We start from the raw sequence: 72,089 nt of genomic DNA, 5'->3' as shown, positions 1-72,089 counted from the left end.
ACTGTCAATTTTAGAAGAGGATGGATCGTGTTGTAGAAGGGACATTTCCACATAGTATGAAAACAATCTAGCTTATTCCGTAGCTATTTTAATTTAGTTGATTTTTGGAAATTGTAGCCAAGATTTAGCTCAAATTTTATAATGTGCGTTTACGATTATTTCTATCTATCATATACATTTTCATTAAATGCATCATTTTGATATCTAGAGAAACTCCAATGGCTGTAGCTAGAAACCTGCTTGCAATTTAGAAATCCCCAAGCTATTAATTAGCTCGCTTGACCATAGGAGCTTAAAAATTAAATTAGATTGGTCAAGAAAATTAGTGCTTGTGAAAAACTTGCCAAAAAGATAGGTTAAAATATTAATAAAATTAAATGTAAAAAGCTAATTTACAAATTAAGGCTAAATTAAATCACAAGCTAGTAGCTAACCATTGAAGCGCAAATCACTAACTACAAAATAGATTATTCGTTTAAAATCTCATGTGGCATAACAATCTGTAATTTGCTAACCAGCTTACCGTTGGAGTTGCTCTTATAACTTTAAATATATAACAAAAAATTAAAATTTATACACATCCAATTTTATATTATTTATTTTTTTTTTTTAATGTTTACACTGAGATGACTATATAATGATGAATTCTAGCTATAAAACTTGATCAAATTTAGTATAATAGTGTAAATATAATGGTAAAATGATACATATATTGTAAATCAAAAGAACTTTAATTTATTCATAGTTATTCTACAAATATTGTCGTGTATTGTATGTCAAAAGAGAAAATATCATCAAATATCGCACAAAGTGTTAAGGAGTACTAAACAGTAAAAATGGATAATCTTTCACTAACTAAAATATCTTTGCCTGCTTAATATTGCTGTTGTTTATGCATAGAATCTGGGTCGTGATTCACCTGGATATGCTCGATCACTCCACATGTTTTTTTGATTATAGAAACAAGCATTCCTTTTTAAAAAAACACAAATTTATTTTTATACAATTGTTTTTTTTTTTTTTTTTAAACTTTAAAGTCACTTTACTACGTATCAAGTTTGATTGTTAGGTAAAGAAAATGTACAGGAGGTCATTCCAAGCACTTGAGCTTTGGTTTAAATCAGCTTTTTGCAAAGTTGGCATATCATCCCCTAATTTAATAGCTAGCTTTATTGCTCATGAATTGCGTTTAAACAATCATCACATGCAAATTGTGGTACTAATATACTTTAAATTATGGGAGTGAATGATACTTATTTAGTAGTTATTTATGGTGCAAAGAAGGGTCCCGTAGGGCCGAAATCATCGTAACTTTGTAACTCATCAATTACATATTGTAACTCATTTTGATTATGATTTATTTTACTTGAATCAGTTGAAAGCGTTAAATGTATGTTAGGGTCCGTTCACATTTGCTGAACTGAATTGAATAGAGGTGAAATGAATATTTTATGAGAAAAGAAAATTAGGCACTGAATTGAAATCAAGCTGAAGTGAACAGACCTGTAATACTTAATTTATTACTACATTGTTGGTTGACACATTCTGATTCTTGTGCAAGATAGCTCTATGTATATCTCAAATTCATTACAAAAACGCTCCTACGACCAATCAAAGTTTGTTTGTTTTTTTTTTTTGGGAAGAATATGTCCAATCAAAGTTACATGTACGGTGTACCATATATCTTACGGTCTTACCTACGTATAAAAGAAGTTAAAAAAATCCATATCAAATATACTTTCTCCGTTTTATTTTACTTACAACACAATCTTTAGACAAGCAGTTTTAGGAGATGATTAGTAAAGGTAAACAGATTTTGTTTTCATAATAATTTTAACACTAGGTTTAGAGAAGGGTTAGCTATCCTATCATGTGCAAATATAATTTTGATTGATTTAGTCGCTTACATTATATAATTTGACCTCGAAAACTATGTTGCAAGTATTTAAAAACGAAGAAAGTACATAACAATATCAAGAGCAGCCCGATCCAAAAAACACATAGATTTGGATTTACATTTTCCACCCCATTATTAATAATTAGATTTTGGATTGTCCAAAACAGAAATTTTGGTTATATCATCCCGACCCATATATTGGCCCGTTCTATCCAACCCAATACACCCAAGACAAGCCCAATACATTAGCCCAAAAATAACAAAACGAGCCATATTTGTAACCAAAGCCCAGCCCATAATCACCTCTCACCCAACCCAAAGGCCCAAATCCAGTCTCAACTAACATCTGGTTGTATTGTTCGCTGCCCAAAACAGAAGTAGAAAGGCACATTTTAACTAACGTCTGCCTGTTTTGTGCGCTGCCCAGAAGCTGAATTTCTTGACAAAATCGATATACTCTAAATATTCTCAATTTTTTAATTTTTTTTTTGTTGTATAATTTGTTAATCATACAACAAATTAAATTTAATTGCTCTTTAACTGAACAAATTTCTTGGAATTCAGAAATTTAATCCCATTTTATTTCATCACTTTGATCGCTCAAGTCAATCAATGGATTCCTGGCTCAAGCGTGCTGAAGGTCTTCTTCTCTCTCCTCTTTTTTTCATTTAATGAAATTATTGATTTTGTGCTGGCAATGTTGATGAAATTGCTTCGAAATTCCGTGATTATTGATATAATTTGTGGGTTGATTTTATATTTTCTCAATTGGATCTATCTGCATTGAATAGTTCATTTTAATTTAGCACCGACACCCAGAAAAAGAAACAAAAAATTTGATGGGTAATTTTTGTTGTTGTTAGTTGTGGCTTAATTGCATGGAATTTCAGTTGATTGACTTTAGTTAAGCAATTAGGGATTTGGGTTTTTGTACATTTGTAATGATTTAAGTGGGTTTTAACAAGGATGGAAGGAGGGAGATTATATTGTGAAGCAGAAACCTTGTTGTAGGTCTACATTTTGCTATGGGAAGCACTCTTACTATGTGGCGGGGCGAGGTTCGGGTGTACACTAGTGGAGAGGAAGCATTGTTAATTTTAAGGTGGAGGACTGATCCTTGTTGCTAAGACATGAGGGCTACTTAGAATTGTTGAGGATAGTACTTAATGTTAGAGGGTTGAACATGGTAGATATGGAGTAATTGGGGACTTGGGTTTGGAACAGAGAGACTATTAGTGATGTTAGTAAGAATGAAATATGATACAGACTCTTGAGAGAAGTGTTATTGAATTTATGAGCATGGTAAGTAAACATTCGCCAGCGTTATGATGTCTATTTGAACTTTATCTGCCATTTTGGTAAGTTAACGGTGGAATGGGTGGTGATGTTTGCACAGTTTGGGTCGTTTTTAACAGTTAGTGTATGCTAGTGTTTTTAGTCTTCTAGAACAAAATTAGTCCTTTTAGTACTCTATCAACTTTTTCAGGGGACTATGGTAAAAGATTTTACTATTTTGGATTATGTTGGAACCTTCTTTTCTTAAGCCATACTGGAGCCTGTGATAGAAATCTGAAACCTTTCTATAAATGCATGGTTCATTTGTTTGATTATATTCTTCCAGATAGGACTCATATGAGGGTTTGTGCATGTTCCTGGGTTGTCTATACTATGTCAAAGTCATAGCCGAATAAGCTTTATGAGATTCAGCATGTGCTATTCTAGTTGTTCATACCTTTATTACTTAATAATCCCCCTCCGTGAACGTGCATTCTATGGGTGAATCCGTAAATGTCTCCTTAAAAGCTTTATGAGATTCAGCATGTGCTATTCTAGTTGTTCATACTTTTATTACTTAATAAGCCCCCTCCCTGAAAGTGCATTCTATGGGTGAATCCGTAAATGTCTCCTTAATGTCCTCTCTCTTTTGTGCTGCCTCTAACATCCAGAGCATGTATACCTCCATTGTCGTTTGACCCTGGATTCACGCTCTGTAATTGCATTTCTATATAGCTGTTTGTGCAATAAGATCTTAAAATCAGGAATTTGATATTACGAAGTACTACCTCCGTTACACATTATTTGCAACGATTTGACATAAAGTAGAGAGGGAAAATGTCTAATCGTTGCAAATAATATGTAACGGAGGTAGTATATACTTTCATGTTTGAGCCATAATATTTGCTTGCATTCCGTTGAGCACAGGGGTGTTGATTTAAAAACATACCCAAATGGTTCCCTTATGTTTTTCAAGTAGTAATTTATACCCTTTTTTGGATCACGCTTTCATGTTTTTTTAAGACTGAGGCTATTTTTGAACTTGGAATGGTGACATCATCTTTGCCTGCATTGCCATCATTATCTTTTTGCTCGACTTTTTTTGTAAAATGAGCCATAGCTGTTGTATTTCTGTGTGGGTGTATCTTTGGTTCCAATTTTACTCTATTTATATATCTATTGTTCTGCGGATCAGGCTTGTTTGAAGTTGTTGATCGTAGGGCAAAGCTTGTTGCAAATGAGCTTTCAGATGAGCAGTCCAATGTACCCCAACCAGGTATTGATCTCAACTTCCATTCAAAATTTCTAAAAAGTCATCTATGCTGCTATTTATAAAGAATTCATTTTTCTTACTACTATTAGCACCTGCTACTACAACTACTATGACAATTGTACTAAGCATCCTCTTTTAAAATATTTTTAACAATTTTTATTCTGGTAAAGTAATTCGTTTTACTTGGGTGGTTCGGACACAACCTTTCTAGTTGAGTTTCAATAGTTAATATAAGGCTGTGTAAATGTGGACACCCCAAGATTTCCTTAAAAAGGTCATGGCTGGGTGGTTATTTCTTAATTGGTTCTGTCATGATTTTTGCTCTTTATTTTATTCCAGCTTCCAATGGAAAAGGTCCTCAGGGTAAAAGGTCAAAGGCAAAGGCAAAGGTGATACCTTGTAATTACAGACTTTAGTTTCCAGTTTTACTTTTATTGGATGATGATCCAATTTATACATTCATCTCACAATTACATCCTTTCTTTTCTCAGAGGAGAGCTTCTATGGAGGAGCGTGTGAGAAAAGGTGAAAGTGCACAGGAAGAAAGTAGCATACAGCCATCAGTATCAGATTTGAAATCCGATAAGACGGGGACCTCCACAACAGTTGAAAATAACGGACTGACCCGAGGAAATTCAACTGCCCAAATTAAAATTGAGATGGAAGACAATATTGATAATGATTTTCATGTAAATGCTGCTATATCTGATGCATCATCAAATGAAGTGAGCAATAATGATGGGCAGGGCAAGGCTGCTACCAGTGATGAATTAGTCACTTCATCTTTGAATGTTGAGATTGGTAGTGACAATATTCCTTCTACAGCATCTGCTGCTGCAAGCACTGAGGCAAGCCTTAACAGTAATCATTCAATTGATTCTGGCCAAAGTATTGGTGTGAAAGATGCAGATGACTCTGTTAAAAAGCCTGAGGAAGAGAAGTTCCAATCCACAGTTGATATTACACCAATCCCAGTGAATGCTGATATAAAAAAGGTAAACACTGTTGATGTCACACCTGAACCTGTTTCCACTTCCTTTAAAAAGGAGGATGAAAAGGCAAGAACATCTCCGAACAAAGTACAAGAGCAACTTGAAGAGGTAAAATATATTAAGATTGCTACCGTACTGATTACTCTGTAATGCATTGTGTGGAGGAATTCATTTACCGACCTCTTATCCTTGTCTGACATCCAGGCTCAAGGTCTGCTCCAATCAACGAATACTACTGGTCAATCAAAAGAGGCCAGGTTAGCTCGGGTATAGTCAAACACTCATCAGAACTTATGAACCTTGTTGTTTGGTTATATTTATCTTGTTCGTTGCTGTACAATGTGGTTGGTACAATATTTTTAGTGTTATTTGTTCTGTATTTTTGTGCAAATTGGGAAATCATCATTCTTTTAATACACATTGAGGAATGTGACAGTGTTCAATACTTCAATATAACAATGTGCGTTTGACTTGTACGTGTTTGCATGATATAATCAACTCATCAGAGAGGTAGTAGATCATGTCTTGTCTTTATTAATGCTTGTTGCCTCAAATCTCTCTATGAAATTTGTTAAATAATTTTGTAAATATCATCTTTTATGTTGATGCAATTAAGAGCTTGAAGCTTGGGTATTACTGTTAGGCCTTATTATTTTCCCGTTTAAATAACGCGTTTCAAGAAAGATAGGCTCATATAAGGGTCAATAAATTCAGGACCTGTGAAACCATTCATACATACGAAGTATGTTATTTCCTGATATTATTGTACTGTATTCACCTGCAAGATGAAATTTCTTTTCTGGCTTATTTTTGTGGTTCAAAAATCCTACATCCACGCTTCATTAAACTTTGGTTATATTTCTCTCCAGGTTTGTGCTGGACTTTCATCCCGTCTTCAAGAATACAAGTCTGAAAATGCTCAGTTAGAGGAACTTTTAACTTCTGAAGTAAACCCTCTCTCTTGCCTCCTAGATTTAGGTTTGTTTGGCTTCAACATAATCTTATATTTGAATTCATCGTATGATGCACTCTTTTATGTTCCATGGCAGAGGGAGCTCAGTAAATTTTCTGAGAGTCGCATAAAACAACTGCAGCAGGAGTTATCTGCTGCCAAAACAGAAGTAAACAGAGTTGAGTCAAACATGGCTGAAGCATTAGCTGCAAAAAATTCTGAAATTGAGACACTTGTCAGTTCTGTTGAAGCTCTGAAGAAGCAGGCTGCTTTGTCTGAAGGGAATTTGGCATCTTTGCAGGTCTGATTTATTCTAAGGATCTTTGAGGGGAGGGGGGGGGGGGGGGAGGGGTCCCTCTTTTACTTTCTACATCAGAATATTACTAAGTGACGTTTAGTTGACATCAAATCACACAGGAAGTACAAATTCCTAGAAGTTGGAAAACTGGGGAATTATTTGGTTGACAAAGACAATTGCGCAGCTTGGAAATTCTACTTTCCAAAATAATGGGGGAATATACTTATGCATTCCCCTCACCCCACCCCCACCTCCCTTCCGTCCCCAACTAATAGACTCTCCTGTCTGTAGTCAACCATACAGTTTTCTTCATTTCCTCCATGGGAAATGCAAAGTCTTGAGAAGTGTATCTCTTGTAAACAACCAAACCATCACTGAGTAGTTTTTGCATCTGTCCATTTTAATATGTAAAAAAACTGCTCCTGCATATTTGATTTTGTAAAGCTGTGCTATAAAAATCATCTTTGCTAGGAAGCAAGTTTTTCTGGTTTAGATTTTTCTTCGGATTTTCCTTACTCAACGCACTTCTTATCAGGCAAATATGGAAGCTTTAATGAGAAACAGGGAGCTTACAGAAACACGGATGATGCAAGTAAGTTTGCTGGCAAATTGATATTCATAACGAATCCCTTTCTGATAGCATGAAATCAAGATATGTATGTTATCACATGTAAGAAAGGATTTGTCATTTCCATGTACTCCTCATTAACAGAAATCTCCATGCAAATGAATCAGGCCCTAAAGGAGGAGCTTGCCTTGGCTGAACGGCGGGCAGAAGAAGAGCGTGCCGCTCATAATGCCACCAAAAAGGTATGTTAATTGCTTATGTAGGTTGTGTATTTTCCTATATCCTTCATCTCTCCCTTGGGTTATTTCTGTTAGCATAATGCTATTCATGTGAATTAACAGGCTGCAATGGAGAGGGAAGTAGAGTTGGAACACCGAGCTGTTGACGCGTCTACTGGCCTTGCTAGACTGCAGGTATGGTGAGAACTATGATGCCTTATTCATGAGCAATTGAAACTTGACAATTTGAAGAACTTTTGTAGTGATAGTTTAATGTATGAACTCAACTAGTTTAGTTTCCGTGCGATGCACGATTTTAAACAAACACATTGTGAGATTTGTTTATAATACGGAGAAAGAAAGTTTTGTACTCTGTAAATTTTTGTTGTATACATGGTTTGTAATTTTTACAGTAGCATATTATGGAGTACTTGAAAAATATACCAAAAAAAAAAATCACACTAAACACTTTTGAACATTGAAATATTTACATACTTGTAAAAAAGAAGGATTCGGTAGGGCAAAGGGTAAAGCATATGAAAGATTTATTAGGTAAAAAGCAAAGGTAAAAGTTTAAAAAATAATATAAAAAATAAAACTAATGATATCATCATAGCAAATTGGTGGGAAAAAAATTTATGTGAGAGTGACATTTGTACAATTTGGAGAAGGGGTGATTTCAGCATGTTTTGTTTTAATATTAGTTAATAGATTTAGGCAAGACCTTGTTATATCTAAGCATTTAATGTCTTATGGAACTAGGTAATTTTAATATAAGTCAGAAGCAGACAGTGCGTGGTGACTCTATTTGACTAAGATATAGGCTTTTGTATTAAACATCCCATATTCTCATGCTTCATGGCATCATGGCTCCTGTGCTAGAAGCATGGAATAGCGCTGTGACAAGCTCCTGTCGAGAAATCTTGTGCTGAAACAATTAGAACAAGCAGATTGTTACTTAAAGTGCTTTTTTTTTTTTCTTGGACTTCATGGATCATGTCCAAAAATAAGCTGAATTTCCAAAATCGTTCATTTTATGGTTTAGGAGATTAGCATATTCAACTTCACGGTTTGCATGGTTCTTAAAGAATGATATAATCTTAGTGAGGTACAATGTCTAATTTCATAAGCTTCATCAATCTTGAGTTCTTGACTTTGAGTAATGTCATCACCATCAAGCACTGAAGCCAAAAGCACGTCTGTTTCGTAAATTTATTTTTTCAAGAGAACTGTTCACAATGTTCAATACTTTTCGGAAGATGTAAAATTCTAGACTGTCTAGTTGAAGCAGTAATTCAATTGTTATTATCTATGCTCAGAGATATTCTTTCCTTTCTGTTTTCAGCTTTTTTCCATATGTTGTTTTCCTTATTGTTGGTCATGAAACAAAAATATTGATCAGAAAAGTTAGTTTTATATCCATTTTTTCTAAATGATCCATTATGAAACCTGTACTCAGATTTTTTTTCTAAAATTATTGAATTTTGTTTCACCTTTTCCAAGCTTTTAAATAATTGTGTATTCATCTTCCTGTTTCCAAGTCATTCAACATAGCTGGAGTGAAACATTTGTTTGAGATTAAGATTTATAATGACTTGAGAAAATTTCAAAAGAAAAGTATCTAGCTTTCTTTGATAATAATTGGGATCAGCCAATTCATACATGTTTCTTATTTAGCAGCCACGATTCATTTATGATTTTGGCACAGAGTCCTAAACATATAGCTGCAAAATTCAGACTTGGAAAACCTGCTTGTTGTTCATATGATTCTAATTCATGCTTCTAAATGCTGTATGCCATAGAGAATGGCAGATGAGAGGACAGCAAAAGCAGGTGAGCTTGAACAAAAGGTGGCATTACTTGAGGTATGGCTAGATTCATCCATGGAAGAATTTATATCTCCCTTTTTAACAAAGAAATTTTAGTTATGTCTATTTTCTTCTCTGACAGGCTGAATGTGCATCTTTGAATCAAGAATTGCAAGACATGGAGAGTCGTTTACGTCGTGAGCAAAAGAAGTCTCCTGAGGACCCTAGTCAATTGATTCAGGTTTGGAATAAAAAAACCCAAAGGGAACTCCACACTATTTACCATTTTGTTTCATAAAAGCCTTAATATGTTAGTATATAAATAAATAAAATAAAAAAACCTTAATTTTGGCTATTGATGAAGAGGCTATTGTTTAAAAATTGTTGAAGATGAATTTCCAGAGTTTTTAGACGGTTCAAGTAGTAGCTTCCCAGGTTCCCCTCTCCTCCCCGCTCCCCAACCCCCAAACTGTTATAGTTTCGTTTCTGAATTTGGCAGGGATACAAGTGTCTGGAACTTTGGATAATATATTGCGAGATTCTTGTTGCTATAGATTCTAGTAAACATCTGTAATTTGGAATATTTTTAGTTATGTCGTTATCATCTGGTTGTGATCAGCCATACAACGTGTAGGTGATAGTAGACACAGCTCTTTAAAGATTTACTAATTATTTGAAAAGAACTTTCTATAATTCCCGGTAAAACTCTCAATTTTTTTTCCCATCTCTCTGTCCCTTTTGCCTGTTTTGATCTAGCTCTTCTTTGTTGGTTTTATCCTAACTAGTACTTGGTTTTTAATAATAAAGTTTTGTTTTTTTTAGCCTCATGTACTTAGGTGTCTTTTTTATGCATGAAAATAAGTTACTATTTAAGTAGTCTGACGAATGTGTTTTTAGTGATGTTTATCGTGAATATAGATCAGACATTCAAATTAATTGTAAACTTTTCAGTTATTTAACTTTTGAATATGGTAATACTTTCTTCAATAATGAATTATGATAATATATGCTAGCATAGAATGTCAATGCTCTATAATCACTTGGATCCATTGATTTTCAATGGCTTTATTGATTAAACACCTTTCCTGCGTATTGATTTACTGAGTTTAAAATGAAGATACAGACATGGCAACAGGAAGTGGAACGTGCACGTCAGGGTCAAAGAGATGCTGAAATCAAGATTTCTTCTCTTGATGTGAGTCAAAACTCAGAGTATTACATGTTGCACTTATTTAGCCTTGTGTTAACAGTCTTCGCTTTCTGAATAATTCTTATCTGAGTGTCTTTAAATATGTTGAAAGTTTTACCTGAATCTCAATCTCATTTGTCAAAGGCTGAATTGCAAAAGATGAGAGTTGAAATGGCTGCCATGAAGAGAGATGCTGAGCATTATTCACGTCAGGTCAGCTATATCTGACTTTTGCTGATGCTTGATTTGGATCAGAAGCTTTGATATGCTAAATGCCGTAAGGCACATAATATTAAGTAGCCAATTAATACTTTGTATGATATCACTATTTTAGCTCTGACACTCGTGCGTTGATCTCCTTGTATATGTAATGAACCCCCTAATCCTCTATCCAAAATAATTCAACTTCAACATTACATAGTCTATCTTGATCAATCAGTCATCTCTCACAGAATTAGCTTAGCATATTCTTTTGGGGCTCTAATCCATTGGATTTAAAGCTTCTCAAGATATTATTCACACAAGTAATTCATAGCTGATAGGGTATAATAATAACATGACCAAGTTTTTCTAAAGAGTCACCCGTTATAGTGTATATGTATAAAATTATTCCAGCGTACTCCAATGGAAACAGAGGTTTTATCTTTTTGATCCTTGATTTAAGCACAACCTTTTGCTACTACACTATAAGAAACAAGTGTGCATAGTTTATTGAGTCAAATTTGGTTTAGTCCATTTATTTGTTGTCAAAGAGTGGTAAAATTTTCAGCTTAATTAAAAATGGACAAACTTCATAGCTAATAAATCTGAGACATAACCTTGATTTATAGTTTTCCTGCTGCAATGTTGGTACTTGACTAGTTGACTCAACAGAAGCACTCAAATATGTATGTCACCACCTTCAGAACATTAGTTATTATTGACGTGTTAAACTCAATGTTCATCATGAGTAAAGAAGAAATCTCTTCCCTCTCTGAAGTAGATCATTCTACACGAATTGAGTCTCAACATGTTTTCATCAATAATTTGAGTACTGGCTAATTAAAAGCCCGAGTCAAAGATTAGATCAAATTTATTGGGTGCCTGTTCAAATTGTCTGTATTATGGTTTGCAACAACAGCTCTCATATTCTAATGTTGAACATATTGTAACATACAGCAACAACCAAAATATTCTTTACATTTGACCACCTAATCTTGTTATGAGAACTATGACATTATTGATGACTCTGGTGGTAGCTGAAATCAAAGGATTGTCAGGCATAGCCGCATAAGCAACAAAGTTGATACCATTTTCTTATTACCAACTCTGACTTTTAACTCATTCTGTTTTGATTTTTCTTAGCTGGACATCATGAACTTTAATTTGTGTTTGATGATTTCAGGAGCACATGGAACTTGAAAAGCGATACCGTGAATTAACCGATTTATTGGTATATAATATTAACATCTTGTGCACATTCTGACTTATTCAATCAGGGTAGATAAAACTGACATGTTTGTTAAACCACCTTGTGTCAGTACTATAAGCAAACACAGCTTGAAACAATGGCAAGTGAAAAAGCTGCTGCAGAGTTTCAGTTAGAGAAGGAGATCAAACGTCTTCAGGAAGTACAGGTCTGTTCTTACACTTCTATTTGTTTCTCACAGCTATCAGCCTTTACTTGTTATCTGGATTTCACATTTGTTTATCTGACTTCCTGGTTTTGCATCTGACAATGCTTCTTTGTCTGTAGGCGGAAGCAGAGAGAAACAAGATTTCCCGTCGGGCATCTACAACTTGGGATGAAGAAACAGACATGAGAGAACTCGAGTATGTCCTCCCTAGTTTTACCTGTATCCACAATTTTCTGTCTTAATAAACAGGCTATTTTATGTTGAGATATAGTCACTTGCCCTCAACTCAGCCTAGAGAAGTTAGATCTAGAAAATGAATTAGCCAGTGTATCACTTAGGATAAACCAGTGTTTCCTTGCTTGGATTAGATGATATTGAGCGCGATAAGCACATTGTGTTTTGCATCTTTCTGTTGGAAAATTTTTATTATCATGTGGTGTATCCCGTCCTTATTATTGCCATAATAAGAACCTTATTTCTACCATAACTATTACTTCGTATTTTTATAAAAAAAAAAACATGTTTTCTAATAATTGACATAAGAGAAGGAACTTCAAACACATCCCGTGATTCTTATTATTCAATCACATAGATGCCTGGGTTGCTCTGTAATTTTGATACTTTAGGAGATACTGTTATCTACCTTTTGGCTTGCTGATCTTGAAAATGCTGACGCAGTGGTGTCTAAATCATCATAAGAACTAATGGGCTAATACATCATAGATTTATCATAGAAAAGTTTTGAAGCCAGAGGCATATGTACTTATTTGTGTACGAGTTTATTTTCTCCATAATAAAGCATTAACCTTTGCACAAATGAGGATTATATTCTTACAAAGCTGAATTTTCAGGCCTCTCCCACTACATCAACGTCACTTGGTTGGGGCTAGCATGCAGGTATTTTGTATTTTGCATTATAGCGTTCTTGTTTTGTGCCAGTATTTTTGTTATATTCTTGAACAGTCCCTTGTTTCATTCTAATAAATCCCCCCTGAATCTTCACATTGCAGTTGCGAAAGGCGGCAAAACTTTTAGATTCTGGTGCTGTCAGTGCTACAAGGATTCTATGGCGGCACCCTAGAGCTCGAGTTGGTCTGCTATGTTATCTAGTAAGACTGGCTAAATCTCCCACCTCCATTTATGATGTTGCATTTTTCTAACTCGGGGCCAATTTTCTTTTTTCAGGTTTTTGTACATATGTTCTTGATGTACCTGTTGCATCGCCTTCAGGTATGGCCAAATGCATGTAGCAACTACTAAATAATTGATATCTATGTTTTAACTTTATTTTATACCTCTCCTTTTGTTTCCTTTTCATCTTTAAAAAAAATGCTGTCATGTAAGCCTAGATATGTATAGGGTGATCAGCTGATTACCTAACCGAATCAAGATCTTCTTATAGAAAGGTGTTGTTGGGTGGGTGGGTGGGTGGGGGGGGGGGATCTAGATGAATTGATGAAGGCTTCATGTTCTGTTTTATCGGACTACCTACTACAGTACTACCTAGTGTCTGGGGTCAGGACTCAGAAAAAGGCTACTTTCCATGATGAATCTATGCTAATTTTTAGCATATAATATGGTTAGCTTCTTTTTTTTTTTTTTTCCTTCAATTTATTTTTATTCATAACCTTGCAGAGTTGAAGTTATCTCAAACTTCATTTGCCTCTCGTTTTTGAGTAATGATTCATGATTCTCACGTTTCTGTTTTACTTTTATCTGACCAACTAGTATTAGGGGTTACGACATTAATATTGCCAGTGTAGGCTAGTTTCTGCATGAGAAATGGATTATTACTGCTATTATATACCCTGGAAGCATGAGAGTTGCCTCAAACTTCTTGCTCTAATGTTGTGTATTGTCAAGATCTATATCTCTCCTAAAGGAAACTTTTGGATTATTTGAGATTTGGCACAAACCTATTCAACAGGGGGAATTGTAAATATGTCATCACTTCCTTAGAATTCTGTTACGGCTAATAAAATAGATATATGTTTAACATTTTACTATGCTTAGGCTCAAGCTGATGATTTTGCCGCTCAAGATGTTGCTCGGTCGATGGGACTTTCTCAACCCAATTTACCATGACCAATATGCTTTCAAGTGCAGGAAGCCCTTCTACCTCCACCACATGTGGAAAAATACTGATTACTTTTCGGTAGCTAGTGTTTTGTTTGGCATTTGTTCAGAACCCTTGGAGAGTGATGGAAGTTGCGCACTATTATTCGCATTCCTCCTGTTGACGCACCTCTACCAACTAACAGCAACTCTTATAAAGTTATAGTAACTTCTCCAGACACTACAGTGACAGAGTGCAAAGTTCAGTTGTCGATTGTATACATTTGTCCGTTTAAAGCTGTAAGACTGATGTGCTTTCTTGGAGATACAAGGCGACGAAGATTGCATATATGTAGTCATAAAACACACAAATATACGAAGTATTTCTTAAAATCAAAATTGATAGAATTGCATTTGTTTTAGATCGGTGTTTCTTCTATCTGATAATACGTATGTAAAGATGGCCAAACAATTTTCTGAACTTGTGTAAATTCTTCAGGTAGTTGAATTGGCTAAATTTCCTGATTTTTTTTTTTTTTTTTTGTTAAGAAATTGGAGGTGTTTTTTACTTGGCTTTAGTTTGAATGTGTGCAGCAATAGCCATGATATTTTATTTCAATGAATTATAATATCATTGAGATTATATTTTCTGTACAGTATGAATTTATGATAGATCTCCCCTCCTCAAGTCCTCTACCATAATCTGTTACCTCCTCTTCCTCTTGAAAGTGTTTTCAGTACACCGTGTCACCGTATATGGTGATCATTCCTTTATTTTACAGTAGCGCGATGTTGGCTAAAGTGGTTTAGCATTTTCACAAGGGTAAAAAAATAAATGTTGAATGTTGTTTGTGGTGAAGGTGACTGGCAGTTTTGTGGCATCGTGAATTTAAAGACAAGACTTTATTGAATCAAATTATGGCTCCGTTTATTTCAACAAAAAAAAAAAAACTTTTAAAATAATTTACAATAGAAAACACAATCGTAAAAATTGTTTTCCTTGCAAAAAAAAAAAAATCCTTGTAGGAAGGGTGGGATGTAAGGAGAAAAATGTGAAAATTGTTTTTCATCCCACCAATTGGGGTTAGACACTTTGACAATAAGCGAAGAATAGTAAGGGATTCTCGCTCTCGAATTGTCTTTAGTGAAAATTGAACATCCGTCTTAAGGTTGAAAGGTACAAACCTTACCATTTAAATCAAGCTATTCATGAATAGCTTATCAAAGAAGATTGATCAAACGAGCGGGAAATAAAAAAAAATACGGAGTAAATAAATTAGTGAACGTACATAAAGAAACTTATTGAAGAAGCAAAAGATTATGTGATCAAAGTAGCGGGAAATTAAATTAAACTTTATTTACTCATATCACTGATCAGTGATCAAACTTCCTTGTTGTCACCAAATTCTCTCTCCTCATTTTGTTCATCATCAATGGCTGTTTCACCGTCGGACCTCCCGCGGCTGCCGGCGGCGGTGGTGGAGCAGCTGCACGCAATTTACTACGAGAAATCGCAGCCACCGGCGAGCGCCGTCGCGATTAGATATTTATCTGATATCGGCGAACAAGAATCGTTGAAAATTCTTGATACTATTCGTAATTATTCAAAAACTATACGAAATTTAAGTGGATTTATTGTTCATTTGGCTAAGAAGAACAATTCTCATCGCTTCTCTCCTCCTTCTCCGCAATCTCCGCTTCCGCCTTCTCCTGCTGTTACTCCTCAAGGTACTCTCTCATCATCAATGTCTTTTTCCTTGCATGTTTGAATTTTGTTTGAAATATTGCTGTAATAATTATTTTTTTAACTGAAATTTAATTATTACTATTGAAGTTAGATCATTTGTACTCTTTCCGTCCCCAAAAATTTCGACCCTTTTGGCTAATTTTAGCCTCAAAATAATCGGACTCATTAAATTAAATTATATAACAATTTTTGTGCAAAATTAGCTTCCTTGTATAAAATTTTGTTTTTTTTTTATGTATTTTTAATACTTTATCACTCTATTTTTTTACAATTCAAATTTATCTTCCCAACATGTTTTTATTTATTTATATTTAAGTTTCTTAATAACTGCAAAGCCAGCCTAAAAGGGTCGAAGTTTTGGGGATAGAGGGAGTACTAATTAGGTGTGTTTCATTTATCTGAATTTATTTTATTTTATTTGATTTACTTAAACTTATCTGAACTTATTTAGTTGTAATTTGTACTTGAATAACCTTATCCGAACTTAAACTTATTTTTCTTGATTTGAACTTAAATTAACTTATTTGAACTTATTACATTACACTTAAAATACTTCGTAAGTGAAAATAAGGTAAACCGAACCATCCTTTAATTTAAAACATTTTTTTTATTGGTTTGGTCATTTATCGGTTACGGATTTTACTAACATTTACTCATTTTGTATTATTATGAATGAAAGGTTAAAGAACATGACCTAAGTAGTACTCCGTAGTACTATTGGTTTGTTGAATTGCACCTGATAAATTAGAAAACTTGATTTGTTCAGCTAGTTTCTATGTTACTCGGACTCTTTTATTTACCTCACGTGTCCGTGTCGACAAGGCTTGTGTCGGACACCAACACCGACACTTGGACACTTCATTTTTAACTAAAAACAGAACTTTTTTCAAGAAAATGGGCGAGTCCGATACTTGGACACCTGTGTCTAATTTGACACTTCATCCGAGTCCAAGTAACATAGGCTAGTTTAAATTTACATCATGTAGCATGCTATTGTTGCTACATATGCTCTTCATTTCATATTTTTGTCGGATTCTTGACACTCCGACATGAGTATGGTCCGTGTGGAGAATAGGGAAATTATACACTTAAAAGCCGAGTCCAAGTAACATAGCATGTTAATAGTGTTTAATGTAAAATACTGAGTTACTGACTTTATATAACACTTGAATTTTCCAGGGAATAAATCAAGTGAGAATAAACGGAAGAGGGAATCAGATCATCCTGGTATGTTATATCTGAGAATATTGATCAAGAGTTGTGTTACAAGTTACAAACCCTCTCTGATATTGATTGTTTCCTTAGGTGGTGTAAGTACTGCAAGGCGGGTGTGTGACTTTAACTCGCCGGCTAAGGGTGAAGGGGAGCCTAATGTACCCAATAGTAGAAGAGAGATTGTGTTAGACGCGTTTGAGAAACTTGAATTCCGAAAGGCTTTCTTAATTTTGAACTACATTGGGAGGTAATGTTAAAATCTATGACTCTTGTTGATTTGATTTGATTTACGATTTCAGAAATTAAGGGTATTTTTTTGTGCAGATTGAAGCTGGAGGATGTTGTTTCTGCTGATCAAATTATGAGTTATCAAAGGCTTTCTATGAGGGACTTTGAGGTTGAGATATGGAATGATTTTGGTAAAAGCATTTGCCAGGAAAAAGAGCGAGTTCTTAAGGTCATTGTGCTTACTATTTCACATCTATTTTATTGTGTCATGCTCAAGTAGGTATAACCGTGTAATTGTGATGGAGATAACTGCTAGTAAAATGCACACAAAAAGTTTTGTTTATGGACATTATTATTGGTAGGTCATGGTACCATGGGAAAGTAAAGTATGTCTACACACCTCCACATAGAATCTTAGCTGAATCGATTTGATCATTTTTGGTGATGCTACATATTCACATTTCATGAGAAACTGTGTTTAGTGTTCAGTTGATTGCCGTAGCATATAGTCTTAATGTTAGTGAAACATCGGCCTTTGCTGACGAGTACACGTAAGACTATTATTGACTAATTGCGGTGATTAACCTTTGTGCTGCTTTGCAACTTTTCAGCTATATTCAGGGGATGGTGCATGGTAGTATGTGACTACCTTGTTTTCTTCACACCTCATGGGTTTTATTACTTTACAGTATGATAGCTTGCTCTGTATCTCATCTCTTTCTTGCACTTTTTCGGGTGTTACAGATGAACTGGGAAACTAGAGAAAGGTACAATTACCATTGTCATGTTGATGCACAAGGAAACTGTCGCTTCAAGGTTCATACTTCTTGCTTCCTGTTAGTTCTTGTGTAGAAATTTTTATGCATGCCTTTCTTACCTTGGGTGCTCATCATGTACACCATTGATTGTTTGCATGAGTAAATTTATTGGTAAATTCTTCTTTGTTTGTTCTCTTTAACTTCTTGAACAATTCAATTATTACTGTTCTTGTTTCATTTGTTCATGAGTTTACATTGCCTAGCAGCTAATCCTTTTTGAAAGCTTTGATACTGTCATATTCTTCTTTTAAACTACTTGTACTTAGAAATTGCTGAGTCTATACTGTGCGATGCTGATGCAGGGTCCATACCCGAACAAGGCAGCTACACTCTTACAGAAAGTTGTAGGAGATGAAAATGTACTAATAGTGAAGTTGATGGAGCAAGAAACAGAGAGCCTAGGAACAGAGGCTAAGATGCAAAGTTCGGTTTTTAATAAGATATCTGAAGGAATTTTCATTGGTAAAAAGTGTTACCAGTTTTTTGGTGAGTTTTGTTTTTTCTTTTCTTCTTTTTTTTTAAATAATTGTTTTGATATTTCTGAGGATGCACTAGCGTGAGGTTAATTTAACAACTAGAAGATGATGGGTTGCATCAAGATCGAAAAGCTTTGCAAATTATTTCATCTTGAACTTTATGAGGTTCTTGGGTTTGGCTCAAAAATTTGCAATGATGTGAAGCATTAAATTTATACTATTACAAACATGTAGCTAGCAGTTGCTGCATGCACATTGGTATTTAGTTAATTACTTAACCAAGAATTTCAAATATCCCTTATTAGAACTCCTTTGTTCTTTCAATGTTGTAACTTTATCTTGCAGCTGTCCGTTGTTTGAATATCTGAAGTTATAAAAAGTGATCTAGTAACTTGTAGGGGTGATGGGGTTATATAAATCCGGTCCTATATTTAAATGCAGGGTTGCCCTAATTTTCTGGATTTGGTTCTAGGATGACAACTATGACTATATTGGCTGCCCTACACCTCGGGCAGCAATTGTGTGTTTGATAGGGAGCTTCTGCAAATTGCAGAACTCTTATTAGAATCATTCTAACATAATACTTAGGTTGAAAATCAAATACTAGGATAGAAATGAAAACATGCAAATCTTAAATAGTTGGAGTTTTTCCATCAACCCTCAGAAATGTCCCATTCAAGCATTTGATTTACATTCATTTCTTATGTAAATTCTCCCATTTACTCTGTATTTGTTTAGCTTGGTTTGTCGAGAGTGCTATTAGGTACAAGACTTTAACAAGATGAAGGATATAATAATTACATAACTTAAGAAAAGTTTTGCTAGGTTCTTAATATTTCAAAATTTTATTTTTGATGAGATCGCATAAATACAGGTAAAATAAATAGACCATAAGATTCCTTCCTTTCTCTCAACTTACTAAGGTCGTCAAAGATTTGTTAGTCATGTGTGGCAGTTGTTGAAATCCATTTGTGTGAAAGTGTGATGCATTAAGAATAGAATTTGGGGGTACAATTTCTATTTTCTTAAAACTAATTATTTTGGTATAAGTTTTTTTGAATGTGACGTGACTTTATAATTTATTCCTTGATGAGCTTGATCATACCTTGAAATTAAATGTCTTTTTTTTTTCTTTTTTTTTTTTGTCCATAATCAGTTTATAAGGATGGCGGAAAAGAGGAAAAGATGAAAGATCCGACTTCTAGTCCCGTAAAGTGCTATTTTGTTTGTATGGAGGGGTTTGCAACACTATTAAGGAAACCACCTCAACTTTTGAAGATATCAGTCCAGGATGCAAGATGCTTATTCATGCACATACATAAGGCTACCAATCCGTCTAATTATATGGCAAGGTACTGTAAAATGTAAAAACTTATACCAGTCATCTATGTATACATACACAATGCTATCCAGTCTGTTGCCAGAGTAAGAACTTATATTAGTCCATTAGCTCAGCTATGGATCTTTGTTCTCATTGGTCGGTGTTCATGCTGGCAGGTTTTCTCTTATACTGTCAAAAACCATAACCTTGGAGCTAAATTTTGATGATTTGTGTGTTGAAATCACTGAAGATGTACCTTGTCGGGTAAAGCATCTGTTATCTTTATGTATCTAATATTGCTGGTCATTTTGTGGTCCTTTGTTGATATGTTGTATGTTGTTGACAGGATGGAAATGGTGATATTATCTATGGTACAGATAATAAAGCCTTGATATTTACAGATGGAACTGGTTTCATCTCTGAAGATCTTGCTTTAAGGTGTCCTCATAATTGTTTTAATGGTTACGTGAACAATGAAGAGAATGATCAGGTCTGTTGTATTGTACAGGCTCAAGTTTACTTGCTCTAAGCATTTAATTAATCAACAACTTTGTCTGAACCCTGCTGCTAAAATTATAAGAATGTCTTGATTCTTACTTAAGGTAAAAATACAGACAGAGGGCTCTGTGGGATAAACCTTAAGGAGTAAAGGGACATATTAATATTGGACTATTGGTAGTATAGTAAAAGCCAACACCATATTGCATGGGAATATTTGGGTAAGTCGATGATGTAGTGGGACTAGAATGCAGTTAAAGAAACAGGGGGAATGAATTGGTTCTAATCCAAAATCCTCTAGTGTACCTCAAGTGTTGTCTGCCTTATAAACAGGCCAAAAGCAATTCATTTCAATAACCAAAAAAAAAAAAGGAGAATCTATTAAGTTGCACACTTGATAGAGGGACTTATTTCAATAAAACCATCATGCTAGTGGATACTGTAGCAATAAAGAGAGGAAACACCATAATTTTATCATAAAGGCCACAGTCGTGCGAGACTACTTATGTTGTGTGTAAATTTTTGTTCCATTTTTATGAGTTTCATGGCTGATTTTAGCAATCCACTATATATTTGTTGGGGAATATCAGCAATTCACTATACTACAATGGTTGACCTTCAAGTTTCAACCCACTATGTATTTGTTGGGGAATATCAGCTTGGTAAAAGTAGACAGTGACCACATGTATTTTCATTTACAATCATGCATGTTATCTGTAGTTGGTAAATTTGTAGAGAACTTGCTTTTTTATAAAGATAACTGCCTAAGTTGTGTTCTATATAGAGTGATGTTGCTAGAATGCTAGCTTCCAATGTGTTTTATTCACACCATACTGCAGTAGGTCGATATTGCTTAAGGTTTTGTTAAGAAGTATTACAATAAATCTGCTAAATAGAACAAAATTGTTAATTGATGTCAACCCTTCCGTAAACTTCAGAACTTTAAAGTCCTTCCCTGCTTCTACCATCTGACTACTGACTGTTAGTTTGAAAAAGACAAAATGTGGGGTTATAGTCTTACAGACTTATAGTCACCCCCTTAATTTTTTTTTTTGTCCCTGAACGGATCTAGGTTGCTTGCCTCCTAAGCAAAATCAATAATTTGGTAACAGATCAGTATGCAATTATGCAATATAATGATGAAAACAATGCTATTGTGGCTCATTTGTAACAAGTTTGATTTGATGCAGTACTTTTTGTCCATCACTTAACTGCAATTATGCCTTCCATTTGCTTTGTATTAAAAGGGACATAGTTTTACCTGCAATTCTCCCGATGCGCCCCGGAAATGGACTGTAGGGCCATTGGAGGGGGAGGGCTTTAGCCCGGGGAAATCAAATATTTGTAAAGGCAGCAAGGGGTTTCGCCTTCGAATTGAGTAGTGAGTCTTCTTTCTACTCTATGTTTGAATAATGTTGTTTTACATCTCAGGGCCTGCATGGATCTTTAGAAGCATTTCAATTTCCTGACAACTATTCTGGATTAACAGAGTTGAGATCACTTCCGAGTGTGCCGGTATGTCCATTTACAACAATCTTGCTATCTATGGTTTTAATGTTTTAAGACATTTATTGTCTGTGTCGCTTCATCCTTCTGCATGAAATTGATATATTTTTTCCTGTTGTCTCCTACTTTCAGCCTTTGCTGATACAGTTTCGTATGTTCCACAAAGGTAAAGCTATAAAGGGAACTGTTCTCGTGAACAGAAAGGTAAATTATCCACTCTTCTATACTGTACTTTATTTTTGGGGTGGCAAGCAGGGTGGTTGGGTTATGTATATTGTTCAAATTTCATTTTTTTTTTTTTTTTATTATTTCCAGTTGTATCATATAACTTGCTATCTCTATTCAAAAAAAAAATATAACTTGCTATCTCGCCATGTTATATAGTAGATCGTTTTTTGGACTCTCTTGAAATACCTAATCTAATTGAACTCATTCCTCTTTTGCATTTTATATAAGCAGTTGACATTCCTTCCTTTTTCCTCCAGCTTCCTCCTATTACCATTCAAGTTCGAAAGTCGATGTTAAAAATTGAATCTGATGAAAAACTTTCAGATGCTCCATCCGTAAATTCGTTTGAGGTTGTAGCAACCAGGTAAACCACTGAAAATTTACTTAGTTTGCTACATTTCAAAGTGCCTAGTTACTGTTGTATATTCCTAAATCCTTATTCTCTCATTGTCCAAATTCAAGCTTTACATGAATATTTGGGCCTAAAGATCTTATACTCATGTTTTTGAACCAAGCTAACTCAAAAATATGATGGTGGTACTGCTCTTCAAATTACTAGTGAGAGTCATTTTTCAAGCTTCATTAATCGCCTTAATAGAAGTATACTTCCATAAGCATGGTTACAAAGCAACTCAATGGTACCTTCATCCAAGCTGGGCCACACATGATGGCCGTATTCGTGTTTCATAGTTGAAAACCATTTTCTTTACACTGTCTCTCCTCCTCCTTATTTATCATACTAGTTTACTGCCTTGTTGTGTAATCATAACATATCATGTTCGTAATTGTTGTTACTATCTGTCATTTTCTAGCAATAAACCAAAGGATGCTGCTCTATCAAAGAACCTGATTGCACTGCTTAGCTATGGAGGGGTGCCAAAAGATGTGTTTTTGGCTATGCTGTGGGAGGCTCTTACCAAACCTTGGTCTGTTTTGTACAGAACTAAAGCAGCAACAAGAGGTAATGTTGCTGAGTTTTATTTCTTTGCCTAATCAGGATTCTGTACCCATCCCTTCTATTTCTTCTTTATTGAAAAATTGTTTAGTAGGCCAATTACTTAAATTGAAGTAATATATCAAGACCATCCCCATTTGTGTTTAATTTTGGTCAATTTCTGATTTCCTAGACCAGTTTTATGGAAATATTCTAATTTCTTTCATTCTTTCCTGGTCTTTTTGATAATATATGCAGTCGCTGTTAATTGGGATTTCACTGATGAGTTTATTGTTGCACGGATGATTGCATCTGGAATTCCTCTGGATGAGCCATTTCTTCGACATCGTTTATCTGATATAGCAAAGGAAGAAATGAAAAGTCTCAAAGGAGGGAAACTTCCAGTTAGTGACAGTTTCTATTTAATGGGAACAGCAGATCCCACTGAAACATTGAATGCTGGTGAAGTTTGCATAATTCTGTATGTATTTATCTCTATCTTATTACCTGGCATATGTTCCTTGATGTCATGTCAGTAAAATCATTCTATAGACAACTTTTTTTTCTTTTTTTTTTTTTGTTCTTTAGGCTTGAGTTTGAATTGACCCTTTAAAATTTCGAGTATACCAAATGCATAAATTGTATCCTCTCACTCAATTTTGTTCTCTGTTCATGTAGGGATCAGGGACAAATTTCTGGACCAGTATTAGTCTATAGAAATCCAGGCACTCACCCCGGCGATATTCATATTTTGACTGCAAAATATGTTGAGGGTTTGAAGGAATATGTAGGAAACGCTAAATATGGAATATTTTTTCCTTCCAAGGGGCTAAGGTCCATGGCTGATGAAATCGCTGGTGGTGATTATGATGGAGACATGTACTGGGTCTCCAGGAATTCTGAGGTCTGCACCTGTGTTCTGTTCATGTTCATCTTTTATAGTCTCTTTGCCATCATACTCAACAAATAATATACTACAATAACTATTGAGTATTTCAGAAAATTATCTTTTGATTTAGTGTATTTCAACTTGTTTTCTGAACCTTTGGTTACAGTTCTTGCAATATATTTTCTTAGTACGGAGTATATACTAGTATAATGAATTCTTCGCACCCTTTCAAGTTATCTCACCTTGCCTTGCATGTTTCAAGCAAGAATTCAGAGTTATCCTTTGATGAGCGTCCCATGGTAAATATTTTTACCGGAATTAAAATGACATTGCAAATCAATGTAGTTCAACCTCAGACTCTAACCCTTCAGAATCCAGCTTTTAGTCCGGATTTAAAACTAGACAAATAATATTAAAATCTTTTGGGAGGTTAAGATGATTGTTTTGTACCCGTAGCAAGTAATTGGTTCAGTTTTTCCATGGTCAAAATTTGAAGCTCATATTAGTAGCAGTATTTAGACAAATCTTTTTACTTTTCATTGATGACAAAATATTCTGTTTAATCATTGCTTCCTCATCTTTTGAAATAACTGATTAGGGAAGGCTTTTTAAGTCTGCATTATTCTTTCTTCCTGCAGCTTTTGTTCTTTTGGGATTTAAGTTGAACTGCCTCATTGACCAAATCATGTTTTTCTTTATGTGTTCTTTTTATTCACAATGATTAAGCTAGGCTCATCGATCTTTTTTTTTTTCAGCTTCTGAAGTATTTCAAACCAAGTGAGCCTTGGAAAAGTAATTCTCAGCTAATTGTCAACAAGAAAAGTCTTCCTTCACCTGAGGCATTGGAGCTAGAACTCATTCGTCAATACAGAAATACTAGGTTTCATCCAAAGTATGTTCAAGTTTACAAAAACTTTCAGATCATTGTAATTTCACAATTGTCTAATAAAGTTTGTTTTATTCAATCGTCTGATAGTCAAAAGAGGATTGTTCTAAGTTCTCGATTTCCTAATGCTCAAAAGGAATTGTTTTAGTTGTTCTATTGCTCATGGTATTCATATGACTCATATATGTGATTGCTAATGTTGAGCAATTCTTTTTCAGCAAGGCTATGGGTATTGCTGCAGATTGGTGGATTGTGTATATGGATCGACTGTTGACATTGGGAGACGAATGCGCTGATGAAAAAGTTGCTCTGAAGGAAAAAATTTATAAGTTGATTGACCTATACTATGATGCTTTGGATGCACCAAAAAAGGGTATAACGGTCAGTTCCTCATACCATAAAGAATACTGATGGCTGGTGATTGTCCCATACCTAAATTTGCCTTTGGTCTTTTTGCTACTTTAGCAGTAAGCCTGAATGACTGTTGCTGTTTACCTTTCAGTATGGCATGTAAAAAAATAAACCTAGTCATAGTTGATTCAAGTTGTCACTGTGCAGAGCGTCGTTCGGTGATAAATAAATTGTCGTGAATTCTGCTAACGTACACTGCCTCACAATAATCCAATTTGTGAAACCTTGTTATTCTGGGCTCAATGAAACTTTCTTTAGTAGTTTTGTTTCTGAATTAGTGGTTGTTAAGGAGGGTAGCAATGTAGGAATTTCATGCAGTATGCACCTAATAGTTGAACTGATGAAGTTACATAAGTTGAATTAGGGCTTGTTCTCATACGTTGAAATTCAGTTCAGTTCAGCTCAGCTCAGTTCAATTCAGCTCCTAATTTCCTTCTCTTATAAAATATTCATTTCAGCTCAGTTCAGCTGAGTTCAGTCAATGACAACAGTCCCTTAGTGCATGTAAATGATGTTCATTAGTAATGATTTTGGTCCTGGCATAGATTTGGTCAAGTTGTTCAATTTGTCTTGTTTCTTATGTCAGCTTAATTCTCTATCTTTTATGACCTGGTATCTGCAGATAAATGTTCCAGAGAGACTGAAACCACCCAGATATCCTCATTTCATGGGAAGAGGCGAGCATTGCACCTACAAATCCAAGTCTATATTGGGTGACATTCATGACATAGTGGATCAACTGAGTGCTCCAATAAAACGTGAGCTCTTACATTTTCATCTGTTTTATACTTTGTACTTGATTTGGTATGTAGATTATTATAATGCAACATAATTCAATTGCTAATGCAAAGTTTTTAGCTTCTTTTATAGTAGCTTTAATATCACTGCACTCCATTACATACCCCTACAACTACCATTTAAAATACTAAGGAAATTAGTCGATTATTACTTTACTGCTAGAATGTGTGTGAAATTGTGACGATGCTTATGTCCTCCCGTTAATGCTTTACAAGCTTTTAATGTGGTTTTGTGTCTGTACTTTACACGTAAAACTGTTTTGTTATGTTGGACCTCAAAAAACATTTGTGCCATACTTTTGCCCAAGCAACACCAGTTATGTCAACACACTAGCAGCACTTCTCTGTAGCTTGATCATCTATTGGATATGGATGATCAAGCTTCGGTTTTATCTGACTCTTGCTAGTATTGCTACTCACTACTCAGTTTGAAGTGGCGAAATTTTTGAACTGTGTTTTTTGGTTTTTTTTTTCCCCAGTTAGGAAGCTAGAGTGCTTTGAAGCTAATATTCCGGAAATGTATATTGTGTTGTGGAAAAATCACTACGACAAGTACAGATTCGAGATGCAGAAGGCACTAAATGAATCTAAAAATGCAGATTTTGTTTATCAGAAATACCGAAAGGTAATATTAACCAGTATGTGTGCATGTCTTTTGCTTTGGAACTCTGTTATGGTCTGGTATTTATTCTAATATGTCTGTTTGAATCATTACTAGGAACTTTATGGTGGTGTTGATACATATGATTCGGACATGATTGAAAAAGCTTGGAAAGAGATTCGTCTTGAAGCATTGGCTATATATCATGTTTGCTATGACTATGCAATTGATAATAAGGACCCAAAAAAATGTGGCTTTGCATGGAAAGTTGCTGGAGATGCCTTGTGGAAGATATATCTGAAGAGTACGGGTGAAAAACCTATATTGTTTGCGCCATCAGTTCTCCGCCAGATGATGCGTTAAGATGCATTGTTATTGTTATACACTTGCAATGTGTCAATGTATGTATTACAATGTAAAACTAACTAATAGGTTTAGATTTCGGCAGACTGCTAGGTCTATTTGAGCGTGATCAGTTGCTCTCTTAACTAAATTCGACTGCAATTATCCTGTAATGGCTGTAATATATTAACTTATCGGTTGTTGTAGTTGGCCTTGTGTTTTCTCCAAACAGTACTTCATTGCTGGGTATGTTACTATGTTCCCAGTTGATGTTTATAATTAATTGGCTTAGGCTTAGTAAATAGTGTTTATTTTCAAATAAGCATTGCGGTTTCCTTGTCTTAATTTTGAAAGGTATGGTATTTATAGTCTAGCAGGTTTCTTGGCAACTTACTTGGATTTAACCAAACGGGCAATAAAGTAACCCAGCCACTCCAAATGTAGCTGATGTCAAATTATGTCATGCGTATAGATGTATAAAAATAAAATAAAATACATTATCATGTACCCTTTATATGTCCAAACTCAAGAGATAATATATGTTTCACGAGTTTTAGTATGTATCATTTTTCTTTTTTACGTGATTATCAATTTTTTTAAAAGTATTAACTCACACTATATAACCAATCAAGCAATAACAATAATCATTTAAGTAATCTTATTAATTTACTACTTTGCCATCATCATTGCTAATTTGACAGTGATAGTCTATTGCTTTTGTAGAGATATTGTAGTCATACTTACTATTTGAATGACATCATTGCTCCATTTTCCTATAATAATAATAATAATAATAATAATAATTTGTTGATTGATATATTTAGAGTCTATTAGGATTGATTGAAATGAGCTGAATTAAATTGAATATTTTATGAGAAAAAAAAAATTAAGATAAGAACTGAATTGAATTTAACCGAATTAAACTTATTGGAGCTTAACTGAATTGAACTGAAAAATAAGCTGAAGAGAACAGACTCTTAATACATAAACTACTAAGGTAGATGTTTTAGTACATAAATTGGCACGATAATCCTTGCTGAGAGCGGCTAAATTGGCATATAGTTAAAAGCAAAATCCAAGAAAAACAAAAGCAACCAAAGCAAAACTCAGCTATTTTAGGGCATGTTCTCATTGACTGAACTCAGCTGAACTGAATTGGACTAAAATGAACAGAACTGAACTGAATATTTTATAAGAGAAGGAAATTGGGAGCTGAAATGAACTGAGCTGAACTGAACTAAACTGGACTGAAATGAACTGAACTGAATTTCAACGTATGAGAACAGACCCTTAGACCCTGGCCTCTCCAATGGTGAAACTCAAGTGATTATTTTTAGAAGAGAAAGAGTATTTTTTGCAATATATACCAATAATTTGGTATCTAAACTTAACAACTCCAAAAGAAAGCTACTAAGTTTAGATACTCAACTTTGAGTCTCATTTCACATAAGTGTAGGCCTTTGTTAATATTCTAATATATTTTGTAATTTATTTTAAGTTTTACTTTTTTTTAATTACTTTTTAATCTCACAACAATTGATGTGTCATAAATTGAAAGTGACATTTGTATATTTTAGAGAGTATCAGTGTATCACCATTGAGAATTTCAACATTATATGAATTGCTAAATTGAGAAGTAGCTATGGTATCACCATTGGAGGTAAAAAACAACTCATTTTGTATTTCAATATTCAAACTTGAGTCTCGCCATTGGATATGGTCTTAATTCTCAAATACGAAACCAAATAGCACCAAATGAATTTCCAAACAAATTGAGTTTATTATATTGATTTTGACATTAAGGGGCATCAACTTAATTTATTTTAATGATTAATTGAATTAAAAAGACAAAAATTAGGGCCAAATACGTGATGTACGTGGTGGTCTGGTGGAGATAGAGGGGATTGTACTGTTGTGATTTTTTAATATTTTTTTATTTTAATGAGAGGACAGAGTAGTTTAGTGGTAAGATTGTCGCTGGAGATATTAGATACACTTTGAGGGTAAGGATCCTTTACCCTTTCCCATCATTCTCAAAGTGTATGACTTGCAAATTCTGGACAAAAATCGTATGGGTTGATGTACGGTCAAGGTATTTCTCCTTTTTTGTAAAAAAAAAATAAAATAAAAAATAATAATTTGGGTAATTGTTATGAAAATATTGTGTGGATATCCATTATCCTCTTTGTAAGTTTCCGGATTATTCTAGATCTAGGGTTTATTGTTATCTAAGCAAACCCTACTTATTATATTCTGTGTATATATACCCCTAATATATGGAATAATATAGACAGATCAATTCTCTCTCAATCTCTCATCTTTCCCCCTTATTTCACAACACGTTATCAGCACCAAAGCTCTAAATGATTAATAATTCTTTTGATTCATATACATATACATAATTGCTTTTCGATTTGAGTGACAGTTCATCGTATGCAAGAAAGTTATTTGGGTTTAGCAATATATTGTACTTCCTTCTTGATCTTTGTCTCGTCAATTGGGTGTCGTCTCAAGCAAAAATATATGATAAAACAAAATCAACCCTACCCGGCTAAGGAGACGAGTTTAATAGCAACTTTACGGGTATCCCTATATTCTTTTCTCCATATTTTATTGAATTTGTCAGATTATTGTCTTTCTTAAAATAAACTAATTAATTATAGGGTATTAGACTAGTCATGTGATTGATTAATTTATATGCTCTGTTTTTGATGAATGAAATATGAAGCTCGTTAGATATGGGATATTGCTATTGATTTGTTTCAGCTAAGTTGTCGTATTTGAATATGTCTAATATTGTTTTGTTTCGGCTAATTTGTCTTATTCGAATATCTATAATTTTGGAGAATGATATTAGCTGATGGTTTCATCATCAATCTCCGTCAAATTATGTGATGATCTAATGTATACATGTTGCTTTCAATTGTATCTGGTTTACCACCATCATAGAGTGTTCAAGTGTATTAGTTATGAACTGTTTTAATAGTTGTAGATTATATTTTTTTGGATTTAGATAAGTTCCAATAAAATACATAAGATGTTAATTAAACCCTTCTTAAAGTTTGAACATTAGATATATGTTATAGGATTTAATGAAGACTCGAATACTTTTATACTATCATAAACCTGAGAGTTTTTCCTTCATCACTTCTTTAGTTCCCTTTGAAGTCGAGTGAGTATCAAGTAAGTGTGATTTTGAGAAAATAATGATTGTTAATCCATGTGATAAACTATGTTACAAAGTATTAGAATTGCATTTGGTTGAATGAATTATTCCATTGGTTTAGGTTGACTACAAGAATAATCTTAGTTTTACCTTGTATAAGTTTTGTTGCTTCTAATTGTTTACTTTGTATTTGGTTTTGTATAAAGTATAGCAAACAAATTATGCTATTATTATTGTTTTTATTTCGTGATTATGCCTACTCATTGGCTCATTGCTATCAAACTTAATTAGCTTTATCACATGATTTTGTTATGTTTATGTGATATGTTTATTATTAATAATCTAATATTATCTATTATTCATCATCATGATAATCTACTATAAATATATTTATCTAAACTAGATCCTAAGTCGTTATTTATAATATTTTTCTCATGGTATATGTTTATATCTTATACTACGTATTGTAGATGACATGTGTTTTTACATAGGTTTAAATGTTTAATGCTAAAGAAATTTAAATTAATTTTGATTTATTATGGAGTATTGTTACGATATAATTTCCTAATTATATCTCAAAATTAGAGGATATACTTCACCATATTAGGAGATATTGATAAATATTGTGTACGTAATCCCAAGTGATAATTAGATGAAATATATGTAAACTAGGAGTAGATTGATTATGCACACGTAATCCTTGGCTTGAATCAAGGACACAGTTATGGAGTATTGTTATCACTTGTATATTTAGACAGTGAAGTGGAATAAAAGAAAAAAGGCAGAGAAAATATTGTGGAAAATTTCTTAACTGGTATACATAATATTTAGTTATATAATATGCCTAAGCTAACTGCTCAAGAAGTCTTAATTTGATCAAATTATGTGATTATGATGAGTATGGATTAAACATCATGGATAAACATCATGGATTATTTTTATAGTAATGTATTGAGGTCTTTAACGGTGATTGTAATATTTATTAGGAAAATTTGTAATTATTAATCCCAACTTTCGCCCATTTTATTTCATTAATCCTAACTTTCGAATATTATTGAATAATCCCAACTTTGGGGGGCATTTTCTTTTATCAGGTCATGACCGGTCAATAAAAGTCAATGACCTATTATAATAAGTAACTTGATACGTGTCAAGCCCTGATTGGTCAAAAAAATAAAAAAAAATTGAAAATTACAAAAATTGAAAAAAAAAACCCAAACCTCTCCCTTCCGTTCATCGAACCACCACACCCTAACCCCCACCCTGACATCCCATCCACCCTTTTACCACCGTGAAACATAACCCCCACCCCTAAACTCGTCGGCCACTGCCTTTGGGCCACCAAAACCAATCGATCGACGAACCCCGACCACCAAAACCACCAGCCGCACCACCACGACCTCTAAAACAGCTGGTTCACGCGAACCTCGGCCCCATTACTACCAGGAGTGCGAATCCCGACCCCCATTACCACCAGCAGCACGAATCTCGACCCTCTTTACCACCACCAGCGCAAACCTCGACCCTCAAAAACCAACAGCCGCACGAATCCTGACCCCCAACATCACCAGCCGCGCAACCACGACCCTTGAAACCACCGTCCCCTTGAAACCATTCGCGCGAATTACCTCCCTCACTCACGAAAACCACCAAATGCCCCTTCCCCACCATGTTGTTAAGGTTTTCGTGAGTGGGGGGAGGGAGATTGGTGGTTTTCGTGAGTGGATGAGGGAGATCGGGGTGAAGGGTGGAGATGCGTCTAGGAGGAGTTGCGGTGCTTGGGGGTTGTTTTCGACGACGAGGGGTGAAAATGGTGGCTTGGGGGGTTGTTGTCGGCGACGGGGGGTGAGGTTGCGGTGGTTTTCAGTGGGGTTGGGGAAGGAGATGGTGGTTTCCGGTGGGGCTATGGTGCTGGTGGGTTTGGTTTTTAAATTTTTTTTGTTTTTTTTTTTAAAAAAAATTAACTAATGAAATTGCAACATGTGGCATGTAAGAAAAAAAAATTACCTTTTAAACAGGTCACCGGTCATTTGACCTGATAAAAGAAAATGCCCCCCCAAAGTTGGGATTATTCAATAATAATTGAAAGTTGGGATTAATGAAAGAAAATGGGCGAAAGTTGGGATTAATAATTACAAAATTTCCTATTTATTAAGCCCATAAATATAAGAGGTTTCATTTTTTTTTAAGATGAATGTTATTGGGCATGAGGAACATGATAAGTGTTCTATAAGTATAATTTTATATAAGCATGTTTTTGCTAAAAGGAACACGTTACTTGATACATGACATTGCCAAAGGATTTTAAAGGTTGTTGGATTGATTCATTCCATACCCCCATATGCAAGGATTAGGGGGAGATTGTAAGTAATTCTTGCATATAAATAATAAAATATATTGATGGTCAGTTTGGAATATACTTATACTCAAATATTAACTATTTACTTAATAAAAGTGGCCACATGCATATTATTTAAATATTTTTAAATGATACCATCTTGAAGATGGATATAAATGATTGATCATATACTAATTATAAATGCTCCAATTAAATTATTGTCCCAGAAGGACAATATCGGTTACTAATGAACCTACAACACGTCTGAAGCGTTGCAGTCTAATAGTGTTAAAATATAAGAACTTTTGGAAAAGAAATGGAGCATCTATTGGACAAATTTGAGGAAATGATAAATCTCATTACATTTTTAGAATAAAATCACTTTTAGTAAAATTCATATGTTCCATGATTATGTAAAAGGCTCAAGAAGAGTATGAAATGTCCAACAAGATTAACATGTATCAAGATTATAGTCAAAACTCCAGCAGAGTATATATAAGTAATTATTAGATAAAATATTAATTAGTCAATTGTCTTGCCAATTGTATAAAGAAACATATGTTGGTGTTCTAACATCACATCACATTCATGGCCATGCACATAGTAAGTTTAATAAAGTGATCACTAGTGTTGAAAACCGACCAGAGTTCAAATTTAGAGAAGTGATTGGATGTGATAATTAAATTAGGCCATCCGGGTTTAATAATAATTACCCGTCATGGAAACCTGAAGTTTCATTTGATAATGTGCTGACGCTTTCTCAATGTTAAATATATAAAATGAATTGAATGGCAAGACGTAACATTGAGATTGAGTTATATTTGGATTGTGAGTTATAATAATTTGTATTGATGGAAATTTCAAGATTTAATATGTTTTGATTTTTTATATAAAGGACTATTGGCTGACCAGAAGTTCACCAAAATAACTTATATATTATTGTTAACTATCAAGTGATCAGAAGCTCACCAAATACACTATTTAAGTCTTAAAGATCCAGAAGATCATCACCTACTAGAATTATGAGCAAGTGATTTATGCTTGTATAACAGTTCTTTTGATTGGGGTTATTATATGTCAGCACATATGAAATAGGAGAAGAAAGAAAAACGTACAACTGCACAACCCATGTCTCCCCATTGACATTGTTTTCAGAAGATATTATGAAAAGGGTAATATATAATAAATACACATGCAATGTAAAATTAATGAAGAATTGATTCTTCATTGAAGTTGTTCTCTAGAAGAGATGAAACTTGTTTAATACAAATCTTCTGTGAAATTAATATTGATTGTGATCCTCCTAATGAAGTGAATTTTATTAATGCAAATTTGTCTACTAAGTTGGTATATAATAAGACGCCCCTATAAATGAGATATTTTACCAACTCAGGGGGAGAAGAAGAATTAGCAAAAGTTGGAAAATTAATAAAAAAAAAATAATATGATCCCTATAATAGTAGTTTGAAAAGTTATATGCCAACTTTTGTATATATATTATCAAGATATGTTGCACATTTATGATTTGATTTGTATTCAGTTATGACTCATGTTGCATAGCGTTGAAGATACATTTTGGTCATATTAATTATGTGTATACATTGAGATAGAATCTTGCCAATTATACTTGAATCACTACACCTAAAGTGTAGATTGTATGATCGGTTCCAATTAAAAAATATATATATATATAATAATATGTCTAATAGATATGATATTTGGCAAGATAGTGCAGTTGACACTAATAGTGTAATAGTATATAAATACCTTAGTGTATGAAATACCCTAAAAGTGGTATAGATATCTGAATTATTATAATAGATGGCCTATGTTGTAAGAAAGTTATGATGGTACCAATGAGAAATGTATTCAGATATCATAGTAAAATATCATGCGAAATGTAAGTTAAAGGAATTTTATGATACCAGTACACAATGGAACCGATGAATAATATGCATATGCATAATGGAATGGACTAGTGAATAAGAAATCTGAAATATATGTACATTTTGATGTCGACATAATGAAATGATCATAAGTTTATCATGGACCCGAAATCCAATGAAATATGGATTTTTAAATCCACATTGTACAGTGTTTTGCATCATTTTGAGTCTTATATTCATGTACATGTAAGTCATAAGTTAATGGTTTATTGCATATGTATGAAGTTGTTAGATGTATTACTCACTGTATATTTTGTTTAATATGTTAATATGTTATCATGTGTTCTATATCTCATATTGTATGCATTAGTTTCTTACCATGACTGTCGTTTATGTGAATGTTTATTCAAAGTATAGTAAGACATATTTACAACTTTGATGAAAATTAGAAAGAGATATTTATATTCCAATGGGCTTATAATTATTGATGACACTGATTTAATTGCATGTTATGAATCATGTAAGATGAGTTCCTGAGAACTTATATACGACATATTTAAATATCCAGCCCTACAAAGTTTATATTCTTGAATATTGCAATTACTAACAAACTCTTGAAAATTCAATGTAACTACATCATTGACATCTCAACCTGAAGTTGAGCATATGAGAGTTAATGAGATTTACTACTTGTATTTGTAAGAGAGCTATCGTGTCAATTATGAAACATCTAAAGAGTATCAATGGAATACTTATGCGTGAGAATGTTTTCTTATGGTCCAGAAGAACCATGATTAACGTATATAATTACATGTGTTATATTATAATTCATATGAGATTGAAAAATGACATTAATAATATCAAGTTTTTCATCAAATTATTATTAATGAATGTTTGATCAAATAATGATCATCAATAACGACTTCCAGAAGAAGTCATAACCGCATAAGTTTAACCTTTAAATCAACTGTTAAACAGAGATTTGAAATATTGATATTAGAGATAAACACATGTATGGTGAAATGAAGACACTTCACATGTTAACGTGAAGACTTGAAGATGCAATTTCAGTTTAGGTGGATTGAAGATCATATCAATGAGTGATATTTTACTGCATATAAGAAGATATACAACATATTGGATTCATTGTTGCGACACTAGAAGATCTCAAGTTATGTATTCATCAGGGGGAGAAAATACGCGCTGCACTCTTTTTCCCTTGACCATGGTTTTGTCCCACATTGGGTTTTCCTGGTAAGGTTTTTAATGAGGCAGCATCTCGAGCGTATTACGAAGAATGTTGTACTCTTTTTCCTTAATTAGGTTTTTATCCCATTGGGTTTTTCCTATTAAGGTTTTAACGAGGCACAATATTCGATAATGGACATCCAAGGGGGAGTGTTATGAAAATATTGTGTGGATATCCATTATCCTCTTTGTAAGTTTCCGGATCCATTATCCTCTCAATCTCTCATCTTTCCCCCTTATTTCACAACAGTAATAGTTTTTTTTTTTTTGAAACAATTTGGGTAATAGCTTATCAAAAAAGTTTTGACATCCCTTCAAAAATAAAAATCAAATAAATGCAAAGAAGTTACTTTTACAACACGTGTTTTCAATTTAGCGGGAATTTAACTTAATTTAAAATAAAATAACCCCCCCCCCCCAAAAAAAAAAAAAAAAAAACAAAAACATTTTCAGTATAAATTAAATGAAATTCGTCACTTCATCATCTTCTTCCTCCGTTTAAACTCTCTCTTTGATCTTAATTTTCTCTCTTGCTCTTATCTCTAATTTGTCGTCAGCAATGGCGGCAGTACCAGAACTCCCGCCATTGTCGGAGGCGGTAGAATTGCAGTTTGAAGCGATCTGCCGAGAGAAAAAGCAGCCACCGCCCGACGCCGTGGCGAGACGACATTTATCGGAAATCGGTGAGCAGGAATCATCGAGGATTCTGAAGATTATTCGAAATACAGTTGAAATTAGGAATTTCAGTCGTTTTATTGTTCATTTGGCGAATAAGAAGAATTCTAATTCTCCTCCTTTGTCCCTCACTAAGTCTGCTCAAGGTTTTTACTCTCTCTCATATTAGAACTTTGAATTTAAAGGGTTTAATTGTGAAAATTTTATTGGTTAATTTTTTTTTTTTTTTTTTTTTTTTTTTTTTTTTTTTTTTATAAAAACATTTTGGGAAAATTTAAATGATTTTTTTTTTTTTTTTTTTTTTTTTTTTGTAGATTATAATTTTGCAGTCAAAATTATCTGAATGGCTTTAGGAAATTAGGGTTTACAATATGATACTCGTATTATTTTAGGGCATGAAAATTTCTTTCAAAATTCGTTAAGAGTTAGCAATGCAAACTAGAAGAAAATGTTTGTAAAGTTTATGATAGTAGCTGTACAATTCCTGGTACTGAATCATGAAATTAAAGTTCTGATGAAGAAGTTGTAAATATAGGAAAATTTATATCAAGCTTATTTATCTTTTGAATTGAATGGAGGTGAATTGAACTTCTGATTAGTTGAAATGAAGTGAAATGGACTTAATGGGAGTGAATTTAATGGAATTGAATGATTGTTCAAAAAAAGAAAAAAAATGGAATTGAATGAATTTTCTACAGTTGAATTAAACTAATATTCCGGGAAAATAAGTCCAAAAGACCTGATCCTTAATATTTTACATGCTTGATTTGCGTGCTATTAATATTTGTGTTAAAGTTTTGATCAATCAAACCCTTGAATTCTACAGGGAATACATCTTGCGGGACGAAACGAAAGACCGAGTCGGACTCTCCTGGTATGTGATATTTGAGGGTATTAATAAAGTGTTTTGTTGTTAGCTTGATTTCCCTTATTTTCTTTTATTATTGAGAGAAGAATTTGATTATTTCCCTAGGTGATGTAAGTTCTGGAAAGCGGGTGTGTAAGGTTAGCTCACCAATGAAAATTGAAGAGGAGCCGGTTGTGCCAAAGAGTAAAAGAGAGATTGTTTTTGAAGCACTTGAGACACTTGAATTCCGGAAGACTTTCTTACTTTTGAATTATGTTGGGTGGTAATATCTTATCTTATATTCTTATCTATTGTGCTGAGTTGAACTACGAGTTCGAATGCTGAACAGTGCTTTTTGTATAGGGACAAGCTGGAGGATGTTTCTGTTGATCAAATTCTGAGTTATCGAAGTCTTGGTATGAGAGAGTTTGAGATTGATATTTGGAATAAATTTGGCAGACCCTCTGGTAAAAAAGAGCGAGTTAATAAGGTCAAATATAGCTTCCAATTTTGTATGCTTGCTATTTGTTAGTGTTTGAGTAAATATGGGCGGAGCTGTGATGTTTGCTAGTAAATTAAGTTCAAAAGTGATCACTTTAACACTATGGGAAACTAAAGTTTGTATATCTCCCCCATTGATCTACATGCATTAAGGATGATTGCATAAAACATTTCATATGAAAAGTTGTTATGCACTCAGCAAATTGCCAAAGCACATAAACAGGAAAACCTTCTAATCTCGGATGTCTTTAATGATTGGCTATAGTTTTCTATTTGTTTAATACAAGTGAGTAGTGATAAACCTTTGTGCGCATGTATGACAATTCTCTTTAGTAAAGCAAGAGGAATGGTGTGCAGGTCCATACCTTTGTTCATTATTCTAAGCTCATAACCTGCTTTGATATCACTTCACCGTTTTTTAATACTTTTTGAATCTTACAGATGAACTGGGAAACTGGAGAAAGATACAATTACCATTGTCATATTGATTCCAGAGGAAACTGTTGCTTCAAGGTTTGTACTTTTCAAGTTTGTTGTTTGTTGTTTGTTGGGGAGATAATTGATGTATGCCTCTACTTCCAAGAGTTGTTCTCATAAAGTCATTTTTTGTCTATTCCCTTCAACTTCATTTATAATAATGTTATTATAATTGTGTAAACTGTCATCCTTACCCAAGTTTGAATGATAAGTACTCCGTAATTTAGTACTATCATTAGTACACACTAACTTTGATAACCTTGGACTGCTGTGAATTGATAGGAATAATTTAATAGTATCATTTATAATAATGCTTATGATCGATTTTATGATGTAGATTCACTTAAGAAGAGCTATATGATAGTCTTACGTTGCTTAGCAAGTTAATCCATTTAAGATATTTTCTTTAAATGATTGTCATGCCATTATCTTCTTTTGATTCTTTTCACTTTATGATGCAGGGTCCTTATCTGAACAAGGCAGCTACACTCTTGCAGAAAACTGTTGATGATGAAAATGTAATGATAATGAAGTTTATGGAGGAAGAAACAGAAAACCTAGGAGCAGTTTCTATGATGCTGAGATTGCTGAAAAAGGAGTTTTTATTGGTAGAAAACGTTATCGGTACTTTGGTAAGTTCTTATTCTCCTTTTATTTTTGGGTTTCACTATAGAATCGCAGGGTTTACGAAGACTGAGAAGCCTTGCAAATAAGCATTTGTGACACATTAAATCTAGGTTGTATCTGGCAATTGCTAGACACTTACATCGGGTCGGTTTGAAATCGGTTTAAGTGTCTCGCGGGTCGGATTAAATAGTTATCGGTTCGATTCGGTTTCGGTTTATTCTTGAGCGGTTTTAATTCGGTTCGGGTTGTAAATGGTTCGGAAAGTAAACGGTTCGGTGCAGCCGGGTTGCAGTTTGTTAACAGTTCGATGTAAGCGGTTTTTATACCGGTTCAAACAGTTTCGGGTTGGAAACGGTTTCGAGTTAGAAACGGTTCGGTTCTTTTTCGGTTCAGTTTTATTTTGGTTCGGTTTGTTAACGGGTTTTTCCTTTTATACGATTTAACGTTATTCGGATCAGTTCCATTTCACGTTTACTAAATTATGGTTCGGAACGGTTTTTTATTTCAAAAAGTCGGTTTTTAACCGGGTCGTTTGGATTCGGGCAGTTAAACGATTTTGGTTTGAAGTTTCATAGTATTTGCTAACCTTTCGCTGGTTAACAAGTTTTATACCAAGCCGAGATTTCATCACTTCATATTTAGGCATTAAGCATTATATTATATACAAATTCTCATCGATTTCAAAAATACGTATCATGTTATTTCAAGTTTAGTCATACTGATCTTACTAGTTTATTACGAAGTAACGTAGATTATAAAAGTTCAGTGTATTAATAAATTATTATTATTTTACTATCACATTATTAGCTGCTTCTTATTCAATCAACTAATTGATGTGTCATAATCATGATGTGATGAGTTATTGTGACGTCGAAATTACAGTTTGATTTATAGACCGTTCGGTTTGTAAGTGGTTCGGTTTATAAACGGTTCGGTGCAAACGGGTTGCAGTTTGTTAACGGTTCGGTGTAAACTGTTTTTACCTCGGTTCAAATGGTTTCGGGTTGGAAACAGTTTCGGGTTAGAAACGGTTCGGTTCCTTTTCGGTTCGGTTTGATTACAGTTCGGTTTAGAACTAGTTCGGTTTGTTAATGGGTTCGGTTCTTATACGGTTTGACATTATTCGGATCGGTTCGGTTTCGGGTTTACTTAAATACGGTCCGGGTCGGTTTTCGGTTTTACAAAATCGGTTTTAATCGGTTTGGTTCTCATTTGGGTCGGTCGGTTTCTGGCAGTTAAACGGTTTCGGTTTGAAATTTGACAGCACTATTTGCGTATATTGTCAAGTGTCAACAGAGGGTATAAATGCTAAAAGTTAAAAACTTTAAAGTTTATCGACATTATGTATATAGTTCAAGAGATAGAGATAAAACAAGCTGTAACAGTTTTTTCCATTTTTTTTGGTCTTAGTAAGCATAATTAAAGATTACTTAGCCATGTGTGGTAGTATTTGCTAGTTTGTTTGGATGTGGGATTCAGAAGAAAATGAATGTTATAGCATTCAATATATTATCAAATTATTGTAAGCAATTGTTCTTAGTACATGAATGTATATAAAAATTTGTGAGCTCAACAGTTCTACCTCAATGTTTTTATTTTTTTAAAATTCAGTTCATAAAGATGGTGGCAAGGAGGTAAAGAAGAAAGGTTCTGTTTCCAGCTCAGTTAAATGCTACTTTGTTTGTACGGAGGGCTTTGCTCGTGTTCTAAATAAGCATCCTCTTCAGTTGAGTGATATGCCAATCCCAGATGCTAGGGCCGTATTCATGCACATACATACAGTATCCAATCCAACCATTTATAATATCAGATTATTACTTATACTATCGAAAGCCATTACCCTGGATATAAATTACAATGATTTGCGCGTTGAAATCCTTGAAGATATACCCTGTGTGGTAAATACCTCTGGTTTATTTGAGAATCTTATTTTCCAGTCATTTTGTGGGTTAGCTGTTATGAGTTTAACATGTTGTCTTGCATCATACTTGTGTTTGACAGAACGAAGATGGCAGCATTTCCAAAGATAATGATGGGAAAGATATGATTCTTACTGACGGTACTGGTTTTATCTCTGAAGATCTTGCGTTGAGGTGCCCACATAATTGTACTAATGGGTGTGTGAATAGTGAAGACGACGATCAGGTTTGAGTTTCTGCTCAAGTTCGCTGTTGAGATAGTTTGCTTTTGATGAAGATTTGGCACATGAAAGACTTACCAAGTTCCATTTTCTTCCACATGCTTTGTGGTCTTCGGAAACTCGTTTGAATTGTTTGTGAATTTCATGGGTGTTTTTAGGTTTGAGTTGAATTATTGAACTGACCAAGTTACAGTCTTCATACGATCATCTATAAGTGTGGGGACTAGAAGGTCCAGAAGGCACCACAGCCAGGTTAAAGTAATTATATGGCTGCTTTGACCTGATATAGTGGTGATGTATTTTGCTGAAAAACATGTACATGTCCGTAATGTTTAGGAAAGTTAAGGGAAACAATTGGGTAGTTGTCACTTTTGTATAGGTCCGTGTGCTCCCTCCACGTCATCCTTTTAAAATTTATTCACATTGCCCAACTAGCCTAGTGCATCGTCATATTGTATATGTCATGGCAAGTTATTTCTGCGTATAGCTCTCATTTACTCCTCGATATGTATGTCGGTATGTGATAGTACTCTTTTTGGACTCAATAATATAGAAAGATTCTTCATGGCTTGATTTGTTTTTTTTTTTTAAAAAGTTTTAATTTTATATTGTGTTAAATTACCTTTTCAAATTCTGGATTCCCCCCTTCCCCCCTCCTATTTATATTTTTCTTTTTTCAAAAAATATTCTTGCTTGCATTGTGAAAAGATATTAGAAGTACAGATTTAACTCATTACGTTAGGGGACATGTCACATTGTTACGGTCCATTGCAGGGCATGGGACTTGAGTCCCGCATCAAATGGGGGGCTAATGTGGGGCTTATATATAATATAGGAATAGGACCATGAGCTCTCTTGAGCTAGCTTTTGGGGATGGCTCTTCTATTGTCTTGTATAAATGGTATAAGAGCTGATCACCGCTCCTTGGTGTCCACATTTGACTGATGGAGGTGCCACCGGTGCTTGTCCGGGGTTAGGAACTTTCCCTCTCTTCTCTTCTCCCTCATTCTACCTAGCGCAAAGCCTACCACATGAGGGCATGTGGCCTGCGAAGAGGGGGTGGTATGTTATGGGTCCATTGCAAGGTATGAGACTTGAGTCCCACATCGGTCATATGGGGTTTGACGTGGAACATGTTACAGATAAGCTCATGTGGTAATCCATTTGATGATTGTGCCGTGTGCTTTTTAATATAATCTTGGCTAACAGTTGTAGGGGTTTTGTTCAAATGTTTTTGTATGAATCTTAAAATTAGGCTTTGGCACAAGAGCAAATTTTTCAGTAGTTTAGGGGCCAGCTGACAGTTTTGCTATGTGATTGAGCCAACATTAACATGTTTATGCAATTCTCTGTGATTTTTTTTTTTTTAAACGAATTCTCTGTGATTTTTTGAATGTGCTTTTGATTTTAGGAAAAAAATAGTCTTGTTTGCCTGTGCTTTTATATGTGAACATGATGCTAAATTGATACTTACGACCTGCAGGGATCATTAGAAGCTATTCAATTTCCACACGACTTTTCTGTATTAAATGAGTATAAGTCTCCTGGTGTACCGGTAATTGTATCCCTTATCGCCATGGAATACTTGACTTTGACATTTTGTTACCATTACTACATTCTATCACATATGCAATTGATTTATCTTGTTTCCTAAATCTTCTAGCCTTTGCTGATTCAATTTCGCTTGTTCCATCAAGGCCGGGCCATCAAGGGAACTGTACTTGTCAACAAAAAGGTGTAGTAATCTGCTCCCATCCTCTTCATTACTGATGCTTCTTGGGTCAGGATGGGATTAAAATTCTGTTGTACTTTTTGGGTTACAATGGTGTCATGTGTGTAATTGGAGCTCTTGTTTATTTTTGTTTACACTATTTTGAAGGATATCTCAAGATCTCGCTCTTGGATGTCCTGTTCTGACTAAGGCCCTCTTGAACTTGTCTTTCATGCAGACTTTGGAATTACCTAATTTTGAAAAATCATCTCCCTTGGCTTTGTCTTGATTGCTAGCTGTTCTACTGTGCTGCTCCCCCCCCCCCCCCGCCCCTCTCTCTCTCTCTCTTTCTGTCCTCTCTTTGTGGATTTTCCTGGATCTGTACCCTGGCTTTTGGTACTGGATTGGCTTAGATTTTGCATTTTAGGTTTTTGGGGTCACCAGTCGACTTATTTAACTGGAGGTTGGAGAATAAATAGTTAACAAATGCACCAAACTTGGTTCCTTATGATAGGTTAATATTAGTGTATTGTTATTATTAAAGTGATGGTGAGTGGATTGTGAAGATTTGTACTTTGGGGGCTTGCCCAGGTTTATCTTAATGAATTTCGTTTTCAAGTGGTAGATTTGTCATACTTTTGGGTTAGACACTAACAATATAAGCGCTTTTGGGGTAAAATATTGCAAAATTATGCTATTTAATTACAAGCTTGCCACTTGAATAATGTATACATGATAAACAATAAAATTTTATTGAGGAGATATTGTATTTTCTCGTTCTTTTAGTCTATGGGACTGACCTTTTATACTATTTTATCCTGGAGCTAAACAACAAGCTGTTCTGTTTGTTATCATTTTTCAGTCTATAATTGTTGTTTCCTTGTTTACCTTTTCCAGCTTCCTCCCAATACAATTCAAGTTCGACGGTCGATGTTGAAAGTTGATAGAGATGATAAGATTCCTATAAATACTCCATGTGTGAATTCTTTTGAAGTTGTGGCAACCAGGTAATTTTGTTGTTGATATACTATGATTTCCTGACAGCTATAGATTTTATATGTCAAACCACAGTCACATTAACTCCCCTAGGTCTCAGCTCCTATGGCCACATTATTTTATCTCCATGCCAACCAATCTATTTGGAAGGATCATGAATAACCTTCGTAGCATAATGAATTGTGTTGTCTGGCATTAGAAGATCCTTTGTTAATGGCATCATAAGGTTATGTAGAGTTTTCCATGACCTCTTTGATCCTTAATAAGATGCTTTTGCCAACATGCTTTGTTAATATAATGATATAATCTGAGTTGGAATTTAACGCTTCTGAGCATCACAGGTTTGTACTTTATTTCGTATTAACCTTTTTTGTCTTGATGGTCCTAACAAAATTGCAAGTCAAGCATAGAAGTAAACATGGTAAGAGGTTCAGATGTTCAACATGATTGTAATTGTTATGCTCCAATGATAGTGATTGCTTGCTAGTAAAGCTTTCATTTTTAGTTGGATGTGTAGTAATATACTTCCTCTGTTCTTTTTTACTTGACCCGCTTTGACTTTTACATTATTCACTACTCATCCTTTAACCGTTTTTTGTGAATAATATGTAAGGAAAAACATATACTTGAGAGATCTTTTTGAATTCGTCTCAATAAATACTATCATAATATATAGCTTTTATGATTTTTACTTATGGAGAATTGAAGCTATTGATCGTTAAAGTTTTGCATTGGTAAGTGTGAAAAAAGAAACAGGTCAAGTAAAAAAGAACAGAAGAAGTATGATCTTAATCTCTGCTTTAATCTATCTTTGTTTTAACTTTGTCTAGCAATAAGCCCAAGGTAGCTGGTCTATCAAAGACTTTGATTGCACTTCTTCATCATGGAGGGGTGCCAAGGGCATTTTTTTTGGCTCTGCTGTCAGAGGCTCTTAAAAAACAACTGGTGGTTTTTCATAAACCTAAACCAGCCTTGAGAGGTAGCGTTCCTGTTGCTTTTCGTTTTTTCAGTACAGAATCAAAATTTATTTCTCTTTTCCGTTAATGTTTCTTTTATACAGATTGTAGATCAGTATCAGATATTTGTTAATGCTCCAGAGTTAGTTTTGTTAAGAATATTTTAAAATGAAGAAGTCTACTTGACCAGGAATTAGCTATCTACTATTATCAAAATGATAAAATTACAATTCTGTCAAGTAACTTTCAGTTGAGATTGCATTATCTTGATAAGAGGTGCATTTATTCTTTTTATTGAGAGCAAGATGACTTATTATATGGTTAACTCAAGAGTTGTTTTTATCTAATTTTATTGTTCTCTTCTCTGCTGTCTTTCATGTCCAGTTGCTGTAAATTGGGATTTCAGTGGTGATTTAGTACCTGCTAAGATGGTGGCGTCTGGAATTCCTCTAGATGAACCTTTCTTACTTGACCGTTTAACTGATATCGCGAAGGAGGAGATGAAGAGCCTTAAAGGAGGGAAATTCTCTGTTAAAGGCAGTTGCTATGTAATGGGAACAGTTGACCCTACAGGGACTTTGAATAGAGGCGAAGTTTGTGTAATTCTGTACGTCTTTTGTATTCATATTACTCCGTAAACATACCATTTGTATGTTACTTCTGTGCTATATTTATAGTCAACCTATTTCTTTTTTGTCACTTCATTTGAATACTTGAGTTTGATCTGATCCGGGCACTTTTTAAGTTCTGTTGTCTTAGATATTAGAAGCGTAGTTTTGTGATTTGCTTGTAGCTTACATTACTCATTTTCTGACTTGGTACTAGCAACATGGTTGACGTTGTAGTTACATGCTCACCTATTGATATTAGAAGCGTAGTTTTGTCATAGTATTGCACATAAATTCTATTTTTAACATATTGTATATCCTTGTGTAGGGTCATAGTTCTATTGTCTGAGTTACTTACCTTTTTCTAAAGCAAAAATCAATTTCATGTTTAATGTTTCTATTTGCTCAATGCTCTTTCTCTGCTTATGTAGGGAGGAAGGACAGCTTTCTGGTCCAGTATTAGTCTATAGAAATCCAGGCACTCATACAGGGGATATACATGTTGTGACTGCAAGATACATTGAGGGCATAAAGGACGTTGTGGGAAATGCAAAATATGGAATTTTCTTCCCTTGCAAGGGGCCAAGGTCAATGGCGGATGAAATTGCTGGTGGTGATTATGATGGAGATATGTATTGGGTGTCCACAAATACTGAGGTTTGCACTTGTGTTGTTTTCATCTGTGGGTAATACTTGCTACAAAGTAATTATTTGGTATCTCCTCTGTTTCAAAGTAGTTGCTTCTCTTCATAACATTTGACCCTAAAATTTCTCCAATATATTATAAAAATCAGTCATGTGGGATCTTGTCGCAGTGTATTTTCTAGGCAATACCTTTTTATAATTCTTACTAAAAATCAAATATATATCAAATGGTCAGTGACCAGTGTAGTGCATTGGAGACAACTGATTAGTAAACATGTCGCAGTTTTGAGAAATTACTTAGAAGATTATCATTTGTTTTAATTGTGTTTGTCTACATTATTTAATCTTAGCCATGCATGCTTCAAGCTTAATTTAGGCTTCATGTTTGACCCAAACACATGGATTCTATGTGGAGTTTGATGAATGTGGAAGTTGTTGATGTGCCCTTGATACTTAATAGTGTCTATAAACTTATTAAATGGTGCTGTACAAATATCTACCGATTCATGATATCTCAAATAAGATTTAGCTATATCTCTGGCTTCATTTTATCTAAACTTTTAAAGACAGGAAATATTTTTAAAAAAATAAAAAATAGCTCTATCCCCCCATGTGTATAAGCTGGGATTAATTGGTGTCAAATAATATTATACTAGATGTAAGCCCGTGCGATGCACGGTTCTAGTAAATTATTTTATTTAATATAAGATTTTGTACATTTATGAAATATTTGGATGAAATTCCTAATATCATTAGATTTTTTTTTTGTTAATTTAACACTAAAGATATATATTTCGTTATTTTATTTATTTTACGTGGTGCTTAAATTTAAAATCCCAAATATGTAAATAAATATACATTAAATAATAAATTTATTGTACATGCCATTAATATTGCTTTAGGTGACAATTTAAATTTTTCATTCAAAAATAAGGGTTTGTTCATATTTACTGAACTGAACTTAATAGAGCTGAAATGAATAATTGATGAGAGATGGAAATTAAGAGCTGAACTGAATTGAACTGATTGAAGATGAACTAAACTGAACTGAAATTAAGCTGGAGTGATCAGGCCCTAAATGACTAATCTTTTTTTATTGGTTAAAATAAGCCCTTTGCTTATGCGTGTTTTTATATACTTGTCTTGTTTCAAAATGTTAGTGTCATTCAGGATCTTTTAATTATTAAAAATTAGGGAGAATTTTCTAAATCTCTCTCTATATAAGGACAAACATAGTTCTATGAGATTTAGTTTTATTCATCTCGATGAGTTCATTATTAATATCTAATGTGTGTAATATTTGCTAGGGAGCCATTAAATATATTTGCGATCAAAGATTTGCATTGATATATGTAAAAAAGATAATTATTAGTTTTTTTTAATAGTTTTAATTTTAATTATTTACTGTTCGTTGTTTTTGCATATGTAGCAAAATTCTAAAATCTTATTCGTCACTTTTTCTTAGGTGGCGAGTGAATTTTTTAATTCTAAAATAAATTATTAATCTAATTTTTCATAGGTCAAAATAATACCCTTTCTTATGTGGCGCGCCAAATTCTCTCCAAAAATGCCTACTTTATTTATATATATTAGTTTCTGTTATGATACCAACAATTCTTTTGGGGGAAATTGCCTCATAATTAATATTATGGACATTGCTAGGATAAGTTTTTGTCCGTCTTTGTTTATAATATTTCGTATACAGTGAATTAGTGAAAGTGATTTACAAATGGCTACAATATCCTTTCGTCCTTCTGCATTGTGTTCTTTGGGTTTGTGATTTGTAATAATAATGACTGGGCATACATCTTTTTATCTTCTTCTTGTTTGTAATGGTCATATAGGCTATTCATCCACTCCTTTTCATCTTTTCAGCTTTTACAGCATTTCAGACCAAGTGAGCCTTGGAAATGTGCAACTTCTTCCCCAAATGTCAACAATGTAGCAAGTCTGCCTTCTGGTGAGGCATTAGAGCAAAAACTGTTCCGTTTATACTTGACTGCTAGGTTCCAGCCGAGGTCTGTACATTGTACTTTAACTGTTAGATTCACTTTTCATTTTCTGACACTTTTGCGTTTGATCCTTGCATTTTCAAAAAAATAAAATAAAAAGGACTTTTCTTATTACGAAGGTTAGAGAAGTCTTTCGGCTTGGACATGACCGAATAAAGTGACTATCCACCATTTTCTGCATTTTTTTTTTTTTTTTTTTTTTTTTTGAGCTGAAGCCTTAAGTATGGCTTTTAGTTTGGCACATACATATGGGTCCCCTTTTGTATGGCACATTGGCACGCACTTATGGGTCTCCTAATGAAGAACAATCCTGTTTCAGTAAGGCAATGGGTACAGCAGCAGATAGTTGGGTAGTGTATATGGATCGAGTGTTGACACTAGGAGATGACTGCGCAGATGAGAAATCTTTTTTAAGGAGAAAAATGAATGAATTAATTGACATATACTATGATGCACTGGACGCGCCGAAAAAGGGGAAAAAGGTCAGTTCTCTCAGCATTTGATTCAGGTTTTTGGGGGCATTACTATTGTTTAAGTTTTAAACATCCAAGATGTTAATTTTTTGCTTTCTGAAACTAATTTCAGTTTACAATTTTTACATGCTTGCTCTTCGACTTCTGCTTACTTATATTATATTTATGTGAAACATTGTCTGAATATTCTTTCTACTTCCTTGTACTGTGGAAATGGACTTTTACAGGCTAATAGATGTGTTTGTTTGGAGAGTCAATAATTAAATGCTGAAGGCAGCTGCATTGTCCTATACCTTAACTTGCGTTTGGCTGTTTAGTTAGTTCATAGGTTCCTGAATTCCCGTTGCTTTTATTTTGCCTTGTTTTCGTATCTCTTCATGGTCCCGTAAGAGATAGTCTTGCTGTTTCAACCATATAGTAAGCATTGTTTTCATGGTAAGAAGATAGACTTCGAATTACATAAGAGTGCAAAATATTTCTGACTTTCCAATGATGAAGATTGAATGAGTTAATATCTTGACTAATGAAGTTGATTGGTATTATAGTTTGGTGGATTTGTGCTAAACTTTCATGTGGACCTGGAAGTAATAAAGATTGTTTAGTCACCTGATCTTTGATGAATTCTTCTGATCCAATCTTGAATTCTTGACTTTAGAGGGTATATTGATCTATGAGATAACCTGTTTGCTTTTCTGTAAATATTATGCACCCTAATTGCTTCTATCTGTTTTATTTGTCGATTTGTGACTCTATTGGAGGGCAGCTATGTAGTGGTGCTTCTTGTGGGTATTGCAATATGAACCTACTTGAAGTTAAAGGGTTAAATTGTCTGTAGATAATACCTTCAAATATAAGGGTACTGGTTTCAGTGTAGTTCTGGTCAAGTGGGTTTTTTTTTTTTTTTTTCTTTTTCTTTTTGTTGGGGGGCTCTGACATCAGCTTTGCTTGCAAGTTTAACGATCTAGTCTGCAGGTTGTGGTTCCTGAACGGCTGATACCGGAAAAATATCCTCATTATATGGGAAGAGGAGAGCATTGCACTTATAAATCCAAGTCTGTTTTGGGTGAAATTTATGACATAGTTGATCAATTCACTACTCCAATTACAAGTGAGCCTCTGTTTGTAGCTTCTCTTCTGCACCCTATGGCAATTTATTGAAAATGCATTGCAATTCATTTGCTTATCATATTTTTTGGTTACACAACAATTGGATGGATCTAAGTTGTTTTTTCCAGTAGAGAACAGATATACAGATCCCTCAATCTGCATTTAAGTCTCCATACAAAGTAACAGTGCACCTTACGAAGCAATGCTCATGTAATATAAAATATAGAGGAAAATAGTTGATTTGATGGCGCAAATAGTATTTCCGTGAGCTTTATACTAATTTACTGCTATTGTTTAGTTGTACTCCCATTTATATGCCTACAAGCTTCTAGTATTTTGGGTTTACTATAATGCCTAAACGTCTTTGTTATACTGAACTTTATAAACATTAGCAGCACTGCTGTAGTGGTAAAACTTGTATCCGAAAAAGGGGGCTGAGGGGGCTGATCTCGAACCTTGGTTTTATCTGACTCTTGCTATTCATCTTTAAGAAGTGACAAACCAACTGTGGTGTATGTTTATTAATTCTCCAGTCCTTGATTTGAAAGTCATTTCTCATGAATAAGGAAATAGTGTTACTGTTGATCACTGGTGCCTGGTAGTAACTGTAATGGGTTTGTTATATATTTTTTTTGCCAGTTTGAAAACTGAAATGCTTCGACTTGAAATTCCGGACATTCACCGAAGATTTTGGACTGATCATTACTCAAGTTACAGATCTGATATGCAGAGGGCTCTGAATGAATGTGGAAACACAGCTGCAGTTTATCAGCATTACCGAAAGGTAATTTGTCAACACATATTTTATAAATTGTGCATATATTTTCTCTTTCAGGCCACGTATGTTCTACTGCATGATAATTTTAATCGTTTCTAGGTACTATATGGCGGTGTTGATGATTTGGAGTCAAGTGAAAAAGAGTGGGAAGAGATTCGAATTGAGGCTTTGGCAATATATAATGTCTGCTATGACTATGCAATAATTAAAGAAGACCCAAAAAAATGTGGATTTGCTTGGAAAGTTGCTGGAGATGCCTTGTGGAAGATACATTTGCAGGATAAAGAAGAAAAGCCATTGCTGTTTGCTCCTTCAGTTATTCGCCAGATGATGAGCTAGTATTATCGAATGCATTGCTACTCATTGTAAAGTATTGTAAGTAGGTTTAGACGGAAGGTCAAGGATGCCAACGCTACTTATGGTGCGAGGTCTTTTGGGCATGATCTGTTAGTCTCCTTAGTTGCATCACACAGCTCATGCTTAATTTAGGCTTAACTTAGCTCTATTATCTTTTGCTGCTTGCAGCCCCGGTTTTTTCTTCAACTGGCCTTTTGTTGATAGGTATGTTTCGAGCTAGGGTTATTATCGGGCTCTCAAACTTCAGCTAGTATAAGTACTCTTTAAGTTTTTTATCAAGCAATGTTGTTATTTTTCTAAGTTATGGTAATGTATTTACTAACTAAAATTATCAACTTAAGCTAATGAGTTTGGCTTTCAACAAGTATTCTACTCAGTACTCACAATATAATTTGTTGCTGTGACGTGTATGAGCTTAACATATCCACTATTTTTTTATTTTATTTTTTGCAGTCTTTTTTTACTAACTTATTATTTACTTGTTTTCATTTACTTTCTCGTACTTTATCTACATTTTTTTCTTATATTATATCCACTTACTGACCTTCAATACAAACACTCTCTTTCTTACTTTGTTGGTTTTTTTTTTTTTTTTTTTTTTTTTTTACATCCATTGGTTTTTTACACTATTTTCCCATTTGCTTTAACTCGGTATGTATATTATATAGTATATACTCCCTTTATTTTTATTTGCATTACTTTAACCAGCATATTTAACGTAACATAGCTTTTTATTTAATTATCTATTGGTAAAAATCGTTTTAAAAAAAATAAAATTATAAAAATAGAGATTGTAACTAATCGAATGATATATTACATACATCATTCTAATATAAAAAAAAATGCATTAGTTAAATTTTACACCATTCACATGTTATTTTGATCTAGTTTTACGAAAATAATTATGTAAAAATATATAAAAATGCATGTACCATAATATATAGGAGTATAGGATCTATTTGAGGTTTATCTACCCATTTTCTATTTTAATCACTCATATAGTCATATCCTCTTAATTTTCCAGTTTCCTATATGGTCATATCACCCTTATTTTAATAGTCCCAATCCAAAATTTTAATGGTCTCAATAAAAAAAAAAAAGATGTTTCCAAATCCAATGTACTTTAGTGATCCCAATCTACTTTATTTCTAAAAACAGATTGTAGTTTAATGAATCTCTCATATCCTTAATTTACAATACTTAATTTTATGATTCTCTCATATCCTTAATTTACATAAATTATTCTAATTGGGTAGAACACGTGAAATAAAATGTAGGTAAAATGGTTAACTCAAAATTTTCCAACAAAAAACACGTCAAACTTCATTACATAGTAGTGATAGTACATTATATAGATACTCCCCCTGTCCCTAATTATTTGCTCCACTTTCCTTTTTAAGGTGTCCCTAAAAGATTGCCTCATACTATCTTTGGCATGTTTTCTCACTTGCACTTTCTCTATCTCTCTCCTCATTGATATATGTGTCAACCCATGTGCACCATTTTTTGCCCAAAGCCGGGAGTAATACATAGACATATAGTATAAACAAATCCGAGTTCTCAAAATAACCAATCGTTACAGCCGTGTCACACACTAAGGCCCCGTTTGGTTTAATGTAAAACATTTTCAATGGAAAATTAGTTTTCATGGAAAACATATTTTCAAGGAAAAACACAATTGCAAATTAGTTTTCCTTTGTTTGGTTGCATACAAGAAAAGTCCAAGAAAAATAAAAAATAAGAGTGGAAATGTAAGGATGAATGAGAGGGAAGTAAAAAAAGAAGTAAGGAGGAGAGAGGAAAATGTGGCTTCCCTTGTTTTTAAAAGGAAAATGTTTTCCATCATTAAGGATGGAATTTTCCACCCTTAAAAAATTATTTACCACTCCTTAACAAACCAAACAAAGAAAAATGGAAAAAAATGAAAAATTCATTTTATATGAAAGCATTTTACATCAAACCAAATAAGGCCTAATTTGAAACAAACTTCAAATCGTGTCCAATACGATTGATAATAATCAAACTAATTTCTTCTACCGTTCTGACAGGCGGGAACCAGTGGAAAAAAAAATCAAGAAAAAAAAAATAAATAAAAAAAACTGCACACTCTCTTCCTCACTATCAAAGTCTCTCTGCAAAAATGTCACTTCCTATTTCCTACTACTACTAGTCTTCTTCATCCCTCAATCCCCTAAAAAAGCTTCCTTAACAAGTTTTTCATTTTAAATTTCAAATTTTTATTCAATTTATCAAAAACCCATTTCAATTTTTCCTCAATTCTGCCAAAATTCCTCAAATTTTCATCCAAAAATGGCGGATTTTTTGAAAGAATGCCCGCTTCCTTCATCAGTAGAGGAGTTAATTAGGGTGCTTTGCGAGGAGCAATCACAACCATCTCCTGGTTTGAATTCAAGAAGAGTGCTCGCATCATTGGGGGAAGATGATTCGATTAAGTTGCTTAATTATATTCGTAAAACAAAAATTACTAAATCTTTTGATGGGTTCATAGTCTATTTGGCAAAAAATTATTATAATAAGACTTCAAACACTTCTTCTAAAATGCCAACCAAATTTGATTCTTATAGCATTAAAGGTTCGTTATTTTCTCATAATTTTTGTTGTTATTTTGAATAAATTTTTTTGGGTATTTTTTGTTTGTTTGATTTGAGGCTTGTTTATGTTTTTCCTGCAGAGAAGAATTCAATTGCTGCTTCGGGTTCTTCTTCTGCTAAGCTGCATGTATAAATTACCTTTTTTTGTTTCTAATTGGTTTGGGTTTAGTTGTCACATAGTTGCATCACTTGTTTAAAGTCCAATATCAACGTGACTATTAATTTCGTAATGATGTGTATTTTTTTTTTCTGCCTATTACTCCCTCCGTTCCAATATGATTGCGCCGTAGTGGAGAACTAAAATGTTATAGGACTTGGTTGGAGTTTGACAAGGGTTGGGGTTCTTGCCTTGTCTTTTTTCGTTGTGAAATTGGTTATAATGTGGGTGAACATAACATAAAGGGTAGTATAATAATGTGAGTGAAGCTTAGTGGGCGATTGGTAAAGGAAATCGGGGCAATCTTAGTATACGGAGGGAGTGTTGTTCTGTATTTTTTTTTTTTAAATTCTAGGAAGTGATGGTTGCTGTAATGAGAGTTGACATTTGAAGTTTATGTGCAGGAAGTAATGCTAAAACATTAAGAAGAGATGGGTCTGTAATGTCTTTCTTATCTGGTAAGGTGCCTTTTGCTGAAAAATAAACTTAATGAAGTCTCTACATTTTGTTAATGAGTCTTTGATTTGATGATTTTGATCTTTTGGTAAATGTTTTTACAGATAAATTATCATCGATGAAATTGAATGTATTTAGCTCCTCTAAGGTATACAAACCAACTTGTGAATTTGTAGCCCTGGAAAAATTGGGTTTTCGTCGAGCTTTTCTTGTTTTAAGTTACATAGGAAGGTAATATATCACTCATTTTTTGAATTATAGATGGTGTTATGAACCTTAATAGTATTTCCTGTCTTTACTTTTGATTATAATTCTGTTTTAGGAGGAAGCTTGAGGATGTAGCTTCTGTTCGCGACATTAATAATCTAGTAGCTGAAAGTGAAAAGCTTACAATGGGCTCTTTTGAGAAAATGGTGTGGGATCGATATGGTGATCAATATTGTCTCAGGAAGGACAGGAAAAAGGTTAGTGTCTGACTGTTTGATCATTTTCATATTTCAATTGTTCTATATATTGCTTGTAAAGTTGTTAGTTTGCTTGCCTTAGTTTTTGATATTGATGATGTTTTAGGTGTGAAACCTGGTACATCAATAATGCATTACAGTTGTTTTTCATTGTTGCTTTGCAGTATCGTAACTGGGAATCATCAGGGCCTTATTATTTTTATCAATGTCACGTTTATCTTGACGGAAGTTATTGTTTCAAGGTATAGTTTCCTAACTACTGTTGAAAATCTGTACAACTTGCTATTTTCTTTCACGGTATATTTCTGTTGTTTCTATTTGCATCAAAGATTAAAGGCCATGGAGCCTACAATCCATTGTTTTGTTTCACTTTCTCAATTCTCAAATCTTCAGTTCACACACTAATTGACAACCATGGGACTCTAGGATCTTTTGACTATTGATTGTTTTAATAACCTACAATGTGAAATATAGATAAGACATTGAAGCCACTTTTAACCACTTTCAATTTTTGTGCTGTTTGATAAAGTCTAATCAACCCCTTGTTTTTTTTTTCTTGTTCCATTTAGGGTCCTTTCTTAAGCAATCGAACAAATCTTCTTCAAAAGGTTTTTAAAGAAGAGAATGTACTGATCGTGAAGTTTGCTGAAGAGGGAAAGGGAAAAACAAAGTTTAGCAAGGGTTCTGGTTCTTCATTTGCTGCAATCAAAAAGGTTGCACGAGAAGGAATACACTTGGGTCGAAAGTTGTACAAGTTCATTGGCGAGTTTCCTTTTCTTTTGGCATCAATTTATTGCATTTATAAAATAGAAGTTGGTTTTGCTACATGTTTTGTGAATATTTGTGGAGTATATAGCAAATGTGAAACTTCCATCTTATTGTCCCATAGTAGTATCAAATAGGACAGTTCCTAAAGCTTGTACTTTTTTTCTTAGATCATGTTACATGGAATTTGGTTACTCTAGTACCATATTTGCGCCTTGTGCATCTCTGCACTTCTATCCAGTTTTTGTAGATTAAGATGATGAACCTCATGTGTATGTGATGTTAATTAGCATTCAAAGATGGGGGGAAAGGACAGAAGGATAGAATAACTGGATCCGTGAAATGTTATTTTGTAAACACGGATATGTGTCCAAGAGAAGTAAGATCAATGTTCATGCATCTGGATACCCTACCTAGCTTGTCCAAGTATGCAGCCAGGTATAATGCTTCGAAAGTTAAAAGTTGTTTTATAGCGATGTTTTTGTTTTATTCATTTATTTTAGCACTTTCATGCTTAGTATTGATATATGTGGTATATGTAGATTTGAGCTCGCACTTTCAAAAACAGTTACTTTACCCATTAATTTGGATGCTTTAGATATAACCCTTGAAGTCATCAACGATATACCATGTCAGGTGAAGTATTAGTCTTAAATTATTGTGAATTGAGATTTTACACTATCTTTGGTACTTAGTTTTCGAGCTTAGTTTATTTCCTTCTGCACTTTGGACAGCTTGCAGATGGTTCTGTTGTCAAAGATAAAAATGGGAAAGCTCTCATACACACTGATGGAACTGGCTTCATATCAGCGGATCTAGTTTGTGGGTTTTCTTGGAATAGTTGTAAGGCTAACTTGATGAGTGACCATAACTCTGAGGTATTCTTTTGTCATTTTTAAGTCCAAATTTACTGTAGTTTATGTGGCAAAGGATTTCTATCAAATCATACTCTTCAGTGCTTGGAGTTTATTTCTTATGTAAAAACCACTGCATAAAATGTAGTTGTGTTTAAGCTAAGACTGACATGTTAGCTTTATGGCTGTTTTTTTTTCAATTCTGATTTAAAACTTTATTTGTCATCAACTTATCAGGATAGAAGGATCTATAAGTCATGAGGCTTTTGCAAAATTACAAGCACTTGGGAAAAACTCTATGGAAAGCTTACTCTTATTCTTTTCTTTGATGCTTAAATCATAAGGTGTTGGTTGCTGGTCCTAAGTTGATTAGTTTATCTTGTCTCTTTGAAGTTCTCTAAGATAATAGAAACTCTAAAGAAGCATGGCGATTTTCATGTTATGTGCTATTACTTTGTTAAATGCCTTGACATTTTATAAAGTGGTGCTATATACAATATGAATGGTATTGGCAGTCTGGCATGTTTTTGAATGGTTTAGCCTGTCTTTTTTTTTTTTTTTTTTGGGGGGGGGGGGGTTCTCATGTAATTTATTGCTGTAATATTTGCAATTTTTCACGGGCTAGTCCTGTATTCTTCCCTGATATGTTTTGCATTCTTGTTCTCTCATTCTATCTCTCCAGAGAAATGATGTACATAGTTTCGAGCTCAATGGGCTTTCTTCACAATTTGCTGAACTGGTACACCTGCCTTTAATAATCTTACACCAGAAAATGTTTTTTAAAACCATGCTATTTATTTATATAAGTTGTATTTGGTATCTTCTTTTCTCCAGCCTTTGTTGATGCAGTTCCGATTATTTTACAAAGGTTATGCTGTTAAGGGGACGGTCCTTGTTAATCGAAAGGTATAAAGAAATTATTTATTTATTTATTTATTATCATTATTATTGTTATTGTTATTGTTAGTTTACAAGTTGCAGACCTCGATGAGAAAACTAAAATCTGTTGTGTAGAACATTGAAAATGCAGTGAATATGTTCTGTTTGTGTCCATAAACTGTCTTTTATTGCAATATATGATGTCTTGTGCTTTGAAATAGCTGTGATATATATTTAACCGTATTTGTATGTTACTCAGACTCTTTCATTTACCTCACGTGTCTGTGTCTCGGACACCGACACTTGGACACTTCATTTTTAACTAAAAACACAACTTTTTTCAAGAAAATGGGCGAGTCCAATGCTTGGACACCTGTGTCTAATTTGACACTTTATCCGAGTCCAAGTAACATAGTAATTGTATGTATTCTTCATAATTTGTCAATTAGTGAATAGTAGAGGATTGCCTTTGAGAATTCCTGCAGAGTGCTTTTTTAAAGTGTTATTTTATAAATAAACTAACTGAAAGGCCTTCTATTGACAAAACTCTCATTGTTTTATCATAGCTTCCTCAAAGAACTATTCAAGTTCGACCATCCATGATAAAAGTTCTAAAAGATCCGGAACGAGGACATTCTCTGACTGTGAACTCATTCGAAGTTGTGGGAATGAGGTATCTCTTACATGACATGCATTTGCTGTTAAAAGTATCTTACATTGTTTATATTATAACTTAGCTCAAGGATACAAGTTACATTGCAATATTGCAAGAACTGCAACTAGATAATCTATTCAATGACAAATTACATGTAAAATAAGAGAAGATTAAAATTGATAATCCATTGTGTGCTATGTGGATATTTCTATTTGTTTTGAAATAACCTACTGGCTGCCTTCATTTTCACCCAAAAATGTTACGCAGAAACAATAGTAACTTCTTCAGTTGTAAACTCTGGGAGACATATTTGATCATCAAATATATGTACTGTAACATAATACTCCAGCTATCAAGGGTCTTGACCAATGTGGACAAGAAAATTGGATTTCCAGAAAGTCGCTAAAGTAGTATTCCAATTTTGAACAGGATTACACAAGTATCAGACAAATACTTCTTTTGGTGTATTACATGCTACAAATTTGTCTTATGAGTTCCACATGGTCATTTGTAAGAGACTATTACTTGGGAAAGAGTATGTAGAATTCCTGGTCCGTGCTATAGACAATAAAAAATGTTATTTCTTAGAAAGCCACTGGCTTGACATGCTTTGGAGTTTATCTCGAAGTGTGTCAACATATATTTTAACTTATGAGTTCTTAGCATCTCTGTTGGATTTTTGTAAAGTGATTCATAATGGTATGTCATAAGTTGCTCTTGGTTTTGAGACCGTATGTCCCTTATTGTAGTCCATTGCTGTGACCCATATCTTCTTATATTGACAAGTCATGCACTTCAAATTTACTTCTGCTTTATTTAACTGTCCCGTTTAGGCTTAGCCGCTTAGGCATGCATATATAGTGTAAATAGTGGGGGAGGGTAGGCCTTTCAGTAGATATTGTGTAAATAAAAATAAAATAATAAGTTGAATTGAGAGAGAGAGAGAGAGTATTAGTGGGGGCCCAAACAACATGAGTTGTGAAGAAAGAGTGTGTGAGAGAGTGATAGGTTATGAAACGGCCCTCGTCACATGGGTTGAGTGGGGTAATATTTCCCTTCAAGGCAAGATTGTAAGAAGAAAATTATTTATGTACGGACCAAATTAGTATACAAGGATATAGTTAAGGGTTATTGGCAGATCATGGGATGAATGTGATTTGGAAAAATGAGAGATGATGGGATATACGATAGGTTTGTAGAATGGCACTAACTCCTTGGTGATGTTTCTTTAAGCTAACCCAATATATCTGATATTTTTTCGAGGTGGCAGCAGCTCTAGCTGGCGTTTATGATCTTAATTAATGGGTTCAATGATGGAGTTAAAGAGACAATTGAGATTAGTTGGCTTGTACAACAAGTTTCGGATTGAATTTACTGTCTTATCTGTAGCTAATTATAAAGCATTACTATTTGGCCTTGGCATGAAACATTATACTTCCTCCGTTCCCCCTAATATTGCAACATAGGGAGGGGACATGGATTCTAAGAAGAAGAGAGAGATAGAGAGGAATAAAGATGTGGTGAGGAGAGAGAAAGAGAGAAATGTGTGCAAGTAGGGAAATGTTGCAATATTTGTGAAACTTTTTTAAATGGTAATTGTTGCAATATTTGTGGAACGGAGGAAGTATATATTTTGATAAGTGTCTAACTAAATTCTATTTACTCGTAAAAGTCAATTAGACATGTCCAATTGTACATTTTGTTACAACAAGAATTACTATTTGGTAAATTTCCCAAGTGTGTTGAGACTGTTAGCCCCTTGTGGCTTTTGATTAATCTAATGCAGAGTGAAGCTTAAAGTTTAGAATTAACTTGATTTCCACCTTTTTTTTTTCATTGTTTACCTGTATATTCCTTTGACTATTTGTAGCTCTTGTATCCTTTCGTTTTGTCTGAAAATGTTACTCTTAAAAAAACTTTTGGGCTACATGATCTAAACATTTGTGATGACATATACAAGAATTGGCATTGATTCTAAATTGACATATACATTTCTGATTATACTGGCATTTTATTTCCTTTTAGCTCTTTCTTGTCAGATTTGTTGTGATTGCTGGTTTGTGTTCCTCTTAGGGAGTGGGTTTTCTGGTAATATGTTTTCTTGGTTTAATTTCTTTCTCCTGATTTCCAGTGGTCGACCTAAGAAAACATGCTTGACAAAATATTTGATTGCCCTACTAAATTATGGAGGAGTACCAACAGAGTTTTTCACAAACATACTAAAGGATGCAATACATGATGCTCGAACTTCACTGACTGACAAAAGAGCAGCTCTGCAAGGTGATTTTGTTGAGATTTTTGCGATGAGGATCTTTAAATTGCGACTTGCAATTGTTGTGTATTATAATCAGTAAGAATGCAATTATGCATATGAAACGACTTTGTTTGGGTAAACCTAATATTTGGTTGATTTTTTCATGTAGTTGCTCTTGCAAGTGGGGATATGGATGACGAATTCACAATTGCTAGAATGATTCTATCCGGGATCCCTCTTCATGAACCGTACATTCAGACACGTTTAAGTTTCCTTACAAATCATCAAAATAAAAGCTTGAAAGAAGGAAAGCTTCCCATCAGTGAAAGCTTCTACCTTATGGGGACAGCTGATCCAACGGATACCTTAAGAAGTGGAGAAGTCTGCATCATTCAGTAAGTTGTTTTCTATCATGTGAATTTTCAACTTGAACCTCTGTGAAACTGGAATATGTTGGAATAAACAAGGCCTCATGTTTGGTACAAAAGGTTGCTCTGCCAAATTGAACTAACGAACTAGCTCTATTCCTTAAAAGTATTCATGTTCTTTTCTATTTTTTTTTTTTTAAAAACTTTTACTTCTATCAGTAATCGGGATTAAGGCTTTGACATTTTTGTTGCTGTGATACCTCTTTATTATTAGAGAGCAATTGAATAAAGTGCGATGTTAACTAGGGGTTGAGAGAAGTAGAAGAAAATAGTACTAGATAAATCTTTCTACAATCACTGATACCTTGAACTTGTTTTACATGATATCAAGTTATTGTCTAATTTGTGGAAAGCAGGTAAGCAATATAGGTCTATCCCATTAACCAACCTTGTTCATGATGTGCATTTTAGAGTAAACCTTATATCTGGAGCTAAAATGGATGTTAATTGAGATGTTTCATTTTGCACGATTTTGTAGCCGGCTAATGATAGTTTCAGAATATTCTTTCAGTAACTAATATATTATGATACAACTCTCTTGTAGTGAAAATGGACAAATTTCTGGCAAGGTCCTGGTTTATCGTAATCCAGGAATTCATTTTGGAGATATCCATATTCTCACTGCAAAACATATAGAAGGGTTGGAAGAGATAGTGGGAAATTCAAAGTATGGCATATTTTTTCCCACCAAAGGTTCAAGGTCACTGCCTGATGCAATGGCTGGTGGTGATCTTGATGGAGACATGTATTGGATATCACGGAATCTTGATGTAAGCAATTACATATTTACAGTTTCTTGCTTCTTGTTTATCTCTTAATTGCTTTACACTTTTCAGTTCTTCTTAGTGAGATGGCAGATAGAAATATGTTCACGTGTTATTTCAATCTGCACTAAAAAATTATCAAGTGACTTTCCCTAGACAAGGGTGCAGGCCTCCTTAAGGACAAGATCTTTGAAATGCTATCCAATTATCATGGAAACATAGAGATCTATAGATAAATCTGCCATCAGTTATGCTCACGGCTGAAGGTTAGCTAAAATCTTCTGGAACAAGCCTTAAGGACTAAGGAATACCCAAAGCCTGATTCACGACTAAATAAGGACTACTCAGAGTCTTAGATCAGACATTGTATCCTAAAACTAACCTCGCTAGAACATAAGTTTGAATAAGGACTACGGACTACCCAAGCTTAAATTAAGACTAATTTGAGGACTGATAAGTTCCAAACTTCCAATAAGTACAGATAAATTTGGATTAGTTTTAATAAGTTTTGATAAGCAAAGACCAGGTGAATTGATGATGAGCTGGTTATTCTACAAGTTTACGGGTCACTAAAATGCTAACCACCTACTTTAGATAAAATGTATCAAAACTGATTTATAGGTTGCATGAGAAGACTCTGTAACATGTGTGATTAAAACCTATATGTGCTGAGGAATGGGGAATGGACAGGGTCAATGAATTGCCTCCTCTCTTTTTCTTTTTTTTTTTTTTTTTTTAACTCCTTATTACAGCTGAAAGTTATCCTTCAACAGCATTATTTTTGGGATGTGGTGAGTCAAGATTAAACAAATGGTTGTTCCCTTGTAGCTTCTAAAATATTTCAAACCAAGTGAACCCTGGACATGCATGAACCAAGCATCAAGTTCTGACCAGAAGAAACCAGCGGAGTATTCTAATGAGGAGTTGGAGCATGAGCTTTTTTCTCGTTGCTTGGGTGCAAGATTTAAACCAAGGTGTTCATTTTCATATGATTATTTTTAGTTAAAGCCTGATTGCACTGTTGTGATAACAAATATAGTGCCTTGATCATAAATACGAGGGTCATATGCAGTCTGTCTCCCTTGCATGAGCTAACCAATGGGTAAAATATTATGTATGCCCCAATCAAAGGGTTGGGATTGTGTTTGGATCTTTGTATACATTCCTAAGCTTATTGCCTCTGCTCTAAGAGCTTTGCAATTACTTCCTTTGTTTCACTATGATTGTCTTAGTTAATCAACCTTTAAAGAAAAGTCTGATAAGTCCCTCAGCTTGTGTATAGGAATTGTGAATGCACATTTTAATTATAAGTACTATGGGCATCTGACCAAGATAGAAGCAGGGCCAATGGGATGTATCAGTTTTTTTTGCAGCCTTTTCCTGTCGACGAATTATAGGTTTCTTAATTTATTAATGTTCTATTAGCCTTAATGATTCTAGCTGCTAACTTGCAAATTGCTTTCCAGTCTAGCTATGGGGATTGCTTCTATCAGCTGGCTAGCACACATGGACCAGCTATTAAGCTTAGGAGACAATTATGCGATGGAGAAAGAGTGCTTGAAGGAAAAATTGTTAAAATTAGTGGACATTTACTATGACGCACTGGATGCACCGAAAACAGGCGTAGAGGTAACTTTGTGGATGTTCAATGAGTAGTTTGTTTCCGTCACCCAAACTACTGTCTTGATGTAATTACTACCATGTCTACCAATTTCTTGTTTTGCTTATATGCATTTTCTCCTTTGAGTATGCTGCCATAGCTTCACGCTGTTCATAAATGTAACAAGTTTCTTCTGCAGGAAATGACTATGCATTATGGTTTGAAAATGAGCACTAGAACACTGTTGTCAAGGATCTAGTTTTTAGTCCATCAAATTCCTTTGTTTTTCACAATCTTGTTTTGTTCACATAAGATCTTATTTTTACAGTCAGCTTTACAATATTTTACTTGGCTAGTTTTGACAAGGATGGTAAAACAAATACTGCCCTTCAGGTTACTGTTTTGCGTGAGTTGGTTGCAGTAAAATATCCACACCACATGGAGAAGGTATCCTCATCTAATTACCATTCAGAATCTGTGTTAGGGATCATCTACGATCAAGTACAGGAATGGGAATTTGAGAATCCGTCCATACCTGGTAAGTGTTCTTCAACGCCATGTATATCTTGCGAATAAATTTGACTTTCCTGTTTTCTTCATTTGATGCTTTCTGCGCCTCCATAAATGCTTGTCCCTGTAAATGATTTAGTTAGATAGGTAAGTTTGCAGCCAACATGAATATAATTTGTAAACATAAGCCATTGATGGCTCTTAGAGCATCCCCATCAATGACCATTTTTTTGCTCATGAGCAAAAATGGTAGAAGATGTTCCCCATCAATGAGCATATTGAAAAATGCTCATGAGCATATTGAAAATTGCTCATAGGATGAGCATTTTTTAAGATGAATAGTAATCATGTGGGGTCTACAATGCAAGTAAAAAAAAGAATTAAAAATAATATAGTAGAGAGAAATATAAGAGGGTATTAGTAAAAGTAATAGAGAAGATGTACTAGAGAGAGAATGGGATTGGTGGGATAAAAATATGATCACAAAAATGCTCATGGGTTGAAAGAGAGAGAAAGTGGGTAGAGAGAGAATGAGGAAACCAATTTTTGCTCATTGTTGGGAATGCTCTTATCAGATGAGAAGTTTAAAAGTTTAAATCCTGCATGATTGTAAGGCTTTTTAATGTTCACTTCTTGTTTTTGTTAATCAGTTTGGAAGCTACCGATTTTGGATGTTGAAGTTCCTAACTATAATTTGAAGACATGGGAGTATCTTTACAAAAATTATCGAAGTGAAATGAGTGCAGCCCTCTCCATGGATGATGAAGAACTAAGGACATATACTGCAGACAAAGTTGTACAGAATTATAAACAGGTAATTCACAAGTAGCAAGCTAACCAGTGGACGTTTTCCTGGGCTATTCATCAATTTATATATCGATTGTGTAGATATTATACGAAGCAGATGACTTGGGAAAGAGTTCCAGAGCATGGGAGGAGATATATTTTGATGCATTGGCCATCTATCACGTATGCTATGATTATGCAAAAACCAAAGGTGCGAAGAAATGTGGCTTTGCGTGGAAGGTAGCAGGTGAGGTGTTGCTAAAGATTATCACTGAAGGTCAGGCAGAGAAAACTCTAACTTGTCTCCCTTCAGTACTCGAGGAAGTTCTTAGTAGGAAAACTTCCTAATAACAAATGTAGAAATGTTCATAGTGTAATATAATGTGCATTTTGTATGTATATTATGTATATGTAGTATATTTTTGTCTCTACTTGCAAGGATAAACGTGGTTCAGTACTTCAGAAAGTTCTAATTAAGAAAACTTCCCAGTGACAAATAGCTATATTCATAGTGTGATAATGTGTGTAATGTATGTACGCGCAGTATATATTTTGCCTCTAGTTGCAAGGTTTATAAACGAGGCTCAGTACTCCAGGAAGTTTCTTTTTAAGAAAATTTTCCGAAATGTATCTATGTTCATAGCGAGATAATGTATCAATGTTAGTATGTACGCGTAGTGTATTTTTGCCTCCACTAGCAAGGCTTAGAAATGAGGTTCATGTATAGTGTATTTTTACGTTGTATGAAGCTAGCCTACAACAGGTGCTCCTTTAAATTTCTTGTGTAATTTTGAATAAGTCAGTTGCATTCATTTATTCATTCATATTATTCATCATTTGTAGAAAAATTGCTAAGTTCAGGATAAAAGGGGAAACTTTGAGTTCAAGCAATCTTTGAATATGTGGCTTATGTTGGAGTAAGCGAGAATCAAGGAAGATGCTGGTAAAGGAACACAATGAATGAGATACATGGTTACAGCAGAATTCATTAACTCATGCTTTGAGCATCAGAAATTTATTAACTCATGCTTTGAGCATCAGAAATTACAGCAGGCATGCTACTCACAGGGAGCTCTTCTAACCACACACACATTACATCAAAATCTTTGCTTAAATGAGCAAGATTGTGAGCCACCCTTTTCCCCTCCCTCCCAACATGAGTAAAGGAAACAAAGGAGCAAGATTTGGCAAGACATAAGATGTCTTTTACAATCAGACCAAAGGGAGAATTCTCAAAAATATTGTTGTTCAAATGGTGGTGTAATTTCAGCAAGTCAGTCTCGAGAATAATCTTTCAAAGCCCAGCATCAATTGCGATAGAAAGGCCATGTCGAGCTGCCATTGCCTCACCAGCATCCGCATCATAACTCCCTTGAACATTCCAAACCGTTAAAGCCATGACATCCCCAATCGAGTCCTGCACTACCCCTCCCAGCCCAGTTGATCCCTCTTTGAAACACGCAACATCAGATCCCAATTTGACTGCACTGTTGGATTCTTGGATCATCTACTGGGATCTCAGGCTAAACACCTACATTATGGAAAACGAGGTTAGCGATGCATCTCATATGCAAAAATGTTGAGTACGGGATTAAGACAAGTCACAAAGCCTAAGTGTTGGGATGTTGGATGGTACAAGGGGTCGTGTGGCATGTGCACAAGACATGTGCACCCAAGGACAAGGCGTACCAGGTTAGTTCTTGACACTATTTACGACTCCCAAGGCCCGTAAGGCATGATGATTAAGGATGCAATGGTTCCGGGCACTATTTACGACTCCGAAGGCCCTTTTGGAACCCATGGAAATACTTGGATGCATAATCTCGCCGGGTGAAAAAATAATATACGGAAGCCAAATCTGAAGGCTATAATACACGAAATCGGAGCGATTTAGGAGGTGTCAGGACCCGGTGTCGGAATTTCACCAAACATTACGTGATCCATCCCGGGGTCATACAATAATGTTTCGACCCATATATGACTATTATTCGGCTACATACAGGCCCCGTGAAAGCTTATAGCCAACACAAGAGGCGTGTACGAAAACATGTAAATTAACTGTTTTAAGGAAAATTAGATGGTTCCACCAACCCAATAGGACACCCAGAGGGTATTAAGGACCCAGGTAAACATCTCGGAAAATTTTATTTCCGGACGAAAAAGGTAAAAAAATTCAAAAATTGAAGGCTATTATCCACGCTTTTTAAGAAATTAATGAGGTTACGAGGCCCGGAGGCGAAAAATCTTGAGAACCTAGGGGATACATCTCAGGGTCATATAATGCCGTTTGGAACCATACATGACCATTATATGTTGTCATAAATGTGCGTGATAGGCTTGAGTTCACGAAATCGGTGCAAGTTGCGAATGGGTAACTTGGAAAATTGGATGGTTCCAGGCACCCAATAGGAAATCCGGAGGGTGTTAGGGACAATGGTATAAATCTCGGTAATTTTTATTTCAAGGCGAAAAAAGGTCCAAAAATTCCGAAATTGAAATAATATTATCCCCTCTTTCTGAAGAATTTTGGAGGTTACGGGGCCCGATAGCGAAAAGACTTGAGACCCTAGAGGATACATCTCAAGGTCATATAATGCCATTTGGAACCATATATGACCATTATATGTTTTCATAAATATCCGTGGTAGGCTTGAGTTCACGAAATCGGTGCAAGTTGCGAATACGTAACTTGATCGTTTTAAGGAAAATTAGATGTTTCCACCCACCCAATTGGACTCCCAAAGAGTATTAGGGACCATGGTATACATCTCGACAATTTTTATTTCCGGGCGAAAAAAGTTCAAAAAATTCCAAAATTAAAGGTTATTATTAATCCACGTTTTTTTAGTAATTTTGGAGGTTACGTGGCACGGTGGCGAAAACTCTGGAGACCTTTGGGGATACATCTCGAGGTCATATAATATCGTTTGGACCATATATGACCATTTTATGTTGTCATAAATGTCCGTGGAAGGCTTGAGTTCATAAAATCGGTGGAAAATGCGAATGGGTAACTTTACCGTTTTAAGGAAAATTAGATGGTTCCACCCACCTAATTGGACTCCCGGAAGGTATTAGGGACCATGGTATACATCTCGACAATTTTTAATTCTTGGCGAAATAAGAACCAAAAATTCTAAAATTGAAGGCTATTAATCCTATTATCCACGTTTTTTGTGGAATTTTGGAGGTTACGGGGCCCGGTGGCGAAAACTCTTGTGACCCTACGCGATACATATCAGGGTCATATAAAGTCGTTTGAAACCATGTATGACCATTATATCTTGTCATAAATGTCCGTGGTAGGCTTGAGTTCACGAAATCAGTGCAAGTTGTGAATGTGTAACTTGACCGATTTAAGGCAAATTGGTTGGTTTCAACCACCCCAATGGACTCCCGGAGGATATTCGGGACCATAGTAAACATCTCGCCATTTTTTATTTCCAGGCGAAAAAAGGTCTAAAAGTTCCAAAATTGAAGGCTTATAGGGCCCGGTGGCGAAAAGTCTTTAGACCCTAGAAGATAAATCACAAGGTCATATAAAGCCATTTGGAACCATATATGACCATTATATGTTGTCATAAATAGGGGTGTCCATAATTCGGATAAAAACCGAAATCCAATCCAATCCAAACCGAATTATCAATTCAGATCGGATCCGAACTTTAAATCGGATCGGATCGGATTGAGATTTTTTGAAAATTCGGATTTTCGGATCGGATCGGATTGACCCTATTCGGATCCAATTAAAACCGAACACCGAAATTTAGTTACCAACATTTATAGAATGGTCTGCTGTAGTTTATAATTGGGCCTTTAAAATTTAGCCCAAATACAGACTATATAACTAAAAACCCTAAATTTGCCTCTTTTAGTCTTCATTACTCCTCAAGACCTCAACGCCTCCTGACTCCCTCATTCCCTCAACTTATCAAGCGCTCTTTCTTCATCATCTATTCATCTCATGAAAATTTAAATCAAATCATTCCTTATTCTGATCTCACAATCCTAAACCACTTAAGGTAATTTGCTACCCTTCTTCTATTGTTTTTTTTTTATTATTTTTTTTGTTGAATTTCAACTAAATTTTTTTAATTTATTCGTAATTATACTTGCAGAGTTGCAGTATGTCACGAGTCTCACGCAAAGGGGGGGTTGAAGCTAATAATGTTGAAGCTAATAATGCTGAAAGTAATGTTGATGTTTGGAGGAAGTTGAGCAACTTGAAGAAGGTGATTGCTAAATCTTTTTATTTTCTTGTTTTAATTATGTATTAATATTGTTATTGATTTTAATTCTAATTATTATTTGTTCTTTATTTTTTCTCTCAATATCAAGATTTGTGCAAGATATCCATTGATGAGCCTGAAACAGTTGAGGTTTTAGACGACTAAGCTTCTACCTTGATTAAAGAATGCTGGTGGGCTGTTTTTCCTGCTGTTCGTTGCTGATTTTGCTGCTGTTTGCTGCTGATTTTGTTGTTGTTTGCTGCTGTTTTTGCTGATGTTTGCTGCTACTTTTCTTCTTAAGTTGTTCCTTGACAAGGGTTAAATCGGTCGCTACAATCTAACTCTCAATCAAACAATACTTATACGAACACCTTATAACCAAGTACAATGGCAAATAAAGGTTCGGTCCACGAGGAACGAGAGTAATTGCAAATCAATCTTAAACCTAAGCTAGTTCGAAATCAATGGAAAATGGTGTTCTAAAATACTACTAATAAGATGGAATAAATCAATAAACTAAGACACTAGGGAGAACGGGAATCCGCCTAACCATTGGTAACTAAGCAACAAGGAATCACAGAGACAAACGGGATATGCAAAGACTATAAGTCTGATCAATATCATGTGATAGGAAGACAGCGGGCAATACTAAGCTTGGATTTCTCATGCACTTAACATTACTCGATACATAATCAAACCACATTCAATAATGAAATACTCAATTCACAATCTCTTGTTCAAATCAAGAATATCATGCAATCAAATTCAAGATTCTAGGTTAGCTACTCCTATTATAATGAATTAACATGCAATCGCATATAATCAATTTAATCACAATCCGTTTATCAAAATCAATCCTCAATTACATAGATTACCTAGGCCGGGTTTCATCCCGAAACCCTAGCTAGGAGACTACTCACACATATTCATAATCAAAGCAATAATGAATTCCAAAAGCATAATAGATATAAACATGAATTCTGATTAAGGAATAATAAAGCTTGATTAATAAACAAGAATGAATAATACCAATTGTATTGATGCGAATCAATGGAAAAGTTCAGAACTTTGATATCCGTCGTCAATGAATAATACAAAGAACCTTCGCAAATCTTGCTTCAAATCAATCCAAGAAAACTAAAATCTCTAGGAAATTCTCTAAGAAAACTAATGAATCTCTAATACTAAGAACGTTCTCCAATAACTCTCTACAAAGGCTCTCAAAACTATCTCTAAAAACTGTCATTTAATCCTCTTAAAGTCGGGCCTTATATACGTCTTCTAATTCGGAGAAGTCAAGCGCACAGTTAACCCTGGATCAGCACGGCCGTGCTGTATTTGGCACGGCCGTGCTAGCTTGTCAGTAAGTAAACCGGGTTTCTTCTTAAAATTGGCACGGCCGTGCTATATATGGCACGGCCGTGCAGCTTCCTGGCACGGCCGTGCTAAAAATGACACGGCCGTGCTGAATATGCTCTAGCACGGGGCTCATACTGAAGCTGACACGGGCACGGGCAACATCTGGCACGGCCGTGCTAATGGCCTGCACGGCCGTGCGGGTGCGTGGATACTGACACGGCCGTGCTATTGGCTTGCACGGCCGTGCTGCCTTGCCTGGGGTTGCTTGCTTATAGGCCAGCACGGGTGTGCCTATGGTAACACGGCCGTGCTGCCTGTGCTATGTAATTAATGCACGGAACTTGAACTTCCCTAACTCCTCGGACTCCGGTCAAGGCTAGCTCGGTTACGCATCAAGGGCTCGGGATCCGATTAAACTCGGTTGATATTACCTGAAAACACATCAAAAACAAACCGAAAACCCGTGAAGCACGTAATATGGGGAACGTAAGCATAACAAGGTAATAATCGGCCAAAGCGGCCCCAAATACATCCAAAATCATCCTAAAATATGCTCTAAAGCGCGCCCTAAAGTGCGCTTGTCAAAACCCCCCAAGCTACACTTTTGCTAGTCCTCAAGCAAAAACCAAGGGATACACACACACAGGATCAAATAAACTATTGCCATTACATATAAATCCAATTTAGCACGAAATGAAGTCAATGGATCCTACTTAGAACAACCATGCACGGAATGAAAACTCACTCAAACAAGCAACGAGACACACAATCCAAGGTATCGTTGATCAAAATGCAAACAAAACCTAAACCAAGCATAGAGAACAAAGAAGTCATGATTCCCTCTAAACCCAACCAAACCGGCCACGTCCTCCCCTTTTGCTTCAAATCACCACCCTAATTGGCCCCTCGTGATTCCTCGAAGGAACCGGAAAAAGTGATATTTTGAGGAAATAACAAAGGTATCCCGACATCTCGATTACGCATAATCTTTCCATAGGGTTGAAAGGTATCTCCCTCCACCGTTTGAGAACCGAACACCTCTAAAGTCTAAGGGTCTTAAAAGGGTTGTAATGTATTGGCAATGGGTAAGGTAGGTGAAAACAATTTTAAAAAGTGGGGTTAATTCCTAAATGAAGCGCAAGAATCACAATTCTCAAAAACAATAGTTCAAAAGATGTAATTCACTTTCCACAATCTCATTGATTCACATTCTTACACATCCCGAATTATCCATATAATACACACTCAAATGACCTCTTTCAAACTTCAAAACTTTATTTATGTGTCCTTGCCTTTTTCACAATTCGGACGGCTTTTCTCCTTTTTTTTTATTTTGATTTTCTTTCCCTTTTTTTTTTCAAAAACAAATTTTCATATTACATCTTTACAATTAAGCTCACTTTCAAACTTGCTCAAACCAACTATCGATCATTATTCTTGATTTATACACAATAAGCTCAAACAAACCTTGCGAGGTAAACGCTTCACAACTAAGGGTTGGTAAAACATCGGCCATCGGGTTTGTAACATGGGTAACCAAGAATGGAATTAAAGGCTCAACATGGTTAGCAAGTAAGATGATGTAAAAAGAAAATTAATTTGTAACAAAACAAAAGGAACAAAATAAGAAAAATGAAAAAGGTGCCCTCTTCCTCCCTTAAAAGTGTCAAATCGGTCTCGGGAGCTACTAGTCAACACAAAGATCGAAAAATACGTAATCAAGGATCCAAATATGCCACTCAACAAGAATGATGAAGGCTAGAACAAATAAACCTCACGGGATCTAAAAAACAAAGCAACTACCAATTAAGGGGATCAAATCCACAAATGGGAAGCGACTCCATCTTACCACAGCCCAAAGGCATAGAGTTTCACATGACAAAAGTGTTCTAACCAACTACCTTCGCCTAGACTCGTCTACATTGATCAACAATAGACTCAAACTGTGCATTCATTACTGGCTTAAGTAGAAATAGATATTCCACACACATTCATTCACGTTTCGAATCCAAATATGAGCATTATTCCAAAAGTTTATGCAATTAGACAAGTTTATCACGATCCAAAAATATAGGAAAAGACTATGAGGCAAATCATATAAACTAGACTACACATTCTCATAACAGAAGCTTTTCCTATATTGCACACATATATAAACAACTAAGTAATCTAAACAAGCTAAATGGCTCATAAAGAGGCATGAAAATCACATAATAATCCCAATCGACAAACAAGTGATCGAATGATATCAACATCAACGATCCCAGGTTCCTTAGAACCGATCAAACATCCTCGAACCATTCAACTTCTTCCTAAACTAAACTATCCTAAGCACACAAAAAAAAGAAAAGATCTCACCAAATTTGCTTCCCGGGAGCTCCAATTAACGGCCATAGCATCGTTCTTCAAACTCATGCCGCGTCTCGAATGTTCCCAATCTGCAAAAAGGAAAGACATACTAGCAAACAAGTTAAGGTTAGTCTAGGAAAGCAGTAAATCTTTTTGTTTTTGTTTTTGTTTTTCTATTTTTTTTTTTTTCGAAAGCAAATAAAAACTAAACTACCAAAAATCCAAATCCCTAAATACGAGTAAGACCCCCCCCCCCCCCAAGCTAGAATCAAACATTGTCCTCAATGTTTACACATCAAGGACTTACAATAGTAAGGAGAGGGAGGTAACTAAAGGGAAAAGGAAAGGGATCACGAGCTAGGCCCGCCCGGGCCATAAGGGA

At 34.6% G+C, this 72,089-nt stretch overlaps 3 protein-coding genes and 1 pseudogene across 4 annotated transcripts; all 4 read left to right on the top strand.

Annotated features, from left to right (window-relative positions):
* The first annotated feature begins 2,261 nt into the window (after nt 1–2,261).
* LOC110690954 (golgin candidate 1-like) lies at nt 2,262–14,719 on the top strand. 2 transcript variants are annotated; one of them, XM_021867876.1, is made up of 21 exons: nt 2,262–2,537; nt 4,368–4,448; nt 4,785–4,834; nt 4,937–5,545; nt 5,642–5,704; nt 6,307–6,384; nt 6,487–6,690; nt 7,223–7,279; nt 7,423–7,497; nt 7,597–7,668; nt 9,276–9,338; nt 9,424–9,522; nt 10,405–10,476; nt 10,615–10,683; nt 11,855–11,902; nt 11,991–12,086; nt 12,206–12,282; nt 12,938–12,983; nt 13,097–13,195; nt 13,272–13,316; nt 14,100–14,719. In XM_021867876.1, the coding sequence occupies exons 1-21, from the start codon at nt 2,510–2,512 to the stop codon at nt 14,169–14,171; spliced, it is 2,103 nt and encodes a 700-aa protein (XP_021723568.1). In that variant the 5' UTR covers nt 2,262–2,509; the 3' UTR covers nt 14,172–14,719. The 2 variants fall into 2 exon arrangements, with proteins under 2 accessions (XP_021723568.1, XP_021723567.1); XM_021867875.1 differs by having other exon boundaries at nt 2,264–2,537; nt 10,399–10,476.
* A 629-nt stretch (nt 14,720–15,348) lies between these two features.
* Nucleotides 15,349–27,357, top strand: LOC110690952 (probable RNA-dependent RNA polymerase 5). The gene is made up of 20 exons (XM_021867874.1): nt 15,349–15,869; nt 17,068–17,115; nt 17,194–17,350; nt 17,428–17,560; nt 18,076–18,147; nt 18,452–18,635; nt 19,782–19,977; nt 20,123–20,210; nt 20,293–20,436; nt 21,876–21,959; nt 22,083–22,154; nt 22,436–22,542; nt 22,991–23,139; nt 23,371–23,593; nt 23,791–24,016; nt 24,757–24,893; nt 25,106–25,268; nt 25,921–26,056; nt 26,575–26,720; nt 26,814–27,357. Exons 1-20 carry the CDS (start codon nt 15,575–15,577, stop codon nt 27,057–27,059), a joined length of 3,006 nt encoding a protein of 1,001 aa, XP_021723566.1. The 5' UTR covers nt 15,349–15,574; the 3' UTR covers nt 27,060–27,357.
* Nucleotides 27,358–35,694: 8,337 nt separating this feature from the next.
* LOC110691086 lies at nt 35,695–51,166 on the top strand (annotated as a pseudogene).
* A 1,201-nt stretch (nt 51,167–52,367) lies between these two features.
* LOC110691085 (probable RNA-dependent RNA polymerase 3) lies at nt 52,368–64,477 on the top strand. Its single transcript, XM_021868018.1, has 21 exons — nt 52,368–53,179; nt 53,279–53,302; nt 53,760–53,813; nt 53,916–54,042; nt 54,134–54,275; nt 54,440–54,517; nt 54,845–55,037; nt 55,331–55,478; nt 55,583–55,676; nt 55,775–55,918; nt 56,577–56,633; nt 56,729–56,800; nt 57,340–57,446; nt 59,560–59,708; nt 59,852–60,077; nt 60,655–60,880; nt 61,703–61,848; nt 62,341–62,503; nt 62,868–63,012; nt 63,635–63,798; nt 63,873–64,477. Exons 1-21 carry the CDS (start codon nt 52,897–52,899, stop codon nt 64,116–64,118), a joined length of 2,988 nt encoding a protein of 995 aa, XP_021723710.1. The 5' UTR covers nt 52,368–52,896; the 3' UTR covers nt 64,119–64,477.
* Nucleotides 64,478–72,089: the final 7,612 nt, after the last annotated feature.

The sequence above is a fragment of the Chenopodium quinoa genome, unplaced genomic scaffold, assembly GCF_001683475.1.
Source record: "Chenopodium quinoa cultivar QQ74 unplaced genomic scaffold, ASM168347v1, whole genome shotgun sequence".
Classification (NCBI taxonomy): Eukaryota; Viridiplantae; Streptophyta; class Magnoliopsida; order Caryophyllales; family Amaranthaceae; genus Chenopodium; species Chenopodium quinoa.
This window is presented reverse-complemented; position numbering and strand designations above follow the sequence as displayed.

Excerpts from the sequence above, each read along its gene's own strand:
- LOC110691085 (XM_021868018.1), top strand. The coding sequence starts at position 52,897 with ATGGCGGATTTTTTGAAAGAATGCCCGCTTCCTTCATCAGTAGAGGAG. Across the intron at positions 55,479-55,582 it reads TTGTCCAAGTATGCAGCCAG|ATTTGAGCTCGCACTTTCAA; the intron begins GTATAATGCTTC and ends TGGTATATGTAG. Across the intron at positions 62,504-62,867 it reads CACCGAAAACAGGCGTAGAG|GTTACTGTTTTGCGTGAGTT; the intron begins GTAACTTTGTGG and ends ACTGCCCTTCAG.
- LOC110690954 (XM_021867875.1), top strand. The coding sequence starts at position 2,510 with ATGGATTCCTGGCTCAAGCGTGCTGAAG. Across the intron at positions 5,705-6,306 it reads AAGAGGCCAGGTTAGCTCGG|GTTTGTGCTGGACTTTCATC; the intron begins GTATAGTCAAAC and ends ATTTCTCTCCAG. Across the intron at positions 6,385-6,486 it reads AGGAACTTTTAACTTCTGAA|AGGGAGCTCAGTAAATTTTC; the intron begins GTAAACCCTCTC and ends GTTCCATGGCAG.
- LOC110690952 (XM_021867874.1), top strand. The coding sequence starts at position 15,575 with ATGGCTGTTTCACCGTCGGACCTCCCGCGGCTGCCGGCGGCGGTGGTG. Across the intron at positions 22,543-22,990 it reads TTTGAGGTTGTAGCAACCAG|CAATAAACCAAAGGATGCTG; the intron begins GTAAACCACTGA and ends GTCATTTTCTAG. Across the intron at positions 23,594-23,790 it reads GGTGAAGTTTGCATAATTCT|GGATCAGGGACAAATTTCTG; the intron begins GTATGTATTTAT and ends CTGTTCATGTAG.